This window comes from Ictidomys tridecemlineatus, chromosome 1 (assembly GCF_052094955.1).
Source record: "Ictidomys tridecemlineatus isolate mIctTri1 chromosome 1, mIctTri1.hap1, whole genome shotgun sequence".
Classification (NCBI taxonomy): Eukaryota; Metazoa; Chordata; class Mammalia; order Rodentia; family Sciuridae; genus Ictidomys; species Ictidomys tridecemlineatus.
Genome location: NC_135477.1, coordinates 258,899,145 through 258,971,233, shown reverse-complemented (window position 1 = coordinate 258,971,233; position 72,089 = coordinate 258,899,145). Strand labels below are relative to the sequence as shown.

At 40.7% G+C, this 72,089-nt stretch overlaps 1 protein-coding gene across 5 annotated transcripts; it reads left to right on the top strand.

The window, feature by feature from the left end:
- Positions 1-14,225: 14,225 nt before the first annotated feature.
- Positions 14,226-69,283, top strand: Ice1 (interactor of little elongation complex ELL subunit 1). 5 transcript variants are annotated; one of them, XM_005335189.5, is made up of 19 exons: positions 14,226-14,558; positions 25,442-25,500; positions 26,047-26,081; positions 28,499-28,517; positions 29,321-29,432; positions 31,313-31,389; positions 32,490-32,527; positions 34,421-34,503; positions 34,711-34,750; positions 34,833-34,889; positions 41,037-41,123; positions 44,040-44,449; positions 46,141-50,925; positions 52,065-52,233; positions 54,887-55,047; positions 57,334-57,524; positions 59,230-59,336; positions 65,827-65,925; positions 68,242-69,283. In XM_005335189.5, the coding sequence occupies exons 1-19, from the start codon at positions 14,475-14,477 to the stop codon at positions 68,421-68,423; spliced, it is 6,795 nt and encodes a 2,264-aa protein (XP_005335246.2). In that variant the 5' UTR covers positions 14,226-14,474; the 3' UTR covers positions 68,424-69,283. The 5 variants fall into 5 exon arrangements, 3 of the variants coding, with proteins under 3 accessions (XP_005335246.2, XP_077874647.1, XP_040129703.2); XM_078018521.1 differs by lacking the exons at positions 14,226-14,558; positions 25,442-25,500; positions 26,047-26,081; positions 65,827-65,925; positions 68,242-69,283 and adding an exon at positions 60,444-64,655 and having other exon boundaries at positions 27,569-28,517; XM_040273769.2 differs by lacking the exons at positions 14,226-14,558; positions 25,442-25,500; positions 26,047-26,081; ... (3 more) ...; positions 32,490-32,527; positions 34,421-34,503 and adding an exon at positions 39,697-39,793 and having other exon boundaries at positions 34,705-34,750.
- The last annotated feature ends 2,806 nt before the right edge of the window (positions 69,284-72,089 follow it).

The following is a 72,089-nucleotide window of genomic DNA, read 5'->3' as shown; positions in this document are numbered from 1 at the left end:
CTGGGGCACTTCCACGTTCAGGACTGGAAGGCGCAGAGGGGCCAAATCAGAGTCCAAGAAGGAGTAGCCTCAGATGGAGAGCCCCCAGAGAGGGGGAGCCTGAGGGCCAGAAAAGCCTTGGAGTCAAGGAGGAAAGGGGGCGGCTGCTGCTGTGACTGTGTGAGATGAGAACTTGGTGCTGTGGTGTGTACCCCCTGTTAGGACGTCTCTCCCTTGACTCCATATGCCCCCTTCCAGGCACCAAGAATTGAGGAAGCAGCTGCCATGATACGGAGCAGCAGTTCTCAACCAGGAGACGTTTCTTACCCCCACCACTGCCACCCCGCACGGAGGCATCTAGCAGGGACTGGGAGGGTTTGATTGTAACAGTGGGGGCTGCGGGTGGGGGGCCTGCTTCTGTCATTCAGTGGGGAGAGGACAGGGATGCTGCTAAATGTCCTAGAGGGCACAGGCCAGTCCCTGCCCCCCTCCACAGATGGCAGGCATGCTGAGGCTGGAGACCCTGGTGCACAGTAAGAATCTGCAGTTTTCAAACACTGTCGTCCCACGGAGCCCCACTTACAAGTCCTTCTAGCAGAATCCAGTGGAAAACAGGCTCCGGCCAGGCTCACAAATCCAGGAAAATATTTACTCAGAAGGGAGCAAAGACACTAAGGGGTTGTTTTGTACCAACCACTGAATAGGATCCATCTTCCTTGCATTTAGTAACCATAAAAAGGTGATGGTAAAAATCCACCTTCATGAGAATGTCACTTTATGAGACCTTTTGGTAAAGTTTGAACAGATAATTCTCTTCGAATGAAATACAGGGATCAAAAGGTGCGGGCCACAGTCCTGTGGGAGTAGCTCCTTCAATTCTTTGGAACTGAAGAGTCATCCTGAAGTTACCTTAGGGCTCCTTGGAGTTTTAAAATCAGGTCCCTAAGAAAAAGGAGTAATATGTAACATGGTTCTATGTGACTAGACTCATCAAGAACTAGACAGAAGAGATGTGATGCCTGGCATCACAGGTTGGCAAGGTGAAAAGTCAGGCAGTGATGGCTCTGGGCTGGCCAATGGGGGTTGCTTCTCACATTTGAAAGGGATGATGAGCCAGCCCCGTGACTCTGCTTTGGAGGTAATGGCACCACGTGGGTACAGGGCTGGGAGCAGGACCGGTCAGGAGTCACTGGCAGCGTTGCTTGCTGGGCCTGCTGTCTGTGCTAAGAACCACCCAGACTCGCAAGGGTCCTGCCACGCGAGGCTTCACTTTTGGCATCTCACAATACTTCATGATGTTTTACGAGGAGCCTGGCATTTTCATTTCCCAGTGGGTTTCACAAATTGCACACTAGTCCTGGAGCTGGAAGGGTCTAGAAGTGAGCTGGGCTGGCAGTGCACGTATTTAGAGCTGGAGAGGCCACAGAGAGTCCAGGCTGCCCTGCTGCGCAGGAAGAAGCTTGGGGTGGGTCCAGGAGCCAAGGACAGGATCCTGGAGAATCCACTGAGAGAACGGGATTCGCGTGCTGTCACTTCCTCGCCCTAGAGAGCACAGATAGGTGGTGGAGTAACTGTTCTACAGAGTAGAAGCTGGGATCCAGATGGAAAATGCTAGAAGGCATTGAGGATGTTGAGGATGCCCACAACAGTGCCTGGCACACACTTTTCATTCAATGCACATTTGCTGCCATGAAAAGAGGTGAATGAAACATGGTGACCACTTAGCTGATCTGAGAAGCTGACCACACTAATGGACAACTGCAGCATAATGTGTAGGTACCAGCAGACCCCACAGGACAGACCTGGGTCCCAGATACATGTGAAGATGGGCAGGTGGGGACAGGGTTGATGGAACTGAGAGCGTGGCAGGTCATCAGACTGAGGGTCCGTTGGCCACAGAAAATATAGTCAGAGAGGAGGGGACATTTTAGGCCAGTGTGGAAGAAGACAGACCAGAGAAGAATGTGTTCCTGCACAAGGAGTGGAAGGTGCAAAGCCACCATGGCCACATGGCTGTAACCCCGAGACACATTAGGAAGAAACATTTCTTGCCCAGTCATTAAGTACTTTTTACAAGCCCACCGTGTGAAAGCACTGTGGTTTCGAGAGACAGCAGGGAATCATATATTAAGGTGTGACACAGATGGAATCAGAGTTGGGCAGTGATCCTGCCTCCCCTGAGACTCGAGTTGAAGTCCTAGCTTGCCACTGTCTCCCTGTGTGCACAAGGCAAGCCACTCAGCCACTCTGCTTCCCAGTTACTGTAAATTAACTCTGGCTCCCCAGAGTTGCCCACAGAGTCCCATCGTTCATTCGTTGGCTTGACGTTGTGCACGAGCACCATGCCAGGCTGCCCTCTGGGCTCTGAGCTACAGGAAAGGGCAAGACAGATGAGTCGCTATTCTGCCTGCAAGACGGGACAGATGGAAAGTCAGGGCTCAGATCACTTCACACATTCAGATGTCTTGTGTTTGTTTCTTATAATGTGATCCAAAGAGCCTGAGAGGGATATCAGGGGTTGCAGGCCTGGAGGGTCTGGGCAGGTGTCATTGGGCTGAGACCTGAATAATGAGGATCAATCAGCCACAGAAAGTATGGAGGATGGAAGGGAGTGCGTGCAGCAAGCCCAGCCCAGATTGCACCCAACCGGAGGCAGTTGGATCTAGGGGAGTCATGGCACTGGAATCTGAACCCCTCTACACCTCTCTGTCTCCGATGATGCTCACAGTGGTAAACAGCAGAGGGCAAACGGTGGCACAAGCGGGCAGCAACCCCGGGGAGCTTGAGACCCTGGTATGGCAGTGACAGTAGGAGATGTGGAGGGAGAGGTGGACCATCGTCACAACAGGATGTGGTGACTCCAGATGTGGGGAGGGATGAGGGAGGAAGGAGGAAGAACAACATGGAGACAGAATGATTAAACAAAGACAAGCAAAATGATTCCTAGGAGCTTTCCAGTAGAAGGGAGCTGGTGGGCTTAGCATCTGGAGTGGTGAGGAGTGCCACCTGTTTGATAGGTCCCGTCCCTCTGAGTGGCTGCCTGGAGTAGCACATGTGAAGTACTAGAGCCGGGAAACCCACACACATGACAGTTGCCCACTGAGAGGTGCCTTGAAAGGGTGTCAGAGGGAAGAGGGGTGGCCATGTGTGCCCAGCCTTGTAACTCAGAAGGTAGTGCTGAGCAGGGCCAGATGATAAAGCTCTCTGCTCATGGATTTTGGAACAGCAGTCTATGTGGGGTTTGACTGACAGACGTTCTTTTACACTCGCTGAAAACTTTGGCATGGACCTGGCCTTTAAAGTCCTTCTGACACATCATCAAGTCTCACCCAGTTTGTTGATCACGTTTCTCCTAGCTTCAAGTTAAAGCTTCTCCAGCCCACCACCCACTGAACTGGGTGGGAAGGGTGGGCCAGGGTAGGGACCAGCAGGCTTGCCTTTGTCCCACAGTGCCCATCCTCAGCAGCTGGCTTGTGTTCCCCTGGGGTTGGGCTGGGAGGAGGGGATCAGGAGGAAAAGGCAGTGGTGTTCACAGAGCCTTCATGGTGTTGCAGGTTCTGGACTTGCTCCAACCTACTGTTACCGCTTTTTGACCGGTGACGAGTCCTTGCTTCCCCAGTGTTGAAGAATAACACCATAGAAGCACGCCGAGGCAAGGTCAGAGTGGAAAATTAGAAGTTTATTAAAGGGCAGCAGAAAAGACTTCTCCCTTCTCCCGGAGGAAGAAGGGGACCCAAAAGATGGGATCCGTGGAAGTGTAGTTGTCTCTCCATTTTATAGTTTCTTTCAGTGATGGAATGTAGGTGGGAAGGCCCGAGGTGGGCCAAAGAAGTAATGTGGGCAGGAAGGACTTCTGAGGCAGCATCTTCAAGTTTGCTGTTCATTAACACTTCTTTGGGATGGGCTGTCTTCAAATCTGCTGAGGCTGTTCATTAACATTTCTTTGGGATGAGCTATCTTCAAATCTGCTGGGGGCTGTTTCCTGGACTTCATTAACATTTCAAGAGCTGCTCAACTTTTCCGGGAAATCATTCTCAGGGCCTCCATTTTAGATAACACTCAATATTAGACCCGATTTACCTAACTACACTGACGACCTAATTTTAAATCTGGCTTCACTACCAAGGCCAGAGAGCTGTGGGGAAGGCATGCCCCCTCCCACAGCCATGAAGAGTCCTCCAGTCTATCAGCATCTCAAGGGTTCAGCCAAGAGCCCCAAATCATAAGATGTCACAAAAGATATCTTGCAGGAAGCAGCTGCTGCCACTGCACCCAGGCTGGATGAAGCAAAGGACAAAGGAAAGAACGAGGAGGCATCTAGGAGAAGGCAGCACAGATCTCCAATTCATATATCTACTAGGAGGCAGGGCCCTGTGGAGCTGCGCCCCAACCTTGCAGGCGATGCTGTGCAGCTAGCTCTCACAGTTGTAGAGAACCCGCAGACAGGATCCACAGGCGGCTGCGTGCAGAACTACTGCTGCCCTTGTGCAAAAGTGAGGATGCAGGTGTTACCCTGTTTAGCAGTGACAAGTCCTTGCTTACCTGAGTGCTGAAGTAGAACACCAGAGAAACACACTGAGGCAAGTGTAGAGTGGAAAGTAGAAGCTTTATTAAAGGACAGCGGAGAAGACTTCTCCCTGGAGGAAGAAGAGGACCCAAAAGGTGGAATCCTTGGAAAGGCCAGGTCTTCCCTTTTTTATAGCTAAGGTCTTTCAGCTTTCCCACCCTCCTGTCCTTTGTTTCCCGTTATCTTGCAGTGATGGAATGCAGGTGGGAAGGCCCAAAAGGTGGGGGATAGGTGGGCTGGAGGAGTAATCTGGGCAGGAAGGGCCTGGGGCAGTTTAGCACTTCCCTGTTTGCTGGGCTCTGTTTCATTAACAGTTCTTTAGAATGGGTTCTGGGCCTTGGGGACATTTTAATGTCCCCAAGTGCTGATCTGGTTTCCTGGACTCCATTCTCAATAATGGCCTCCATTTTATTTATCTTACTTGATATTAGACCCGATTTACCTAACTATATATCTATCTGTAAATCTGGCTTCACAGGGATGCTGGCAGGACCAGAAGTCACCAGGATGGAGTAGCAGGTGTGGCCCCTCCACCTGCCTCTTCTGGCCACCCTGTTGAGGTCTGCTGAAACAGCCAGACAGGACCCTGGCAGGCGAGGCAGCTACACAACCCCCTGGCCCAGCATCACAGGCAGAGAATAAAAGGTAAAGTTTGGGGTGGGGAGATGCCAGCTTAGTCACCCATTTAGGGCCCTGGGGTTCATCTCTCCCAGTCAGCAGAAAATGACAAAGAGCACAGGAGAATGCAGTGGGCCAGGTCCCTTCTGCTCATGTTTAGCTAGTTGAACTTAATTGCATGTCAGGTTCAAAACGGCAGGGACATTCTTGGATGTCCAAGAAGCTGTCATCTTTGGTAAGTTACTGGCATTGGCACGGTAGACTACTGGTGCCTTGTGGGTAGAGAAGTCAAAACTGCAGATATTCACCTATGGTTCTTGGGACAGGGGATGGAGAAGCAGTTTTACTTCTGGCTTCTCTGTCACATGCCCTTGGCCCTGGGCAACCAGGAGAAGCCCCGCAGCCTTCTATTCTCCCTCTTGGTTTTCCTCTTGGGTTCATGCGCAGCTCCCACTTCCAGGCCCACTCTATCTACCACACAGAACCCTTCCTTGCTGCCCCAGTGCTGGAGAAAATGTGGCTCCCTGTGCATATGTATCCACTGCCCACAGCCACAAGCACCTCCCACGACCCCTTATGGGCATCCCACAGGTCCCTGGTGAAGCCAGATTTAAAGTTAGGTAGTTAGTGTAGTTAGGTAAATCGGATCTAATACCGAGTGAAATCTAAAATGGAGGCCATGCTGGGAATGACTCAGGGAAAACACAGAGGACAATTCATGGAATGTTAATGAAGTTTCGAAAAGGCCCTAGGCCAAAGTCCACCTGGAAGAAGTGTTAATGAACCGCCCCCAACAGATTTGGAGATAGCCCATCCCAAAGAAATGTTAATGAACAGCAAACTTGGAAATGCCCAGATTACTTCTTTGGCCCACCTGTGTCCCACCCCTCGGGCCTTCCAACCTACATTCCATCACTGAAAGAACTATAAAATGGGGAAACAACCGCACTTCCACGGATTCCACCTTTTGGGTCCCCTTCTTCCTCCGGGAGAAGTCTTTTCTTCTGTCCTTTAATAAATTTAATAAATCTCTACTCTGACCTTGCCTCGGCGTGCTTCTTTGGTGTTATTCTTCAACATCAGGGAGCAAGAACTCATCACCGGTCAACAGCGGTAACACTGGGACTGCTCTAGCACACGTCCAGCTGGGAGTGCTTCCCTCCATGTCCCCTCACTGGAAGGGTGGGCATGTCTTGGCACTTTACTCCTACACTGGGATCTCCTCCACAGCCTCCTCCCCCTCAGCCGTGACACCTCTGAGCACCACCTTCCTTCTCCACCTGAGGCCGCAGGGCACTTCTCATGGGACAAGCTTTTACAGTCTTCAATGTGGAGGAAACCCCTAAAGGCAGACTGGACCTGGCTTCCCTTGCAGGGCGATGTGAACGTGCTTTAAAGTTTTGGTTTATCTTTAACAATCTTGACAGTTTTGCCTTCTATTCCAAACCAGGACTGCTTTAAAACAGAAGTGTCCTCCACCGGGTTTCTGAATATAATTAGTGTTTCAGGAAGCAGCAATGTGTTTACCCTCTGTCTTCATGTCACTTTCAGGGAAAGACTTAGGCAATTTCTGCTCCAAGGGGACAGCTCCAAACATCACTTCCATAACCGCAGACAGGAAGGAAAAGTAGAGCAAAGTCACTTAGGACCAAGCAGGGCGGACTGAGCCTGGAAAACCGGCAATCCATCCTAGGATATCCCAGAGGACACATCTCTACCCTAAGAGGGGGTGTGTCTTAAGAATGGTAGGAAATTCCATTTATGTCTAAATCACACAGGGAGAGACAGACATCTGGTGGTCACATGTTAGCATTACCTCATAAGACACAATCCAATCAGATAATGTCACTAATCAGATAATGTATTTAAAGTCTATTGTATAAAATGTGTTAAGGGTTTTCAAAATAAAGAAAAATATTATAGTTCACTTTTCCTATGGGTAAATGCAACATTTAAAGAATTGCTCTTTTCATAAAGAAAAATACAAGAACATCAAAGAAAAATAGCTTTCCATCTTGTTTTCCTTATTTTCTATACCGAATCTATTAGCCATCTTCGTGGAAAAACATGTTACTAAAGTAAATCACTGGTTGCCTCTAAGTTATCTTAAATTCAAAGCCTTGGTTTGTGGAGTACTAAGCATCAGGAGGCAGCGAGGGAGCAGGTGACAGACACTGTGGCAGGTGGGTGCTCTGCATACCAAAGCATCTCGATGGGCACAGGAAAGACCAAAGACTGGTCTTAAGACATCCCTGCAGGCTCTGACAGCACAGCACCAGGCTTCTTGGAAGTTTGACAAAAAGTTTTGTTTGTTAGTTTTTTGTTGTTTTTGTTTTTTTAAACAATATCTATTCTTCCTATGAGTAAGTTGAGGATGTCTTAGGCTGTTTTCTGTTTCTAATAACACAATACCCAGCAACTGCGTGATTTTTAAAGAAGAAATGAATTTGGGTTTTTGGTTCTGGAGGTCCAAGACCATGGGGCACAGCTGGTGATGGCCTTCTTGCTGGCAGAGTCCTGAGACAGTGCAGGGCATCCTGGGAAGAGAGGAGCATCTCTCCTCCTCCTCCTCCCTGGCCTTCCAAAGCCACAGATGTTCATCATGGGGCTTCATCTGACAATTTTGTCTACTCCCAATCACCTCTCACAGGCCCCACATCTAAACCATAGTGAGATTAAGATTCTACCCTCTTACTAGTTTGCAATGGAACTCAACTACAACCTAGGTTTGGAGGGGACAAACCATATTCAAACCCTATGATTCTACCCTAGTATTCTGGAAATCATGTCCTTCTCACATATAATATACAGCCATTCCATCCAAATAGTCCCAAATCCTAACTCGTTCCAGTACTAACTCAAAAGCACTAAGTCTCATTTGAAACTTATCTTGTAGATAATAGCCCCTATAAAAAGTTTAAAGTTACAAAGTTCCAAGGTACAATGGCAAGACAGGGATAGGATAAAATTCCCATCCAGAGGTAGAAACAGGGACGATTGAAAGAGTAGTCTGCCGAAAGCAAGACGTAAACCCAGCTGGGTGGACTGTAAATCCTACAGCCCCATGCCCAGCACACAGGTGCCCTGACAAAGTGGGCTCCAGATATCAGGGAGCACCACCCCACAGTGGTGCTGCTCACAGGCCAGGGTTCCATTCTCAGGCTTCCTTTGCCTGTTGCCTGCAGCTATTCCCAGGAGCTGTTTCACCTTGCAGGTAGCTGTACCTTCCAGGGACCCCTAATTTGGCTCCACTAGGCATGTGCCACTGGGAGCTCTCTACAGGGATTCTGATCCTGCAGATCCTGTAGCAAATTCCTGCCTGGCTCCAAGGCTTGACTCGGAGATCTCATTGTAGCTCCCTTGAGCCAGTGCTTTTGCATTCTGTATGCCTGCAGAACTGGCTTCATGTGGGTGTTGAGATTGCCCACCCATGCCAGCTCCTTCTGAGCCTGCGTGATCCATGTTTGCCGTTGCTGTGGAGTGCTTTGTTGGCTGAAAGCAGAGAAAAACAAATCCCGAGGTGCCTTTGAGCAGTGAACCCAGTTCAGTCTTGGTCTCTGAAACAATTCTTCCTCAAAGTTACAGGAGCCTGTAATGAGAAGGGTACACTCAGTGGCTCTGCCACACCACCTTTCATTTATTTACCTGTTTGTTTATTTTTGCTCATGAGTCTCACAGTAAATCTGACTAAAAGTGGCCAACAAAACCCATGCCACCATGAATGCTCTGCCAAGTGAACTGGTCCTTCACTTTGTAGGGCGTGATCAGAAGGCAGACAAGTTATCTGCAACAGTGTAACAAGGATGGCCAGTCCTTTCCTTAGCCTCATGGTCTCTTCTAAGCCCTCAGCAGGTTCACATCCAATCCTCTGCTTACAGCATTCCAGCGTTTTCAGCCAGTTTCTCTGCACTCCTCCAATCTCTGCTTGCCAGACAGTTCCAAAACCACTTCCATATTTGTTTTAAGGTATGTGTTACCTGCAAAATCCCCACTCTGGGTATCAATTGTGTTTTAGCCTGTTTTCTAATAACACAATACCACAGACTGGATAAGCTTTAAAGGAAAGAGGTTTCATTATGGATCTGGAGAACAAAGATTATGGGGATCCATTTGGTGATGCCCTTAATACTGGCAGAGTCGTGAGGCAGGATATCACAAGACAAGAGCCAAAGAATGCAAACACAAGCATGTCTCCTCTGGTCTCTTGTGTGTTCATATTCATTTTCATATTCTCTTTCTCTCTCCACTTCCCTCCTTCCCTCCCTCCCCCCCTTTCATCTAAAGCCTGCTGCTCTAATCTAATTCTAACCATGTCCAAAAGTCCTACCTCTAGACACCATAGTTGGACTGTTTCCCATCTCTCAATGGCACACAATGGAGACTAAATTCCAATAAGAGTTTGCAGGAGACTAATTATATCCAAACCATAGTAGGATATATTTATCTACTTTCCAAGGTGGATAATGCCATCAACAATTTATTAATACCTACTCTCTGCATAGCATATGCTATGGACTCAGCCCTGCCCTTGTCACGCTCAACTTACATAGCTAGGTACTCCTCTGTGAGGAAACAGTAAGTCACTTGTTCGAGAATTTGAATACAGGTATGCCTCCAGAGCCATTGCTCACTGTTTTCTGCAGTGTAGATAATTGTTTCCATCACAAGGATGGAAAAGGTGTGGACTATCATGTGAAAAGGAAAAAGGTGATTTTAAGCATTATTTAATTAATGGATTACACCAATTTCCATAATCTATAATCACACCAGTTTTCAACACAAAGCTTGCATCTAGGAATGAATTTTACATTTTAAGCAAGTTTCATAAAAAAATAAAACAAATAGGTTTCACATACCTGGGTGACCTGCAAAACCTAACATATTTACCAAGTAGCAGTTTGTAGACCCTAGTCTTTCACAAACAGGAACTTTTTTTTTTTTTTTTTTTTTTAAATGCTTTGAGAACTGGCTTTGAGAAAGGTTAAAAAAATGCACTTTCATTTTTGAAGAGAAATACTTTTTTTTAAACTTCAATTAGTTGCAGTGAATTTGACTCAGTTTGACATTTATTTAGGGCCCACAATGTGCAGCACATTTTGACATTTAAAAATTAGATTCACCTCTAAGGCATAAAAATTATTATCATCTAGGTAAAAAATCTAATGTTAGGAAAATTGTTCAATGCTAAGGTTCAAAAACGGAGGTGGGTGTTCTTGAGTTTGCAGAGGTAAAACGTACAACCTAGAAGGCCAGGGAAGATTTCCATACTCCAAGCAAGGGGGGAACACAGGGAAGTATTCCATAGCAGGAAGGCAGCATCGAATAGCTTATTTCTCACAATGTTAAAGGTATCAAATCTGGATCCTTGGATCTATAGACCATGGAAAAAAAACTAGGCCGAGACAAGGGTCTAGAACAGGCAAGTCTTTATTTTGTTTACAGGGGACTTCTGCTTGAGCCAGAAGGGAGACCACACTGACAGAGTATCTAGCTGGTATGAGCAAAGGACAAAGGAGTGCAGCATTTACAGCATGCAGGCTAGCAAGATCCCAGGCTCTGAAGTCATCACATGTACAGGAGGGATTGTGGCGTGCTCACATCATTCTTCATCAGGCTTCCACACACATGCCACATCTCATTATCATCTTAGTCTCCACCTGGGGTGTGCTTTGCTATGCTAAGGTACAGCTGACCATGAGTAATGTCAGATATTCTTTTTTTTTGGATACTAGGGTTTGAACCAGAGGTGCTTAGCTACTGAGCCACATCTCCTCTTTTTAAAAGTTCTGAGACAGGGTCTTGCTAAGTTGCAGTGAATTTGACTAAGTTGCAGAGCCTTGCTAAATTGCAGAGACTGGCTTTGAACTTTGATCTGTCTTCCTCCACCTCTGGAACTTCTGGGATTACAGGTGTGAAACCCTGCACACAGCTTCAGTGACTATTCTACACATGCATTTGCTTCTTGCCATCTGGAATTTATTCTCCTTATCATTTGGGACTCTCCAATATTATTTCCAAAGTGCAGATCATTGCCCCATCCCAGTGGGACCAAGTTGACAGAACTTTTTGATTCACTCCCATTTTTGGGAGTGAATGTCTGCTGATCACATGGTCTCATATATTGAGCTGACTTCCAATCTCCCATCTCCAGGATAATATTAATTTTTACCATTTCACTTAAGTCCTAAGTCTCTACCATGTCTGCAAATCCTGTAAAGTTGAACTAATTTGGTTGTCACAATCCCTTCTATTTCATTCCCTTAATTTTAGGGGTGCTTAAGTTTTTCATCAGGGGTAGGGGGGTCTGCTTCAGTAAGTGTGTAGTGGTTTTTGCTGTGAGTAAACAGTGAAGAGGGACGCTGGGTCCTCCTCCTGGTACTTTGGAAACAAACTTGGGAAAGCTGAAGATAAATGTCATCTTTCTCCAGAGTCACATGGTCTGTCTTCAAGGTACAGTGGCTTCTCTTACGCTATCTGCATAATTCTCCTTGCCTCTTTGAATCCTACTCCTGTTTTCTGCCCACCTGGCTAGAAAGAGAGTCCTAACCTTGAAACATCTGTGCCTACCCCGGCAGTGCAGGCCTGTCTTGCTTGGGTTTCACTGACAGGAAATCTAGCTATTGCCATACATCTGGTTCTTGCACTGCCCCACTGGTGGAGGGCAGAGTGTGCAAGCAAGGGCAGGGATATGAGATTTGGAGAATAACAGAAACCTACAGCTGAAGCTGGAAATAGAAGGCAGTCAGTGTAGATAGGTAAATCGAGTCAGGTCAGTCAAGGAGGACAATTTTGAGTGAGTCTGGGAAGTTGGAGACTGTCCCCTGAGGGATCTTATCAAGAACCTGCCCTTGCTCCAACCTGTTGCCAAGGTAACCTGTCCCAGGAATTTCCCCTCTCTACAGGGAGCTAGAAGGTTGTTAATTTGTCTACTTCATCCTGCCCTTCTCCCTACAACTCACCTATTTTCCACTTTTTTGACCATCCCAGGGAGCATTGTACACAGGAAGGAGAAAGATAAGGGGGAAAAACAGGAGAACAAAGGAAGCCTAGGACGTATAAAAAGGGCAGAATACCTCACTTCTGGGAATACCATGTTACTAGGGGTATGGCCCCCTTCTCCTTCGTGGGAGAAGTCTATGTTACCCCTTTTTAAATAAACCCTGCTTCATATGCTTGCCTATGCATGCTTCTCTGATGTTCAAACTTCAACATGTGGGGAAACAGGACTCAACACCAATAACCAGCAGTATGACAGCTGCCTTATTTGGAAGGGGTGTTTTCACCTGCCTTTTCCAACTAGGAAGTCAGAACAAGATTGGTGAGGTCTGGATGTGTGTTAGGGGACAGACAGATGAGCATGTAGAAAACTCGAGGTTAAGAGAATAATTCTATAAAATGGGCCCACCTGATCTTCACGTTTTCTGTGTAGTGGTTTTTGCTGTGAGTAAAAAAGCAATTGGTCAAAAAGCAATTCACCTGCAGCCCTACTTGGCCTGCAGGCCTAAGCCTGCACATTCCTCAGCAAACTGAGGGAGGACCAAAGATCATGAATGATGGAGGCTGAGAAAGGATGACCACTGGTAATCAAAGAGAACAACTGCTTGTTAGCTTCCATACAATTGGGCTCCTCCAGGAACTCTGGATTTCCAACAATGTACCTCTGCGCCCCTGCTCCCAGTCACATATATGGAGAATTAAAGGGGTTTCTAGGATCTGTAAGAAAGCAACATATACGATGGTGTGAGGGGGAAGGGAAGAGAAGGGAAAAAAAAGAGAGAGATAAGTGTCACAGTAGTGTGGGTAGACAACAGGAATGGGAGGGGAGGGGGGAATAGGGAGTGCAGCAGAATACAACCAACACTAGGATTGCTGTATGTATACACATGGATGTATAACCAATGTGATCCTGCAATCTGTACACGAAGAAACATGAGAATTCATACCCTATTTGAATGAATCAAATGTAGGATATGTCAAGATCATTGTATTGTCTTGAACAACTAATTAAAAAAAAAAAAAAGTCGCGCCCCTTCCTACGAATGTTCAGCTCCAAGGCCCCACGTCTCTTCGGAATTTGCCTCTACCACTTTCTTCAATAAACTTGCTCTCCGCTTTCCTCGGTGTCTCTCCGTAGTTTTCTCTTCCATACTGGGGAACAAGGATCCTTCCCAATCTGCACCAGAGCGGCATCATGTGCATTTTACACACTCAAGGGTAAATAAGAAATTTGAACTTTGTAACCAGAAGATGAGAAGCCACAGGTTTCCGAGCCTGTTGTTCTGATGACAACAGGCTGTGATTCAAGACTAAAAAGCTTAGATGGGAAACCTCGGTTCGACGAGAGGGTCAGGGCCTGAATTCACGTAGTATTTGCGGCCAGGGTTAGGATTTGTCCTGCTTTTCCCTCTCTTTAGAGGTAACAAAAATAAGACGTGGGAGTGGTTGGGACCAAAAGGGTCGCCCAGGAAGACCGGCGATGCGCATGGCCCCTAGCGGTGGCGACCCAGAGCTGGGGCCTGGAAAGCTGCAGCTTGGGCGTCGGGAGCTGCGCCGTCTGGGACGTGGCGGAGAGGCTGGAGCACGAGGGGATGACTGCATGCCAAGGGGAGCAGCCACTGGAGGCGAAGGCTGCGTCCTGAATGCTGAGGAGCACCGGGTATGGCCACAGGAGCCTCCGCCTGGGGCACGCTGTAGTCCTCATTCCCGCTCCCTGGGCTGAGGGACTGCATGGAGCTCTAGGTTACAAATCGCGCACTTTCTCCTCCTGGACACAGGTCCTTCCGCGACAGCGGGCGCCCGGAGTTACGTCATCGGCGGGTCACCTCCTCCGTGGCCGCAGACTTTAGGTGTCGATGGGAAGCCTGTCACGCGACATGCTGACAATAAGGGTTTGACGTTTAACAGTGGAAGGAGTGCGACTCTTAGGCCTCTTCTCTCCTTGGCTTTGGCATTGTGGACATCTTCGGCGCCGCATTGCGCGGGTCCGCCCCCGATTTTACTCAGGCAGCATGTCGGACAGCCCCACGCCGCGGAAGGGGCGGGGCGGGCCAGGGCGGGGCGGGGTCCTGGCTGGGCAGCGTCGCGCTCAGGGGCCGCGCCGGGTAGCGTTTCTCTCCAGTGCCTGAGGCGGCTCTGGTTCGGAGAGCCCTTAGGCAGCTCTACGGGAACCTCTGTGCACGGATGGACCCGCCCGGACCCGGCGGGAAGCGGCCTGGCAGGCGGCGGCCCGGGCGGCATCAGCAGAGGCAGGACAGGGCCGAGGCCGCGGGTCCCTGAGGCGTGCGTGCCCACCGGGCCCGGCGGCAGCACCATGATGCCGGGCGAGACCCACTCGGCGGCGCCCGGGACGGCGGCGGACCTCTCGCGGTGTCAGGGCTGTGCCTCCTTGCAGCAGGTGCGTCGCCTCCCCGGGGCGGAGGGCGCGGGCTGCGTGTCAGGGGCTCTCCGGGTCCGCGGCGGGAGCTGCCCCGAGGCCCTCCTCCCGCTCCGCTTCTCGAATGTTTTGGGTACCTTTTGCTTTGCTTTGTTCACACCTGCAACCCAGGACTCACTGACTGGGCTCCGTGGGTGGAGGGCCTACCCAGCCTCAGGGTTCCCCAGGGCGGGCTTTGGTGGGTGAATGACAGGTGAAATGCGGAGGGAATTTACGTCTCGGAGAAGACCTTTGTTCTGACCCCTTCCAAGATTTTGTTGCTTGGAAGCAGATCTTTGGTGACGTGGGCTTGTCTGGATATTAGACAACGTTTCGAGAGACATATTTCAGCCCATACGTGGTTTGTCATACCTATCTTAGTTGTCGAAGTTAATCATGTTATCAATTAAGTCAGTAACGTGTTAGTTTTCATTGTAGTAAATTAAAGGATAACAGCGGCCATGGACCGTTTCTATGTTGAGTTGCAAAAATCTGGCTTCTGGTCTTGGAAGTAACAGAAATAGCCCCAAGTAATTTCCAGCGTCCTTCCTAACTGCTGTCAGAGTCTCATTTAAAAGACATGCTGAACCACTGAGGGATGGGGGCAGGACAAGTAAAAGTTAGGTTAGAAAGTAAATACATTGGTGATTAATAAAATTGAAAAGGGGAGTGAATAAGTGAGCCAAAAGGGGGGCAGAGACTTCAGGGAGCCTTAGAATGTTATATTTGAGCAAAGAGGTGAGAAAATGAGATTTGTTGATACCTAGATAGAAAATCGTCTGAGTGGAAGCCTTAGGTGGGAGTCCTGGAGCACGAGCTTTCCTGGTAAGCTTGGGAAGAGCAAGAAGGCCAGTGAGGCTGCAATTGTCTGAATGTCAGAGGCTGATGGGGTCAGAAAGGGAGGAAGGGAAGGGCCCGATTGTGTGGGTCAGATAGAGCATTGTAAGGGTTTGGGCTTCTCTGAATAAGGTAGTGAGTTACTGGAGGTGTTTGCACAGGAGGATAATTGATGTGAGCTATGCTTTTCGGTCATGGATCTGATCTTCCAGCTCCTGTTCATCCCCAGTAGCCCCTATTTTATTTAAAGTAGCAGCTATGTTCTTCAGAATGCTCAGGCCAGAAGCTGGATTTCCTTTTTGGTGCCCCTCTTTCCCCTCTCAGCCTGAATCTAGTCCATCAGCTGGTGCTCCTGGGTCATCATCCATCCACTTTTCACCATCTTCATTGCTTCCCCATGATGGTCACCACTCTCATCTGTGACCTGGAGTTTATTGATTAGTCTCTTAAGGAGTCTCCTTCCTTCCTTCCATGCCACTGTTGGTTCTCAAAACAGCAATAGGAGAGTCCTGGTAGGTATCTAGGTCTAGGCAGGTGTAAACTTTTTCTCTAAGGGGGAAAATCATAAATTATTATGCTGTGACTAGTTCACAATTGCTCAACTCTGCCTAAAGGTGCAGAAGCAGCCATAGACAACATATAAAAGAATAGATGTGACTGTGTTGCATTAAAACTTTAAAAAACAAAGGGAAAGCCTTAGTTTGCAGACCTCTTTAGATCAGGACACTCTACTACATTTGGGTTTTCTGTTACTTGGAATTGGAATACCTTTTTAGGGAAAAAGAGTGAACAGTTGTGAATGATGTCTCTGGAATTAGTCTTTAATTTTGTAAAGTGGGGCTGGAAAATGAGTTTCCTGGCAGATCATAGAAAAAATTGAGTGACGACCACCTTGAAGTTTTGTCTGATTTCTGTCAGCATTATGGAGTGGAGGAGTTTTTTGCCTGGTTATCACACCAAAGCAGGGCTTGTAGTAGAAATACAGAGAGTGATGTGCAGAATGAATGGGAGGGGTGCAGTAAGTAAGGTGAAGTATTTTACTAATGCATAGTGGTAATAATAAAAGCCTGAGTTAATTGAGGGGTTCTAGGAATAAGAGAAGAAAAAGGTTCTGAATATGAGAAAGTAGGATGAAAATACCTCTTATATCAGAAGAATGGAAGGTTCAGAAATTAAAATCTTAAGTGACATGAGAACTGTGGTAGAAGAAACCAAGATGGAAGGGATATTGGAAATGTGGGAATGAAGTTTTGAAATAACATCAGGATGGTGATTTGTTGTTTGTAGAGCAGAGGTACCCTATATACTAACAAGGAAATAGAGAGCATGCTAGTTGGGCACTGAGTTCATTGTAAACAATTTGTAGGTGGAGTGGAGATGGGAGAATGGGGGAGTATGTTCTGTCACTTAAAAAAAAAACAAAAACAACAACAATAACAAAAACAAAACAAAACAAAACAAAAACAAAGCCCCTGGAGTCGGTGGAGAGGAAAAAAAAAAACACCCAGCTGGCTGCTAAATAGCCTTTGATGAGGTGAGCATGGAATGATGAGAAAGGAGAAACAGATAAAGAGAATTAAATAGGGTTATAGAGGGAATTGAGATGGAAAAGAATGGCAACTGAGAAGAAGGAATTGTATTTGGTTAATTGGTAGGTGGATAATCAGCTTTTAGGAGACATTTCTGATTTGTTGTATGTTACAGCAAGTACTTGGATTAAACTTTTGCATGAGAAACTAAAGATGCAGAGAGAATATATCCTGCTCTGTGTTTTAATTCATTGAAACTTCTTTATCTTGCAGAACATTTACAAACAAAATACAGGATACTTCTATAGGAGGAGCCCATATCAGTGCTGTGGCTGTGTTCTGACCCATAACATTAAGTTAACAAGTCTCTTCTGAGTTGAGCAGTTGTTTGCTGCACAAAAAAAATCTTTCATGTCTTAATCCATCCTTTCCTTATTTTCTTTAGAAGTTCAACAGGTACAGTTACTGCATTTGCTCAGGTCATTGCTTGATTCAGAAGTGTATAGCTTGATTGCATGTTATACATCCCTTTTTTTTCTTCAGTCTCATAAATCACTTCATCTCTGTTTTCTCATCTCATTGATTATAATGATTTGTCACTGATCTGGAGTCCAATGTCCATGTGGGTTGCAGTCATAAAAAATAAAAACCAATACAGTGATATGTAAATTAAGCAAGTCTGTTTTTCTGGTGGTACTAGAAATTGAACTCAGGGGCTCACTACTACTGACCTATACCTTAACTCTTTTTTTTTTTTTTAAGTTTTGAGACAGGGTTTTGCTACATTGCTGTGGTTGACCTGGAACTTGCTATCCTTCTGCTTCAGCTTCTTGAATTGCTGGGATTACAGATGTGCTCCGCTGCCTGGCTAAATTACACAAGTCTTAAGTTAGGTGATTTTAAGTCAGGCTGCTCAACTGGCATAAGTCACTTTATTTTGGTGGAGGAGAGGCCCTTTTTGCCCTACTTCACTGCAAAACAAAGCAATTGGACTTTCTTGGGAATCCATATGAGAGTTTGAATATGTTCAGCTCATTGAACTAGATGAAATTTAGTGAGCTAGGTGTTTTGTTCAAGGGACAGAACTGATCTTATATATAAACTTGTTGCTGGACTCCCATTGATAATTTCCAGAAGTTTGAACTTCATTATTTGGAACTTGAAACATATTTTCCCCAGATATATTGATTTACAATTCATTCTATGGCAAGGAATACTTATGAAATTATAATTCATTTATTTATCCACTATTGATGTCTTTACCCCTGGCATGTGTAATGAAATGCCATCATGAGTAGAACCAATTTGAGGCTTTACTCTATTTGAGGTTATAGTTGAGACCAAAGCAACCTCACTTATAAGTATGGTGTAAGTTTTGGTGGGAACACAGAAGAGGGCCAACTCTTTGAGCTTATGTGAATTCTGAAGGCCTCATTAGAGGAAGTGAATTTAAATTGAGGTCTGGAAGATGATTTGTAGTTGACCAAGAAGGAAAAGATGGAGGGAGAATCTTGTGGCCTAAGGAACAAGTTGTGCGAAAACTTGTTCAATCAAAAGCTTGAAGGGGAGAAAGTAGTGCCCGATAGATGAGCATGGAGCCAAGGGTGGCTGGCATATTTCCTCAAAAGATGAATACTTCAGCATACAGCCTCTGCCCCTTGACATTAGCAACAGTGCAGCAGTCCCATCCCATCCATTGGCCCATTCAGATTTTGATTACTGGTTCACGAGTAGCTTTTTCCTTTCTGGTTGATACTCCTGTCAGGAATGCTATATTTCATTGTCATGGCTCTTTACCATCCTTCTTTAGTCTTTATCTTTCATGCTTGTCATAGTTAAATAGTAGAGCCTTGCATTACTCAGGGGACATTGGCAAGGCCTGAGACCATGCCCAGTTTCAATGATTTGCTAGCAGAACTCATAGGAGTCCTTATATAGTTAGACTCATAAATATGGAGTATTGTACGGAAAGGAGACAGAGCAGAATTAGTTAAAGGAAAAGGTATGGGGTGGGGGGTGAAGTATGGGGAGTTGTCCCTTGACTCTCCCAGCAGAGTCAAGGGACAACATGTATAAAAGTGTTAACAGGGAGGCTTGTTAGAAACTCGGTGGCCAAGGTTTTTGTTGGGGACTGATCATGTAGGCACATTCTAAATTCCAGACTCCCAGAAGGAATGCAGGTGTTTAACATAAATCACATTGCACAGTTTAGGCACAGTGAACCATGGTGATTAGTTTGGTGAATAGTGGGAGGGAACCTTTCAGAAATCCAAGCTTCCAAATGTCAGTCAGGACGCACCTTATGTGCAGGCCTTTCTAAAGGAGAGGGCTCTCAAGCCTATGTGTTAATTCAGCTGCACACTCACTTTGAGACCAGGGGGCTGCTGTGGCCCACTTCTGGATGTGGGGGGAGCTGCAAGCATGTCTTCAGCCTAAAATGTCATTAATGCTGAGGCAGAAACGCCACTGTCCTCACTGTATTGTTGTCCCTTGGTTCATGTAGGGGTTGATTCCTAGACCCCTCTGAATACCAGAATCCTATGCTCACATCCCTTACATAAAAGCACAGTATTTGCATTTCACATGCACAAATCCTCTTGTATTGTTTGAATCACCTCTAGATTATTTATGATGCCTAATATAATGTAAATCATTGTTGTACTGTATTATTTAGGGAATAATGGTAAGGGGAAAGTCTGCACATGTTCAGTACAGATGCATTTTTTTCCCCACCAGATATTTTCTGTGCTTGGTTGAATGCATGGATCAGAACTCATGGATATAGAGGGCTAACTATGTTTACACATTTTTCAAGCTTATTTACACACTTTTCATGCAACCTTCCTATCCCATTTTCATTTACATATTTACTCATTATCTACATATGTTGATTTTTTTGCCTAGTGTAACTGTTTTTCCAGCATTACTGGCCATCCCTTCTGTGTACCTGCTCAGCTTCTGCTGACTTGCTCCTCTCCAGGGCTGTCCTGCCAACCCCTCCTCACCCTATGTTCAGCCACTGCATCGCTTTCACTTTACCAAGGGAAGAAGGGGTTACTGCAGCAGTACTCACAGTGACATATAGGAGGATATTGCGTTGCTTGAGATTAAAACAGTCTGCTAAAGAAAAGGAGCAAATACAGATTTTTTTTTTTTTTTTTTTGAGAAAGAGAATGAAATGCTCTGGAAATTGTTTCAGTAAGTTTTATAACTTGAGGAAACCACCCACAAGGCAAAGAAAAGCAAAACATTAAGTTACCAGAAAAAGAAGACAATTAGGAATAATTCTGAACTTTCCTGTAGACAACATAATATGTGTTGAGCATTGTAAAACTCAGAATCTGAAATCTAGGGTTTTGGAGCATTTTATATTTTGGATTTTTGCATTAGGAATGCTCACCGTGTAAAGTCTATGCAAATATTCTAAAATCAGAAAAACTTGAAATCTGAAACACTTCTGATCCCAAGCATTTTGGGTAAGGCATCCTCAAAGTGTAGGAGCTTCAGAAGAGAATAGGAATGCTGAGAGAAAAACAGTAATCAGACCCAGCACCTTCCTGTTTCCTAGAAGAGAGGAGTATTTGGACCTTCATCTCCTTCCATAGAATGTGGGCAATAGTGGGTTCCAGCTGCATGGATGAGTGAGGAGGAAACCTGCATGCCCTCCACCCAGGATTAACCTGCTACATTTAGGGGTCTAAGACTCACTGTATTGTTTTAACCAACATAAATGACATTTGAATCTGATTAGAAGAGGGGAGGAAAAAGAGGTGCCTTATTAGGATATTGAATTATCGACTGAGTTCATACAGACATGCAACCAGGTCTTAGGAAATAATGTTAGAGATTAGAATGCTGGAGAATAGTAACAAGAAGTCCTTCCCCCGATACAAGAGTGCTGTTTTGTGGTGTTTTTATTTTTATGAGAGTTGTACATGACTGTAGTTTAGAAAGACAACTAGATGCACAGGATTCCTTAAGATAGCCTGTAGCCCTAGCTCCACGCATCCCTCCTTTCCAGGAGACACTATTCTCAGTTGCTTGCACTATGTATGCTTTATGATGAGCTTTCTTAGTAGTACGGTTGTATTGCTACTTCTTTTTTTTTTCTTTCTTTCAGTTTTAGGCATATCTGTTGAATTTCTGACTTTGGAAGGTGAGGGTGGAGCTTTTTCACTACCCACCCTCTGCCATGCCTGCACATATCCCGCTCCCCATTCTCTCAGCATACTTAGGTTTCAGATCAGTATTTGGTTGTATCATTTTTATGACTGCACATTAATGCAGAGGGAAGCTCTGCTGGTGTACAGTATTACTTTTTCTGCATGGTTTCTTGTTTTCTCTAATAATTACATCCGTAGTTCAACTTTTTATCTTGAAAATATTAATGCATGCTTATTTTGCGCCAGGGACTAGATTGAATATTTTTTATGGCCCATCCCTTTCAATCCTGATAGCATGCCACCCATTTAACTTCTGCATTTCAGGTTTTCCATCTGCAAAATTGGAGTTAGTACTGAATCAGGGAGAGGTTAAATAAATTTGTCTAAGGTCACTCAGCCAGAAAGTGGTTGTGAAAGAGGAATTTGAATCCATGTGTGTGTGATTCTAGGGCCAGACCTTTCTTTGATGTTTCTAGCCTAGGACTGACATTACTGAATGGCATCTGGAAGCAAGGTGGCGAAGATGAGATAGAATAATGAAGAATTCAAAAGAGAATGTTGGGGGGGGGCGAGGCAGAGTCACTTCTGTTAAAAAAAAATAATTTATATACATCACTCAAAATAACTACATGCACATGCAGTTCTGAGTTAGTCTTGTGTGAATATCGTTTAATGCTTTTGTGTCCACTGGCATTTTCTTCCCAAGGAGAAACTTCTTTCCTGCTCTAATCTGGGGCACAGCTGCCTTCCCAGGGCTTCTCTTCATCTCCATCTCTTGCATGAGCTAGCCTTTCCCTTGGCTTCTTCCATTCTTTTGGTGGAGCGTGTTCACATCTTTCAGTACCTCCCTGAAGCAAATTTGTGGAGACTATTCAGATTCCCAATATTTATTGTACAGCATTTTAAATTTTCCTTAAAAAATGTGGGCTCACTTTCTAGGCCTCTGGTTCCAGTGTTGCTGTGAAGGCTGAAGCCCTTCCAATTCTAGATTCCTGGTGTGGGACTTGCTTCACTTTTCTTTGGGATTCTTAGAGGCTCATTGCCTTGTCTCTAATGTCTTGACATTCGGTGTTGACATTTCGTGGTTTGGATCTTATTTGAATCCATATGCCTAACCTTTTCAATTTGGAGACACCTGGCTTTGGTTTTTCTCTGACTTTTTTTCATTTTCTGTCTGTAACTCTTATTGTTGGGCCTATGGGACCACCTTTATGACACTGGTTAATTATTTTTCTTTCTTCTTTCTCTTTGTTTTTGCTTTGTATTCTGGGACCTTTTCAATTTTATGGTCAAAGCTTTTTGAGTCTTTAATTTTTGCTTTCCTGGTTTTAATTCAGTGATGACAGTGTTGTCAAAATACAAATTATCATAAGATTTACTCTTTAATGTTAGCAGTGAATGGTTTTAAGTATATTTACAGAATTGTGCAGTCATCACCACTAATTGTAGAATGTTTTCATCTGCTCTCTAAAAGAAATCCTACCAGCTGGTGTCCCTTGCCTCCTTCCTTCCTTTCTGTCTCTGTGTATTTGTCTGTAATGGACAATTATTATAAATGGAATCTTAGAATAAGTGGCCTTTTGTGACTTGCTTTTTTCACTTAGCATAATGTTTTAAAGAATCATCCCATTTTTTCATTGTCAAACAGGATTTTATTATATGATTATCTATGTATAACGTTTGTTTATCCATTCATCTCTTGATGGACATTAAGTTTATGTTCACATTTTGACTAGTGTGAATGATGCTGGTATAAATGTTAGTGTATAAGTCTGATATGGACTATGTTTTCAGTTCCCTTGGGTGTGTATCTGGGAGAATGATTGCTAGATCCTGTGGTAATTGTTTAATGTGGAGTACTGCCAAAGGGTTTCCCACAGCAGCTAAACTATTTTATATTCCCACCAGCAATGTTTGAAAGTTCCAGTTTCTCCACATCTTTACCAACACTGTTATCCTTTTTTAAATTTTAGCCATATTATGGGTTTTCATGTTTGAATTTAAGAGCTCCTCCCCAGTTTCTAAGAGTTCTCAATGTTCTTTAAAAGTAGCTTATAATGTCATGGATATCAGGTTGTATTAATAAATAACTATAAAGTTTTCTGTCCAGTTTTTGTTTACTTCAAGCTGCTTTTTCTTGTTTTGGTCTCTCTCTTTCATATTGTAGCCTTTTGATTTGTGTTCAGGAGTCCTCAATTATTCATGAATGGTTCCTAATAGGCTAGCTATAAATTGAGTGTGTGAGGCTTTTGGACCCCGCACAGTTTTGCAGGATAGTGGCCTGGCCATTTGTTGATAGAAGAATAGCTAGTGTTAATACCTGCAGATCTTTTCTGAGGGAAAGTGCCCCCTTCTACCTGGAGGACAGAGGACTGTTTGCCTCTGTTCTAGAGCTTACTAGTGATAAACTGGTGGCCAATCTCAGATCACTGTGCTTAGGTTTACATAATCCCTCTGCTTTTGGTATGGTACCTCTGCCCCAAGCGTTCATGGTGTCCCAGAGACCTCCTCTTAAAAGCAAGCTTGCTGCTGGATTGTAGAGGAGTTGTTTCCTGAGGCTTGTTGGAGAGTTGGTGATTGGGATTCAATGTTTAACAAAAAGCTCTGATTAAGAGCCCACCATAATCCAGTGTACTTTGGTGGTAACCCGATTGGTTCTGCCAAGACCTTATTTCCAGATTAGGTCATTCTGAGGTGGGCAGGACTTCAGTATGTCTTTTGGGAGTGGGGCATTCAACAGCTAACAGATGGTGACTAACAGTTCTCCACTTAGCAAAATATTTTTCATGCATGAGAAGTACTCATGCTTTATCTCCTTCTCACACTTTTTGAATAAGGAAGAGGTATTTAAATAATTTTATGAGTTATGTATAATATTATTAGGAATATGAGACATAGTGTAAAAAAGTATAGACATCATTCTTGAACATATTTGACAAAAACAACCTAACCAGTACAATGGCACATTGAATCTATCAAGATAGTTGGAGTCAGTATAGTATTCTGTTGCTTTTATCCTGGGAAATGCAAGACGACTTCAATGTTAGAAACTATTGTAATTAATCCACTGCAATTAATAAGTGAAAGGAGAAAAATGTACACATTTAAACTAAATAGATACCTATATATTTATTTTCTAAATTTTAATACTCAGACATGGTAAAATCTTTTAGCAAACTGTCTGTAGAAGTTCTCATGACATGATCAAGTATATCAATGAAAAACCTGGATTATAGCAAACTTAATTCTAATTTAAGACAAGGATTTATACATAGTATTCTTCCCTACTACTCACTATTTGGCCTTGTGCTGAGGCTTTAGTGAGTTCAGGAAGACGAGGGCAAGCAAATAAGGCATAAGCATGAGTTAAAGGAGGGATAAGACCATTGTTGTAGATGTTGTAACTATTTGTATAAAACATACAAGAAAATTTTCATTACTGCCACAAAAATCACAGTTGTCACTCAGGTAGAGAGCTGGTAAGGCTGCTGGAAACAGAAACAATGGGTGATGGCTCACCTCTTGAGGGTGGCCTGCTGTTAAACATTGCTAGAGTCTGTCTTAGCAATGCACTGTTTGGACTTCATCCTAAAAAAAAGTAGAAGAGTTTCATAAAGAAATGAACAAGGAAATCTACTACATGCTATTAGGAAAGACTTGAAAGTACTAAATGTCCTTTATAGAGACTTGGTAAATTGAGGGCATCCAAGTGTGCTTACATGTGCTGCAACCACTTGGAAAGCTAAGAAAATACGTGTGGAATATGGAAAAGTTAACATGATTGTGTTCTAGAATGCGTTGTTATCCAGGTGTTCATTTGAACAGGGTAACATTTTTTTAAGTTTATAGCAGTAACTAAGAGCCATATTTGTTACTGGTCTGTATGTTCTAATGTGGATCCTTATGAAATAAGTTTTCACTTACTCTTGGATCCATTGTAATATTCCAACTTATCTCTCCCAGGTTACTTTTTGTAATTTTTTACTTTTTTAAAAATTGTACATCTTTTTGGGTAGTCTTAAATCCTTTCATAAACCATGTAGGGTGAAGAATGATGATCAGTTAATATTTATTGAACTGTGATGCTGTGCACACTGTTAAAAACTTCTTTACAACTACTTTTTTTGTTGAAAGAGTGTTATTGTTTTGATAAAGATGTTTGAGGGACAGCATGGGCTGGAAACGTGTGTTTACATAATATAAATACTAGGCTTGCATTTATATGTTTATGTAATATTAAAGCAAACATTTGTATTTTCTCATGAATATCATAGATGTTTAAAGTAGTTGAGTGTGATAGAAACCTAAGTAGCTAACTGTAGCTTTTTTCTTTCAGAACTTAAATGAATATGTTGACGCATTGATTACCTTGAAACAAAAAATTATTAATACAGAGTAAGTATATTTGCATACATTTGGCAGAATTTTGTAAGCCTGACAAACTGAAGTACATGGAGGTTTTGGGCCCTGAGGGTTAGGCTACGAGGTACTCATTCTGGTAACATTTCTGTGAGTTCTCTCAGCAACTTGAACCTTTATTTAGTGGCTCACAGGTCTTTTAAACAAAGCTCCTGGGTAAGTAGGAAGTTACTTTCGCTGGATTGGAATTTTTTAAAAGCTCTTTTGTGTTTTCAAAATCGTTTTAGCTTTATGCTGAATGTAAAATTTTCCTCACAGTATTTTATTTACTTTTATTTCAGATTTACTTTTTTAATGCTATAATAGTCTTATGAAATTTAGGCCACAATGCTACTTTGATCAAAGTGATTTTTAATTAAAAGCTCATATTAGTGCAATGCTTTTGAGGTATTTAAGGTAACACATTAGCATACATTGTGTCTGGAAATCCAGAGGAGAGGCTGCTTTGTATGATTTGCAACATGATTTTAACAGTATATTTTCTAAATAAAAAGAATAACCTAATTCTTTTCTTTGTTACAGTAATTTGCTAACAGAATACCAGAAGAAATGTGATGATATCCTTTTACTATTTATTTCTTTTGAATGTTTAGATTTATTTATATATAATAGAGATATGAAGACTGATCTTTTTAATAGTTATCTTTTGGAAGGCAGAGTTTATAGGCTCAGATAAAAAGTGTTTCTGATGGGCATAATTGACAGCTAGTCTTTTTAGTTTTAATGCATACTTAAAGTTCTAAGACAAGGAGATTTAGCAGTCTGTTTTGTTTCTATTACTCTGATTTTTTTAAGGTATTATAAGCTTTGTAATACCATTTTTACTGAGAATGTAGCATCTTAGGACATGTTTTGACACTTAGGAATTACTTTCTGAATATTCCTTTTGAATCTGCAAAAAGTATACTCGAGAACATTCAAAATGTTGGGAAAAACTTGTTTAATTATTTTGTGATTAATGGAGAATTAGTGTGTATATCAAAAACCATATAGAAATAATATGATTTTTATATTCATAAGGAAATTCTTGGGCTTAGAGTCAGTTTGTTCAATAAATATTTACAAAACACCTGTAATTTAGTTAGCTCTGTTTAAATATTTTCTTAGCAGACAGAGAAAGGTCTGTATTACTGATCTTTCCACATCTTTGGTGATAACGCTTGCCTTGATTTAAGTCTCTCCCATAAAAATTCTCCCATGAAAACAAACATATATGTGCCCATAGAGATCATGATACTTCAACTTTATTTTCCACGTTGGGACAGATTTCTGCTGTCACAACAATTGAATCTCAAGTTATTTTGACAGCAACTTGAGGCCTACTTCAGTATTATTTTTGGCATACTGAATGTAATTGTGATCTCCAATTATTTATTTGTATTCATATCATGATATCTAATTTGTATAATTAGAGCAAGGTATTAGTATTTAGATTTAGTTTTAGTGTTTGAATTTTTACAATAAAAATTGGAAGTCACTGAAAAATTTCTCATATGCTTCATTTTGTGAAACTTAATTTGTTTAATTACAAATGCATAAAAATCACAAGAGTAATATGTTTGATTTTAAGAGTGGTACAGAAACAATTATCATAACTACTTCTAGATTGCTAAATAGAAAAATAGATGAGCAGCTTCATATGTGTGTATGTTAGTCAGTTTTTTGTTGCTGTGACCAAAATACTTGACTAGAGCAACTTAGAGGAGGATAAGTTTAATTTGGGCTCATAACTTTTTGAGGTTGTGGATAATCTGAAAATTACTGACTTACCTAAAATTTGTCTACAAAAGTGTTTAAATAAGAATTATCAGCATGATTCTTTATAAATAGGTAAGACTTTCAGAAGTGTGTTGTGTGATGTGATATTCGACTTCAGCCTGAGCTTCAGATACTGATTTTTTAAAACATACACTTGGAATTTGCCACAAATGTTTATTTCTTATACCTTAAAAATGCAGTAGTTTGCTTTACAACTTAAAAACCCAGTCACACATTTATTATGGCTTTTTCTATAATTTGCGTCTTTTGCTACTCACGTAGCAACAGATTTTCTTTTTTTTCTCCCTCAAGATTAGAAAGTTATATTTTTCAATAAGTGGGCTCTGATAAAATCAGCATTATTCAGTGCGTTATTTTTTTGTTTAATTCTGACCATTTTATTGTCTATCAATGCTTCTTTCCAAAGGACAGGAAATACTTTGTTTTCATGACTTTTTTTAAAAAAATTTTTTCAAAGACTGCTATAATTTAGGAAGAGTAGTAAAGTGTACTTCTCAGCCTTGAGAACCTTAAGATGCAGGAGCTGCAGACGTGTTTTTACAAATATACACATGCTATGCTGGGCTGTAAGTAAACATGGGAGTTGCTAGGAAGTGAAACTTAAAGGAATTATTCTTTGCTGTCTAAGCATATTTACTAGCAAATAAAATTGAGGTTATCAAATTGTCTGAATTGTAAAAATGAAGACCCATGTAGATTTTATAATCTCTCTGTAGCTTTTGTGGATTTTACGTTCTCTTTGTATTTCTTTTCTAATTACTCATTAAGGGTAGTTATGTGATTTTTGTGAATTATATAACTCTTGTCTGTTGCCATTATTCTCTGAGTTACTCAAGAAATGAAGGGCAGGTTATTGGGAATTCAGATATATATGGAATATCAAAGTATTTTCTATTTACTGGTTAATGCTTGGTCTTTATTCTTGTAATTTAACTCTAACCAATCAAGTCTTCACAGGGCCGTTTTTTTTTAGAGAAATAGGTATTTTGGTAAATAGGAATAACTCAGTAAAAAGACATTACTGTGTTACAAGTAGAAACTTATATGTTATTTTCTGGGGTTTATGATCTTTCTTGTATGTTCATTGATTATAGATTATTAAAGATAATTGTAAAATGAGTTTTATCTGATACTCAACCTGGAGAGGTGAGTATCAGATGATAAAATTCTCAGAGTTTTCTTTAATAAGTTTTACAGCTGCAGTTTGCAAGAAGGTAAGCCAACCTCTTTTCATAGTTGGTGATACCACTTGTTTGAGTGTTTGATTTTGAATAGGTATTTGTAGGCCAGATTTTAAACAGAATCTAACAAAACATACCTAGGATTGATCCTAGGTATAGCATGTTGCTTTATTGCTCATAATAAAAGATTTGCATTTTTCTGCCACATCATTTGAATGAATTTACTTAGGTCTTAAGTTGCAGCCTGGTGTTTCATCTTTTCATTGACTTTTGCTGACTACATTGCAACTGAGATGAAGCTTATTCTCAAATTACTGTTGTCCACATGAATTGCATTTTTTAACATGGTTGTTTATCTAGTGTTATTTTACACAATCTAAAACAGGCCTACTTAAAACTTTAGCAATATTTCATGTTCTGTTTACATTTGTCATTTAGAAGAAGGCTCAAATGTAGTTTTAACCCAAATTCCAAAATAGCCTATCATTTAATTTGAATAAATAGGGATGCATTCAAGATTGGAAGTGCCATGTTTGCAGACAGTTCTTGAACACATTCTCTAGCAGAGAGAAGAGACTTCCAGGGAGGTCTACTTGTACTTGTTTCCCAAGTTGCTTTTTGATACACTTTTAACAAAAATAGACTGTTATTTCTAAGAAATTAAGCAATATGAAGATCATATTAGTGTAAGTAGGTATAAATGGTAGAAATGTATTTAAAAAGATTATTTTCTTTTTTTTGGTTCCAGGTTAGAAATCTCAGATCATCAGTATAGGTGTTCAGCAATTCACTGCAGATTCTCTTGTGTAATGACATTATTCATTGTTCGTTTTTAGAGAAAATAGTACTTTACATCACCAAGTGGAGCAGATGCTGCAGAAAATTTCTCCTCTGCAGAAGTGTCAGGAAGAACTAGGATCTTTAAAAGCAGAGCTAGAAGAGAAAAAGGTAACTACTATCATTTCCTATAAAGACCTATTGTCAGTACGTTAATTCTGTCACTATAATTGGTAAAAGGGCACTTTTAATGAGTTATCAAAGCAAATAAAAGTTAATATATCACTGTCCTTAGAGACACTGAGCTGATTGATTAATGGCTTCACAGTGATTACTAGCTCTACAATACTGTGTTAGTTCCTTATGCTTTTTGAGGACTCCACTAGAGAAAACTGACAACTGAGTGTTTTTATGTTTTTTTTTTAATGTGTCCTACGCTAATTCAATTTTTTTCCCTAAATGTGAAATAATGTGCAAAAATTTACACTTAAATCATTGTGTGTGACTGAGAAAATGGGAGAGAATTTGATTTCATCCAGTAGTGCTGGACAGCCCAGGGTAGGACTCAGGGTCTCAGTTTTAGTATGAGTGAAGATGTCCTATAGAGAACTCGCTCTCATGGTTCATGAACTAATCAATGTACTAAGCAATGTCTATACATCCTTTTACTACTATTACCTGGATAGCTTGGTTTCGTCCTGATTTTAGATTTCTGTTCTTGTAGTTATGTTTGGTACTTTGTGGCTTCTCATTGTCTGTGAGCAGTGCATAAAGTGAGAGTACTTCACTAATATTCACATGCTCTCATAGGTAAGTATTGAGGTTAGAAGGTACTTTCTGTTTGAAACAAGTCTGATACTATTTATGCAATGATTTTAAGTCTTGGAAAAAAACACTATTTTAGATATAAAACTCTGATAAGGTTATCCTTTCATGGAGTTTATTTTCCTTTTCAAAACTCAGTTTCCTGGAAAACTTTTTTTTTTTAAATACCTTAAACTTAGGATAATTTTCTGTATAAATTTACCTTTTACAAGAACCTTAAAAAAGAGTTCATGGCTACTACAGATAAAATCACTGGAAATCCTGAAAGTCATATGGTTTACATGAGACAGATTGTTACCACCCTGGAGTATTCTCCCCCTTCCCAACCCATGGCTCTTGGGTGAGAGTATTTGTGCCTTCTGGTCTTTCTTACATGGTGCTATTTCACTAGAGACATGTAGCTCTCTGAAATCTTATGTACTTGAATGATACATATTTATTTACTGTTTTTTGTAAAAATTCTTCATTCAACTATGCAGTGAAAGTTGAACAGAAACAGTTGCAGTGTTCAATTATGTCTATCTGTGATTATAAAATCTATATCTGAGAGGGAACCTTGGAGTCAGACCTCAATAATAAAACTCTTAATTACTTTCTGTGACTTTAAAAAAATAAATTCCCCTCAAGCCCTCAGACTCATTTGAAAAAGGCCTCTAGAGCTGGTGAGATAAATATATATATATCTATGTATATAAATGTCACCCTCAATTACAGAGTCTTTCCCAGTCCATAGGGCTGTCAGGGTGTGTGGGTGTGTGTATATATATCTATATATATATAGATAAAGAGTTCACACATTTTTCCCAGTTATCATAGTTATCATTAAGTATAGTGATTTGTTTTGTGTTTTTTCCACAATAGTACTATAACTAATACTTACTGAGCTCTAAATTTCTTCAAAGTATATTGAATTTTATTGTTTGAGACAAGAATATTAGCTATTTGATATTTAAACCAGTTATTAAAGGATTTGGAATTGTCTTAAAATAAGTTATTATTTTGTTTTGTAGCTTTTATATGAGTGTATTACCAATTATATGTATTAAGAATCTGATTAAACTCATTAAAATATTCAATGAATTATATTTGGTTTCCTGCTGAATATATCTATTCTTTTGGTTAATTTCATACTGTGAAAGGATGACAGTTTGACTTCTCAAGATCAAAACAAGTTAAGACCCATTGTCAGCTACTTTTATTTGGACAGTTTTTGTTTGTTTCTTTAGAGTTCTCTAAAGTTATATCAGGACACTCACCAGGAATATGCTCGTGTAAAAGAGGAATGCTTGAAAAGTGATGCACAGTGAGTAGTTTTAAAATTACTATAGAAATGGGGTTTTCATATTTGAAAGTAGATATTCCATAAATCAATAATATTTCTCTTTTCTCAGTCTTTGGATTTTTTGGCTATGATTAGCTGTGTGGTCTTGAACTAGTTAGTCTCTCAACCTTGATTTCTACCTTTGTAAACTGGGAATTGTATCTACTTTGAGCAATTATAAGGAAGATTAGAAGGTCCTGTGTTAAAGTGCTACAAAAAGAAGTACATAAAAGTTTTTTATTCTGTACACATGCATGTGTGTCCGTGTGTCTATTGACTTCTTTCTTTGTGCTGATATTTCAATGAGTTTCAAACAGAATAGACATCTTTATTACCATTAATGAAAAGTGCTGTTAAAAACATCCCCTGTGGGCTGGGGTCATGGCTAAGTGGTAGAGGCTTGCCTTGCATGTGTGAGGCACTGGGTTCGTTCTCAGCACCACATATAAATAAATAAAATAAAGGTTCATCAACAACTAAAAAACAAAATAAAAAAAAAATCCCTTGATTATTTTGTCATTCAGTACCACACAAAACAGTTGTGTGAACTGTGTAGATGTGATTCAGCAGTGACTCAGAGACTCTTTCTCAGGGGGTTACCTTCCTTTTTGGCTCTTAGGAATCCATCTTAGAACTGGAGAGGGTCTCCAGCCTCTGCCTTCTGTCAGGTTGCTGTGTACACACAGTTAACTGCACATGCTCCCCGAGAGTAATATTGACCAGTGCTGACCATTGGAGCCTGTCTGGATGTGCTGTCAGCTCAGCTTCTAGATGATCTCACTTCCTCTAGGGGCAGAGCCTGAGTAGATCCACAACTTGTTTTTCATATGGAAAAGATAGATTAAAAAAAAAAAAATCCATTTTAGAACTACTATACATTAAATGGAATACCATTCTTTCTTAAGTTTATTCTATCAGAAAAATTTATGGTAATTTCAGTTATTGATAACTTAATGCTAGTTGTGATTGAAATAGTCTGTTAGGCAAAGCTCAGTAATTTAAAAAATATGTTTCATAAATTGTGAGGTTTTGTTTCTGTCATATTATTTTTCACTTTCTAACTTATAGTATTTTATTATTAGGAAGAAGAAACTCGAAGCTAAAGTGAAGAAGCTGGAAGGTAAATGGCACTATTGTTACCTGGCTAGTGGAAACCCTTGCTGGCTATTTCAGATCCCTGGTAGTAGGTTGAAGCACTCTATCAAATGGTTGAGTTGTTGTAGACTTGGATGGTACATCTCTGGGTCATCCCTGGTTGAGAGCAAGGGTCTGTTCCTCCTAGTAACCATATCAGAAGTTGGAGATGGAATGTGGCAGTCCCTGAAAGGGTATTATACTCAAAATAATAGCACCCTGCACTTTTTGTTGTAAAAAGTAGCAACTAATGAAATGATTTAATTTTGAAAGTTGAATCCTACGGACTTTCTTATTTTCGCCCCATGATATAAGAACAGATACTGCTTTTAATATCAAGAAACTCATGCATTTATGATACATGTAGGGAGATTTCCATGAAATCCTCTTCATTACGATTGTCCAGTTTAAATCAGGTAAATTTAAATCATTTTAAATCTCCACACACTCCACAATTGTTAGGTGCTTCTACTTCACAAAGAAAGTGCAGAGTGCAGTTTTTTAGGTCTTCATGTTTCAGCTGATAACCCTTCAGAAGTCAGTGGGAGTGAAACTCAAGATCTTTTTGTTGGCTTTTCCTCCCTGCATTGTGTGGTGGGACGTGGACTTAATGCACAGTAGAGACAGACAGCTTCTGCTGTTTCCATCCATGCGTGTGGTCTTCCTTCAGTTCCAGTGTGGCTCTAGTAACCGTCTTATCTGCTGTGGGTTTCTGACATTATAGTGATTGTGCCCTGCTTCAATGATGGTGCATTTTCACTTAGAGTGTGAAGTAATAGTTTAAATTTAGTAGTCCCAGTCATTAATTTATCTAGATTAAGACAAATGTTTTAGACTTATTCTATAAATGTCTTGGTGACATGTTCCTTAGATTTGATTATTGCACAAACATTGACAGTTGGCAGGAAGGACACTGCTAAGTCTTGTCTTTTTCTTGGTGGTGTGTGGAGATAAGTGTCTGAGGAAATATTTTGAGAAACATGAGATGCCTTTGAGACTCCATATATAGCTATGAAGCAAAATGCAGTGTTTTTCATGTAGAAAAACACTTTCCCCTAGTAAATGATAAGACATAATAAAGATTATTGAGGAAAGAAATACTCAAGCTTGTTAGCATATTGTTACTTTGTTGTTTTAGGGGATTTTGCTTTTTTTAGCAATTGTGTGTGAGTATATCTGTATAAAATCAGTACTGGTCAGATTGTTAATAGTGTGGAGTATTTGTTATTTCAGAATGAAGGATTTGGTAAAGATGCAGAGAACTCTAAATATTCTTAAAGAGTAGATCTCTAACAAAGATATTTGGAATTAGGATTAGTTAGCTTGTTAAAGGCAATTCCAGGAAGTGATATTAGCCAAATTATATAATTGCGTTGTGTGCATATGTGAATATCTAATAATAAGTTTCCCAATTATGTATGAGTATCTTGCAGCAATAAAATAATGTGTGTGGGGAGGGAATTCCAGAAAAGAATAACTATCTCCAGTAAATATCATGAAAGCTGCCCCCTTTTCTTCTTCACCAGATAAAGAGAATGGTATTAATTAATTCTAAGATCACAGTTCTAAAATCTCAAAACATCACTGCTAATTATTGAAAAGAAAAGAGTACAAGGTACCATGGCATCTCCCCTTATGCATTAGATTGTGGCCCTGCCCAGAAGGGTTTGGAAAGGATTCTTAAGCCCTGCATCAATTGTATAATCTTATAAATAGTTAAAGAAAGAAAAGTTCCTCTATTAGCCCTGACCGATAAAGTATTTGAATACTTTAAGAAATGAGAAAAACTCATACTAGATCAGATCTTGAGTAATCCATTAACTCTAGCAGTAAAGGTAGTAAATTATTTTTGTTTCTTTATTATAATTTTAAAATACAGAAGCTGCTGTCAAGCAAACTCAAGACTTCAAACAACTAAGAAATGAAAAGAAAATACTTGAAAAAGAATTTAAGAAGACACAGGTACTATATAAAACAGTGTGTTCAAACTTGAAAATTCCTGGTTTCGGGGCCTGTGTAGGTGACTGTTGTAACAGATCTGACAGTCAGGCAGAGGCCACCTAGGGACTATACGCACGTAGCCTGTTAAGTTATACCTGTTGTACATTTGATCCACCAAATTTGCACCACTCATCCAGCATAAACACTGTTAGTATTTTATTTTCACAGGAAAGACTTGACGAATTTTCCAAACAGAAAAATGAGAAGGGTGAGTATTCAGTTAATACTTACTTAAAATTTCTATATTGATATGCAATATTTTAAAATTATTTTTCCCCGCATCTTTTTAGAATTGAGACATATTGGAACACAAATTTCAAGTGATTCATATGGAAGCATAGATAAAAGTGAGTATACTGTAATTTTTGCTTCAATTTTGTGTGCTAGTATTAGTGATTTGTAAGATTCCATGTAGCTCTAACATACAGCTGTAAAAATAACCAGGATTAGTATATATTTCATGTTAGAAGAAGCCATGTATTTGGGGTTGGCATTAGTCAATATATATTTCTAACCAATTTTTTATCTTCTAAAAAAATACAGTGATTAAGGGATACAATGAAGAATGTTGTTTGGGAAAGGAAAACTATTTAATATGTACAGTTTCCACAGTTTTCAATAATTAGGTATTCATTAGATTACAATTTATAGGTATGAATAATAATTAGGTTCTAACTAGTTTGCAACTTATCAGATTAATTTTTTAAATATCCTAGGTGCCAAACATAAAAACATTGTTAAAGTCAGGTAGAAAAACCGTAGTGTCAAAGCCCTATTGTATATTTACTGAAAACACAAGAGTTTAAGGAAGAAAAGTAAAATAGTGATAGCCATGGAATTGTTGCAAGGGAAATCCAGATATGTCACTACACATTTGTACTGGGTGCCTCATTTCTAGATGAGAAGGCATAATGACAATTGAGAGTGAGAAATTGGGAGTTTTCATCTTAATACCTCTGTTTACTACTTGGCTCTTTGCCATTTACTTCCCTTTTTTTCTCCTTTTAAAAAGTGGAGGTTATGAATTTGAATTTCCACTTTTGTAAGTTTTTTGTGAAGTTGAAATTAACGTTTATTAATTAAATGTAGTCATTTTCATCATACTAATGTGGATTTTTTTTTATTAAAAACCTCTAAGTGGAAATAATTGAAGACCTTTAAATTTTTATGTATAAATAAGCAGTGTCTCTTAAGAATTCACTTTTATCCCTTTTTCCCTTTTCTTTAATTTTCTTTTACCTTAGAGAACAAGTTCACGTTTTCCTTGGTTTAAGGCCATTAGCTGTTCATACTTTCCAGTTGCCTGGGCACTGGTATCACATATATGCAATCTCTTGTGCTTTTGTTCTATGTGTGGAGTGTGAGATGGAGTGATGGGTATTGCTGAGAGCAATCAAAGATCCAGAGCATTGCATTGTGCTTTCCCAGCCAACAATCAGCTGTTGAATTTAATCATATTTCCTTCTGGACTCACAGATCTGTGTTAGGCCTTTCTATTCAAACATGGTCCTACCCACTCCTTTCAGTTTTCTATCCTACCTTTCATCTTATTTTTTTCAAAGAGCTTATTGCTCTCTCAAAGTTATTTTATGTTTTGTTTTGATCTTCTCTAATAATGAGAGCAGGGATATTGTCTATTGTACATTGTATTTTTTCCAGGTGAATAAATTAATGAAGTCAGTTGTGAACTTTGAGGTATTTATTTCTTACTTCTTAACTGAATCCTTAGCACTTTTCTCTATTAATATTGAATATTTGACTGCTGGAAGAAATTAGCAAATTAAACGCTAAGAAATATTGAGTTGGCATCACTTTAAAGAAGGCTTCCTGAGTGGCACTTTGCCTTGACTTCTTTTCAAATTCCAACAAAAATGACCTAAATGAAAAGTAGTTTGCCTGGATAGTTAAAAAGTTTATCATCAATAGGGTAAATTGATGAGGAAGATGGAAAGCAGATGGTGACAGTTGCAGGCTGCAAAAAGCAAGTTTCACTGCAGAAGCCTGGAATTTCCCTTGATTGCTAGGGTAGAAATAGAGGTAGGAGCAGGTCCTTAGCATTTGCAAGTCATTGATAAAAGGGTAAAGGTATGACAGTCTTCTCATTTCAAACCTGTTTCTGGCCTTTGCCCACAGACTGTGCCCCAGGTACAGATTGCTGAAATGGTAGCTGCGCCATAAGACATGCCTGAGGTCTGTGGATATTAGAACATTGAGTAGTTGTGGCTGCTCTGAGCATTAGTCACTCCTGTTCCTAGTAAATAAGATGGTAATGCACTCCGTGTAACCCGCACAATTGCATTCACTCACCTCTGTCCCCAAAGGCAGGGTCATGAAACAAGAACCTGCACTTACTGCTAGAAGATCAGGACTACAAATGTACATAAAGGAATACACTCCTAAAGGTGTTCTGCCTACACCCTTTTTTAAAACCTTGACAAAAAAGAAAGGGAGGGACAAGGAAGAAAGGTGCCAGAAGACTAAGGAAATAATACTAAATCATGAGTGAGAAGAAAAGATTAAAAACTGAATTAGAATTCTTAGAGAAAATCTAAGAACATATCCTCAGGCTCCCTCTGTGGATCTTGGAAATTAAAAATATGATTACAGAAATAAATCTGCTAAATAGGCTAATGTTGAATGGATAGATGATTGAATTAGTGAACCTAGAGATTAGATCCAAGATGTCTCTAAGGATGTAGTACACAGGGTGTTAGAAAAATATAAGAAATTGAAGGATAAAGCCAGATGTCTTAGTATTCATTTCTTAGAAGTTTTCAGAGGGAATCACAGAACCATAAGGAGGGAAAGAGATCAAGAAGTAACAGAAGAGAAAGTCACTGAACAGAAAATATTTTTATGTTCATTCTGTTGGGCCTCCCAAGTGTAGAAAATGATTTTTTAATATAAATTCCACCTCTAACATGTTTGTAGGATATGTACCTATGATAAATGAAACAAAAAGTTTGAATACAGAGTGGCAGGAAAATGTCTTCCAAGCAGTGCTCTCAGTAAAGCAGCAACATAAGAAAATATTTCAAGCTTAGAAACACATTTACATAGATTAAAAGGGAATATTTAAGTTGATTAACACAACTCATTAAGTGGACACTGTATATACCTAAGAGCATGAAACTATCAGTAAAAGAGCTTTTGGGAATTCTAGGAGGAATAGCCACATTGTTTGTCATCATGAGCAGTTTTAGTATGTTTCTCAGAAACAGGTGAGAGCAGACAGGAAATGGAATTATGACTATAATTAAATATGACTCTGCAGACTGCACAGTTCTTTAGTATACTTCTCAAACATTTTAAATTGGCTAATACACAGCAAAATAACTCCACAATTTAATGAGATATTAACAAGACCCCATTCCTATAAGGTAATGAAAAAAAAGTGCAGCAATTGATTTGGAACTATTGAAACTGACTAGATCATTACTGTACTGGAGAAACGAGAACCTATATCAAGTGTGAGCAAGAGGAAAACCCATGGCACCAGGACTTGGAAAGCTGCGAAAGTACAGTTTAGTTCTTCATTCATAGTTTCATATCCCAATGTGAAAAACAGATTTTCTTTTTCTAGGAAAACGTGCTCTCAAATTGAATCAAACTTGAACAGAAAATAATCCAGAAGAAATTTTTAAAAATAATTGAAGTGTTAGACCATTGCAGTTCCAGATGGTTTATTGGTTGAGCTCTCCAAAGCCTTGAGTGAAAACAAGTGTCTTTATCATTAATTTATTGTTTTAGAACTTAGAAAATATGGAATGTGCCTGTCCCATTAACATGAACACATATCCTCAAGACTCAGAACTACGTTACTTGATAACATAACTGCAAAAATACTAAATAAAAATTTCAGGCATCAAAGCCATGAGTTGCTTAGAATACAAATTATGATCTAAGGAGTTATTTCAGGAATATGATAACTGATTCAAAGTATTATGTTCATCTCAATTCAGTATTCGCTTCTAATTAAGAGAAAAATCGGTCTATAATAGGAAAAAAGTTTGAATTTGACAAAGGTAAGCATTGAAAGCATAGTCTTTACTGTCAGAAACGAGGCAAGGATCCTTTTTGTTCCTCCCTTCTTTTTGTACTGGAGGCCCTAATCAGCATGGCAAAATAAACAGTAAGCCCCGCACCATGGTGCATGCAGTGCTGGAGGCTGAGGCAGGATTACTAGTTTCAAGCTAGCCTCAGCAATGGTGAGGCACTAAGGCAACTCTGTGAGACCCTGTCTCTAAATAAAATAAAAATTGGGCTGGGATGTGACTCGGTGGTTGACTGCCTCTGAGTTCAATTTCTGGTAACTGCCCCCCCCCAATAAAAAATAAACAGAGTAAATTCTTCAGATACTCCTAAGCAAGAGTCAAATTGCCATTATTTCAGATGATATGAGCATGTAGAATACCCAGAGCACTCAGCTGGAAAAGTAGTAATAGAAGCTTGATCAAGTTGTGACTTGTACAAGGGACGTTCACAGTGCACCAAGTGGAATCAAAACAACCCTTTCTTAAACGGTGACTGGACCACCACATGCCTAGGAGAGGACTTACAGCAATGTGTGGTGCCTCTGGGACGAAAACTGTACAGACTTCCTGAAGAGGCGTGAAGGAAGAATGAACACATGAATCAGCATTATGTTTCTGGATGAGAAAACTCCAGGCATAATGATGTGATACTTTCTTCAAAGTATTTATACTAATCTCACTAGAAATCCCATTACAGCATTCTGTGGAAAAGAACAGATGGTGAAGGTTTGTCTGGAGGAATAGATGTTCAGAATAACATTTTTTAAAAGACCTGAGCAAGAATCATACTATAACAGTGTAATTATGAATTTATCATGATTAAAGAAGTGTGGTATTGACACAGAAACGGACAAAGCAATGGAGTGGGAAAGTCCAGAAACACTCTTATAAATGCCTTAGATTTTGATAGTAGAAGCATCTTAAGACAAGTGTACATTCGATTTAATGAGATTTTTATCTGCACAACTAAGTAATGAAGCCTCACTGAAGACTGTTTTACTGGGAATAGATAGCTTTTTATGGTCAGATTAGAAGTAATGTGTGCTCATTAGAATAGGCATAGCTCTGTTTATTAGCCTCCACAGGAATGGAAAAGTAACTTTTTTTCTTTTTTTTTAAGGTTCCTTGTTTGCTGCTTTGGGTATACGTAATAAGCAGGGATCCTGGTCAGGTCATTTAAGCAAAGGGGATTACAATATTTGGAAGCAGGCTTTTGGGTAGGTTAAATTACAATGTAGATAAGCTATTCAATCAGAGTTTTAGAACTCAAGTGAATGTACCTCACACAGGGGTCACCAGAAAGTTGATTTGGCTTCCGAGAGGTTGGAAATGGTCAGCTGTTGTCACCGTGACTTCCATGTTTGTCCTGGTTGCCTTTCTGGAGGCTTCATTTTTGGAATGACACAATTTGATCTCAAATAAAACTAACCTCATTTAAAAATCTTTGGTTGATTTTTCTGGAGATATTTTGGTTTAAAAGGTTAGTCTCTTATGTCCTCTTGAACTGGATTGAAGATGTTACTAATTTCAATAGATATTTAAGGTTAATTTAGAAACTTAAATTTAAGGAAATTATAATTGAATTCTGAGATGGCCTGAAATTACCTCATAGTTAAAGCTAGTTTTCATTGAATTTTTACTAATGTGGGTTGTTTTTTATGCACATTTCACCATAAGATATTCATATTTATATTTTCTTAAATACGTTTTGTTTGGGAAGATATTTTTGGAATTTGTATACATAACAATTTTAAAAAGCTTCAGAACCCTAGTGTAATATTCTTATGAATTTCATCAACACTGTCTTGGTTACTTCCTTAGCCTTTCAACTTGAATCAGCGTTTCTTAATTATACTGAGAATCTAGATCCTAAGAAAATGTATAAATACTCCAATCTTTATGAAGCCATGTGCTTCTCCCTGTTGATACGTTCATATCCACACATCTTGCCTCCAGCTCACTTCTCCTCAAGTCCATCCTTGGATTTTCTAGACCCATGCATCACCTAGGTGAATTTCAGCATGGTCAGCTGATGACCTTGCTGATAGCCTCATCTAACTGAGGGATGCTTCTCTGTTATTCTTGTGGAACATATAGAGCCCTCGTCCCCTATACTGTACCCATTAACTAGGCATCCCTTCCCCATTTAATTGCACTCAGGAGACCATGTGTGGTCCCAGGACTCATCTGTCCAGGGTGTATATAAAAGTGATGAAGCCTTTGACCAAGTAAATTGGGGCTTTTGAGTGTTCCCCGAACCCTGCACCAAAAATAAACAAAGAAATCTGTGCTAGTTAATTTCTAGCTAAAGCACTGTATACCTTTCCAACCATAATTAACTGAGTTGTGCACAATGGTTGAGTTTGAGGAAGATATTTGGATACCTAGTTTTCTTCCTGATTTCACACAGGCATATTTAAGCTAAATAAGATAGTTTTAACGCTTTATTCTTTTTCACAGGAAAAGTGAAACTGCTCCTGAAGGAACTTTGGCTCTGTATAAATACAGCACACCGACTACCCAATGAAGGCAGCAGACGTGTCCCAGGTGAGAGAGTAGCTATGGAAGCAGCTTCATATGTGAAAGTAGAAAGATTACCATGGGCATTGTGGCCTGTAATTTTTAATATCTCCTGGATCTAACGTTAGAGGAATAAAAGCAACTATATGGCCAGTTCTTATTGTACCAAACTTCTTTTCCTTCAGTGTGCCTTCTAATCTTAAGTCAGTTCATTTAGCTTTTAATTTTTTAATAACAGGTCTCATTAGAGAACATCAGGGGCTGGGGATGTGGCTCAAGCGGTAGCGTGCTCGCCTGGTATGCATGCGACCCGGGTTCGATCCTCAGCACCACATACCAACAAAGATGTTGTGTCCGCCGAGAACTGAAAAATAAATATTAAAAGTTCTCTCTCTCTCTCTCTCTCCTCTCTCACTCTCTCTTTAAAAAAAAAAAAAATTTAAAAAAAAAGAAAAAAAAAAAAAAAAAAAAGAGAACATCAAAGAAACTGGAAGGATAAAAAAACAATGGCATATTTGGCCGGTACATGTGGAAGACTGAAGGATGCACAGCTTTTTAAAAATTATTTCATATGTTCAGTTAGTTCACCAGCAGTTTAACTTATGTTTTGTATACTTCAGCAGTTCTGCTAACTGAATTCCTTGATTTTCAGTAAGACGACATGGAGACATTCTGTCATATTTGCACGTGTCTTCTCGGGATTTCAGATCTGGAATTTGATGTTAGACATGTTTAGTGGAAGGGAAAAAGATAGCAGACTTGTGTAACATTCTAGTGCTTCTTACTTCTTGTCATTTTACTCATTTCTTTTTTTTTTTTTTTTAATTTCTTACATACATGACAATAGTGGAATGCATTATAATCATAATTATCCATTCTCAACACCATTTTTCATAACTCTGTATATAAAGTATGTTCACTCCAAATTATGCCATTATACATGAGCTCTATTATTATTATTATTATTTGCATTACAATTCTTAATAAGCTGCTATAAATTGATAGATCATTAAAGATCTAAATCAGTAGAAGCACATGCACCTAATTTTCCTACAGGCTTCTGAAGGCAAGGTTCCCTCAGAAGATCAGTAATGGGCAAATGTTGGTTCTTGGTTGTGCTGGATTCATAACTTGTCAGGTGTTGACACAGACATATTCAGTGGGTTTTTCTAAATAGATTTTTCCCTCAGTTCACTTTCTAGATAGTAACATTGATAATAATCAAATGGTACCTGCAATTTCTAAATTAGTTTCTACAGTTAAGAATTCATCTGTTCAAGCAGAAGCAGCCTGTAGATATTTTTCATCCTTCTATACCAGTGAGTAGTGTATGTGAACGTTTAATCTGATGCTTTCATTTAAAATCACAATTTTAGGGCTAAGTTCTATTGCTTATCTGAACTTTTCCAAGGGAGAATAGAAAGCATGGCATCTTTGGAACCTTAATATACCATAGACTGTCTTTTTTGTTTTTTAAATTTTTCTTTTCACATGGAACAGTTACAAAAATAATGTGAAGGATTCCCTTAGACTCCTTACTCATTTTCCCAATTTTAACATTTTTCATTGCCAGTCATGAAAACTGGAACACGTGATACAATCAATCCTGTTAACTGTAGACCTCGTGTGAATTTCACAAGTTTCCCCACTATTTCTCCTTTCCCTCCAGGATCCAGCCCAGACCCCCATATTGCCTTTAGCAGTCATCTTCCTTTAATATTCTACATCTTGACCATTCCTCTCCTTTTCCTTTGACACTTTTGGAGAGCATGTTTTCTTAGAAAGCCTATCCCTTCTGTGTGTCTGGTATTCTCTCATGGTGGATTGATGGTGTGTATTTGTAGTGTGGACACCACAGTAGTGATGTTTCCTTCTGCTCAGGGAAACATCATGGAGATAGGTGATGTGGACATGGATTATTAAACTGTCATCCACATAATTTACCCAAGTAATGGATTTGCCTGCTATAATTACTACTTTGGTGTTTACTAGATGATTTTTTATTTCTCTCATTTCTTCTGCATTTATTATTTAGAATTCTTTTGTAAAAAAGAACTGTTTCTTCTCCATTTATTTGCTTTATAACCTATATTTCCATATAGTCATAGGTAATTGTTCTATTCTATGCATAGAATTCATATTGTCCTATTCATATTGTCCTATTCATATTCAATCTATTCATATTGTCCTTAATTATTGCTTAAATTGGTCCAGCTTTGGTCATTTGGAATTTTTCCAGAGTGACTCCTGTGTGCTTCAGACATACTCCATCATATTTAAAGTACTTGCTTTCTGGCACTGTAAGGTGTTTCAGTCTCAGCTATATTTTCTCTTCCCAGTCCTATAATTAGCCTCTTCTCCAAAGAGCTCTGAATCCTCTGTAAAACACTTGTACAGTTTATGGATATAACATAGTGATTTGTAATGATTTCCTGGGATACATGTCTTTTCTAATAATTAGTACAGCTGAAGTTCATCAGAATCCGTATACCAAAAAGGGTTGGCGTTTTACTTTTCAGATGCATTATCACAAAGCATTCATGTGCACTAGTGAGGTCTCATTTGCGGCATGAGTAGGCTTGATGTGGGTTGACTTTAGATCACTTTTCAAAAAGAGAAAATACTGTCTGTCCCAACCTGTATGCACAGAATTATTTCTCTGCCAGATTCCACTGGTATGATTGCCAAGCTTCATAAAAGCCTTTGTAGGTTAGTGTGGCCATTACCCTGCTGTGGCCCTGTGGTGGCTGGATGGGTTTGTCTCATCTGTCCATCCATTCATCTTCCTCTCTCACTTTTTATAGGATAATGTTTATAAATTGATTCTCTACTAAAAAGTATTTCTACTTACTTGAAGTAACCATTGCAGGCACTTTTGAACTATTAGGATAAGGTTTTGTTTTATTTTAAATTTCCTTGACATTTTAAATCCTCACCCCACAGAAAAACCTGCCAAAGAAGATACATCTGGAACATCTGGGGAAGATGGCACACTACCTCCAGCACAAGGCGGTCCTCTCAGGGCCTCAGATGTGCAGACATGTCTCACAAAACTGTCTATGGAAATGGAGGGTGACTTTGCTTCATGTAGAAGTGTGAATAAAGAGAGGCCTGGCAGAGCAAACCACAGTATTGACCATGTTTCTGATGAGGATGGGAATACTAAGGTCTCAGTGTCAACTGGTGATGATGGTGACCAGACTCACTTATCTGACCATAGGCAGTTTTTCGATGAAGACCTTCAAGCTGCAATTGACTTCTTCAAACTCCCTCCTCCTCTTCTGTCTCCAGTGCCCTCACCCCCTCTGATGTCACCACACCCACTAAGCTCCTTACCTTCTTCACTTGCACCTGTAAGTTTGCTCTTTAAATTTGAATTCCTCCTGGGTGTGTTCTCTCTCCTAATGTGGCTGTGATACTCAAAATTTGATTTAGGCGAGACTTCATATTTTAGCATACTTTATTAAAAAGTAACAAGGAGAAGTTAAGGCAAGCCAATGCCCTTTGCATTAGCATAGATCAGCATGACTCTTTTTAAGTGTGTATTAGGGTTACATTTGTAATTTATCTTCAATCACAACTAAATTATAAGCTTTTTGTTGAATGATTGTGTCTTATGTGTGTATTTTCATTGCTAGTGCATGGCACATAGATTTGGAATGAATAAAGCATGACCTTGACAGCATGGAGTTCACAGTGGTTGGAAAACCCAGTGTAGCATCCATGCCCACAGGCCTGTGCAGTTTCCCACTTTCAGTGGAGTTCATCAACTTTTTGTGTGTTTATAGAATGCTTTGTGATGGCTTCTTAGTAAGTTTCCTAGGAAGCACATTTTCATACCTTCAAGCTTGAGGAGCAGATAAATGGGTGGCTTCCTGAAGGAAAATTCTGGCATGTCTGTTATATTCCAGACACTAGGCCAGGCCTTGGCAGTACAGAGCATCAAGATGCAGCACCTGTCTGTCAGGTGGAGATGGGACCAGTAAAGGAGCAGGCACCTGCCCTACTGGGCTGAGCTCTACAGTTCTTTGAGCACACCCTGCCTGAGAGGACAGAGCTCTTACTGGCTTTTGGGGAGGTGGCACAAGTGCTTCTGGAAATAGGAGCCCACACCAAACTTTTTAAAGAGTTAGACACTTAGGATCTGTGGGCATTTGAGTGTAGTGGACCCACCTGGCCCTTGATGGCATGGAGAAGAGAGTGTGGAAGGGAAGAGTTGGAGACCCAGTCAGAATCCTATGGAATATTCCATAGGCAAGCAGAAAGAGGAGGAGAAGCAAGGAAAGGAGAATAAAAATTGTGGCTGGCCCTGGTGGAAAGCCAGGAGACTAGATGATCTGAATTCAAATCAGGGAAAGATGCTTCCAGAAGAGCAAGTTTGTTTCAGCTATGGTGTCTTCAGTCCATCTTTTCCTTATCAGTAGAAGTCAGGTGTTTGATGTCCTAGGGTTGAGGTGGTTAACACAGATGAGAGACGTCTAGATGGACAGGATGGGGAGGGAGAACAGCTTGCGAGGAGCCCTGGGAGGAGCTGTGTGGCAGGAGAAGTAGTGAGGCTTGGCATGTAGGGAGAGTCACTGGGAGTGAGTTTGATGCCTGATAGGGAGATGAGATGGAGGGCTGTGGAGCCAGAGGCCCTCCATCTCAGTGTCCAGGCACCCTTTTTGTCTGAAGATGAGCACTTAAGAGTTTGAAAATAAGAATGTTAAAAGAACACACAGAACCCTGGACCCTGTGTGAAGTGGGGCTTGGGAGGGTGTTTGCTGTGGGAGAGCCATGAAAATAGGGTGGGAGTTTCTGGGAAGGGGCAGGCTTCTTTAAGTAGATGGTGGATAGTGTCATGGCAGAAGCTGTCAACCCATTCTCAGAGATCCAGAGCCTAAACAGCACTTCCCAAGCTGATTTTTAAGAATTCTTTGGTTGGGGGTGGGGAATTCTTTGGGAAGCATGTGATTTTTTTTTTTTAAGTACATTTAATTGATTTGATAGTCATGTTTAGTCTGTTGAATGAGAGTTTAACTAGTGTAATTCATGTTGTTTTAAGGAAACGTACTTTGGAGAGTATACAGATTCCAGCGATAATGACTCGGCCCAGCTACAAAATTCTGCTGACTCTCTTTCAGAAGATGATACAACTGAATCACAGGATTATTTTGGCTTATCTAGAAAAAGTAAAGAGAATAGTATCTGGGAGGAGAAGTCCAAATCACATGAAGCTATCCAGGCTCTAAATAAATTGGCAGTAAATAAAGTGACAGCTGTTGGATTTGAGACTTTAACAACAACACTGAGAGAACCTTCAACAACTACATCCTCTTTAGCTCGGGAAAAGCACTGGACAGTTTCAACTGAATTCATGAGTGATAGAAAAAGAGACATTTTAGATGAGGCCAAAAGACAGGTAGAGATTAGAGAATTGGTTCAGTCAGAGAAGACATCTCATAAGCCCACTAGGGGTCTCTGGGTTGAGAAGCTGTCGGGCAGCATAGCCCAAGAGAAGGAGGTGACCACTGGGAAGTCAGGGTTGTGTTATTCTCCCATTGGCAAGAGGCCATTAAGTGAAATCACTGGATCTGAAGGAAAAACTCTTTCATCCAAAGTGATAGGCTCACCCAAATCACAATTCACTAAGTGGACCCTTCCTGATGAAGTTACTTCTGAATCAGACTGTGTAGCAAGTTCTGGCCATTTTCAGAGAATATCTAGAGAATTGGCAAAGGAAAGAGAAGATGTGCAAGGGTCCACTGTGGGAGAGTCACCTAAACCTAAGGAGGATGATCCAGGAGATATGATGATTCTGGCAGGGCTTGATGCTAAAGCCAATTTTCGTTCCTCTTCTACCTCGGTACCAGTGTCTGTTCGCAGTCATCCCCATTCTTCACGATTAAAGTACGTTAATGAAGCAGATATTCCAACTCAAGTAATCCCTACTGAACCTCATCATTCAGAACAAAAGTTACCAACTAAAACTTTTAACACCTTACTTCTGCAGTCTGAGCCACCAGAGTATTCTGTAAGAGAAAGCAACCTGAAGAAGAATAGCTTGGGTGCTTTGAGTCCTGAATTGGGAGCATCTAATTTTGATGAACAGAAGAGCAGGGAGAGAGAACATACAAATATCATGAAAAGCATGCCCGAAGTCTACTCACTTTCTCAGTCAGTGTTTAGGAAGGTCACAAAAGATGGGCAGTGTGAAACTCAAGATCCAAGAATTGAGCTCACACTTCGTAAATCAGATTTGATTTCACTAGTAGCTCCTCGGGTTGGCTCAGTCAGGAGTGGTTCTAGTCTTGTTAAAAGCACTTCCTGGCACCAGAGTGATTTATTAAGGAGAGGTGGTGAAGAGAGTCTGAGAGCTTCCTCAGAACATGAACAAAAGACTAATCAGCAGTTAGAAAAGCCAGTGTCAGCATTACAGAATAGAGACTCATCAGCCATGCTTGAATCTCCCAGAGAAGATCACTGTCCAGTAGAATTCAAGGCCACTGCTTCATTACTGTCTAATCAAGTGTCAGTTATCACAAAGCAGATAAGACCTGAAAAGATTGAAAGTGCTCACTTGGAACATGTGAGACTTCCTGGGAATGAGCCCACCTCAGCAGCAGAAAACTGTGGTAATGAAGCTGATGATGGTTCTTCTGCAGTGAAATGTGGAAAAGGGGACAAGGTGACATCAGACCTCCAGGGAGTGGCTACTGTGAAAAGCACTTCACCAGAAATTTCTGCCTCTTGTAGAAAACTAGATTTCAGTTCTCCAAGTGGATCTTTACTGGAAGGAAATTTTGATTGTTCCTCAAATAGTAAGTTGTCTTTCTCATCTGAAAACATCCTCATCCAAAGCCAAGACCCTGTTAGGGAAGACTCAGTGCAGGGAGAGGTAAGGGAGTCCAGGCCATCTCCTCACACCACAAATTCAGACCTATGTGGGGTGGAGGGCAGTGAGCTGCCTCTAGCTGAAGCAAGGGTGTCAGGAAGTTGTCCCGTTGAAGTGCCCGGTGAAGTTATAGCAAGACCTGTCACTGAGGCCCTGACTGCTGCAAGCCCTTCTTGCACACCACAGAATGTTCCTGAGCTTTCAAAGTTGGCATCTGGAATGCCTAGTGGCACCGTTCCCGAATGCATTGTCACCACAGATGCTGCTTTTTCTTCAACGTCTTGCAGAAAAGATGAGGAGACACCAGTTATCTCCCCAAGCAGTCTTCCTGGCACCTCATACTGCTACACAGGCATCCGGGAGGGAGGAGAGGAGGAGACCGAGGTGGAGGGGAGTGAGGCCTTCAGCTGCAGTGAGGGTGAGCATGAGACTGAGTCCATGCTGGGGAGTGGACAACAGAGTGCCACCAGTGACCCAGGGGAAGATTTGGGAGATCCAGGGGCTGGAGCAACTGAGGTGAGACCTTCCCTAGAGGTGGCTTATCTGACCTCAGCTCTGCAAGATTTTAACATAAGTACTTTCACTGACATAGACAGACTTTCTACATCAGAAGTTGTAATGTTTCTTGAAAGTTGTCAGCTAAAGGATTTTAGTTCAGGGAATTCTGTTTCAGAATGTTCTAGTAAAGGAACCCCAAACAAAGAAATGAACAAAGAGTTAAAGCAAAGTGGAATCTCCGAAGAAAAATGTAGGGAGCAATCCTGTGAAGAAGAAACACTTGAGACCTCCGAAGAGTGGGTTGAATCTGAAGAAGATAATTGTTCTTTAAAAGATCCAAGTCAACTTGCTCAGTGTTCTTTGGAAACACTATCTGAAGTTCTCACCAAGATTGGGCAAGAACTGCAGACAAACTCTGAGGACTGTAATGGTAAAGAAACTGGTAATTTAATTCTTGTAAATATCCCTGATAGCCTGACAACTGAAGAATTGAAAGAAAAAGCCCCATCTCAGGCAGCAGTTGGTTCCACATCCCATATCCCTGAACTGCTCCCACTTACCACCATTGGGCACAGAAGTGACTCTCCCATGAGTGATGGATCTCATCCTGGGGACACACCTGAGGATGCAGCCAAGCCCCCTGACATTGGAGAGCAGGGCCTGCCAGAACAAGGGGGGCCGTTGACCCTGTGTCCTGACTCCACAATGCAGCCAAGCACAGAGCACAGTTCTGGTGGGGAGGCAGAGGCAACGTTTCAATGTCAGATATCCACAGTGACCTCAGAAGTTATCAATGTACTTATAAATAAGGATCAGAATCTTGTCATTGAAAAGGGGGACAACTGGACAATCATCAGTGGTGTGTCTGTCTCACCAGATGTGGACCAGGTTATACTGTGTGATGCTCCTGGGGATGTAGCTGTTTCTCAGGATCAGAGAGGGCTAGAAGCTGAGTTTGTTTCAGGGACTTCTATGGAGAAGTCCCCAGAGACCAGTCACATGGGCCCTCCCTTTCAGGAGCCTCCTTGTGGCAGTAATCTTTCAGGTGCTCAAGAGGATGTTTCAAACAGTGGTCAGAGTACCAACTTTGATAAAAGTCGCTTGCGGAACAGACCTGTTAAGCCCAGCATATGGATTAGTTCTCAAATATACGATCAAACATTTGAGACTCAAAATGTTGCGTCTGATCACACATATTATAACTCAAAACTAGAGCCATCTGGTAAAAATAAGAATCGATCAAAGATGTCAAACAAAGATCAGTCAAACAAACCAGTAAAGACTTTGGCATCAGGCAAAGGTGAAACTCATCAGAGTGAGGTTCCTCAGTTGCCTTTGGGGGAAAGAGGTAACACCAAAACTCAAAGAAGTCAAACTCAGCCCATTCTGGCAAATGCAGATACCTCTACTCCCACAGATTGTTCTCCTGACACTTTGAGCAAGATACGGCAAGAGGTGGGTCCTCCTCTGCCTCCTCTGCTCCCTCCTTTGATAGCAACACCTCCAAGGACTTCACAGCCACTTTCTCCTCTGATATCAAGTTCTAGTCCTTCCCCGCCAGCCTCTCCTGCTGGCCAGATTACTCCCTCATGTGAAACTCCAGTGCCTCCTATGATATCTCCATGGCCAGAAGACCCCCAGCGGGCTTCTCCAGGGCCCTCTCCATCTCCGTCTGCTGCAACAACCAGTGGCAGGATAGTGTCCTCTCCTTTGCAGTTCTGTGCAGCCACACCAAAGCATGCACTTCCTGTGCCCGGCAGACTCCCACCTGGCGCTCCTGGTCACACTGCTGGGGGAGGGGCTCAAGAGAATTCTGTCAAAATCCTTGATACCATGTACCCAGAGTTATCTGCCAGGGCCCGGACCCTCAACATCCTCAAGGGGAACATCCAGCTTTCCCGAGGTTCCTCTGCAGACAGTAAGGCCTCACCAGGGCCCCTCAGTGCTCTGATTGGCTTCAAAGCCATCACTTCAAAATCGACTGCTTTCATCAAAACAGGGGGTAGCTCTGCCAGTGATGCTAGCCAAGGTAGGTCAAGAGAGATGGGGACTCAGCAGGAGTCAGGTGGGAAAAGAGCACTGTCGGCTTCCACACTAAAGAGTGCAAAGAGATTGCGCCTGGACAGTGAGTCCCCAGAACCAGACACCAGGGGAGCCCCTGCAGAAGAAGTCCACAAGAGCCTCCCCGGAAGCCTCCCTCAGGCTGAAGTTGTCATGTCAGAGGAGGAGAGTTCTGTCCCAGCTGGCAGTCCAGTGTCACGGTTGTCTGTCAGCACAGAAGAAGCCGTGGACTTGCAAGGCACAGCCATAGCTCATGCTCTCAAGAAAGTTGCTGAGTCTTCTTTTGACCTGCTACCTGTAATTCGTAGTCATGTGTATGTGGGAAACATCTCCAAAAAGCCTGTAATGCGAGACCAGGAGAAAGAAGTTGTGTATGAGTTTAGCACAGCAAAAAAGGTATGTGGCTGCTTTTCTCTAAGTGCTTTATGAATTACAGGTCCTCAAGGCAGATGACTCCTGTGACAAAGAGGTGCAGATGACCCTGAGCACAATTTCACAGGTTAAGAATTATGTATGTTATTGTTAAGACAAATTTTTACTTCTGTCAACATTTTATAAATTTGAAATAAGACACTGGAGGTTTGATCATTTGTGTTAATTAAACAACTTAAAATTTTAGAGGAGAAGAATCTGTCAGGACAAAAATTGCATATTTCAACTTAATCTTGTCATTTTTAAAGGCTTAAAGTGATTTCCTTTAGTGCATCAAATTATCACTCAATAGATCTTTCTTTTCATTGAATACCAGTATATACACTTTTAAGTGCTTGAGAGTTTTACAGAAAGGCTTTTCAGTAATGGATGTCACAAATCAGACAGGAGCAAATTCTTTGTTTTAAAAGGAAAGGAAAGGGATTGTGCAGATTTACACACACAGATTGTTAAAACTTCAAAACTTGCATGTTTTCTTACTATCCAGTGATACCTCGTGTAGGTGACCTCCAGGGCTCAGTGGTTATGTGCACATCCTCGGAGTCCCCGAGGCATAAGTACTTTGTTGATTTGGTTTTGATTGCTTACTTTCAGAGAGCATAAAGAGCACTGCAAGTAGCTTTGAAAGGGTGTTTTTTTCAAGTGAATGAGTTTTCAAATTGTCCTTTCATGCTGCTGTTCTTTCTAAGCAAGAAAAATACCACCAAGTATTTTTAGTTCTAAATATGTAGGGTCTGTGAGAGTTTAGAACACAGGGCTTCATACGCACATGCATGCACACAGATTGTTTGAGCACCCACTAGGAAATTATGATTTGAGTTGTAGAAGTGAAACTAGACAGCCAGTAACGTTTATACTTGCAATCTGGCATCTGTAGTGTTACCTATCATAGGCAGCAGACAAGCAAGGGGATTTTTTACCCCTGTGCCGAACTTGGGGCTTTCCATATTGGGAAGTTGTTATCGTTTTATTGTGCAACTTTGATTTTTTCCAGTTTTATTTTTCCAATAGATACTAAATTATGCTATCTTTTGCTATTTTAGGTAGACTAAATATAAATACTATATGTGCATTGCCTTTTTATTTATTTTTTTCCACTTCAGCATTTGGCAGACTGCTTGCTTCACTCTATTCTCTCAGAACTAAAAGTTCAGAAGACATCAAGGGACCACAGTTACATCCATGCCCTGTGCAGAGTGTATGTGGGCATCTGCCGGCAACTGGGAGACCTGGAAAGAGCTCGCTTGTTCTGCTATAGTCTGCTGAAGGAAGGTATGTTTAGATGGTGACGATTTTGTATGAGAAAAATACTGTTGCTCTGTTACTTTGTATGTAGATCTATGCCTTTCAGCTGTCTGTCACATATGTTTTAAGGTAATGTTGTGTTTTGTGCATTTATTAAAGGGCATAAATAGCTTTATCTATACTTAACTGCACCTGGTTTTCAGTAGAGAAAAATACTTAAATTTACTTGTGTCAGCACATAACACTTCCACTTGTGTATAATTAGAGTTTCCCTCATTACTGTATATTTTATTTCTTTGTTGCTGCTTTAGGACGAGATAAAATTACATGAAATATGGGAACACTTTTAAAATGGCAAACCACACTTTTATGCCATTAACTGAAAAGGGTAGCACATGTAGGATGAATTCTTAAGCTAATGAAAGAAGTGTGTCAGAGAGAGATGAAAAGGCCTCTGAGGCCGAGGGTTGTTTTGAGATTATCTTTTCCCTTCACTACTATTTCTTTAGCTCCTACTCAGGAATCACATCAGGAGTCCTTTTTCCTTGTATCACGTCATCAGTGTTTTTAAATAGGGAACAGATACGCAAATGGAACTTATTAGTGCATCAGAAAGTCTTTAAATTCTGCCTGCTTTATTTCTGCATTAACTCTTTCACTCATTTGTTCAGCAAACATGATTAGGTGCTTGCCAAGAGTTCTTCGGTGACCAAAATCAGATGCGGGTGTGACTGAAAGACCAAGTAGCATCACATGAATACTCTTTGGGTTTAGCAGTGACAGGTGGTAGAGGGGAGAGGGACGTGGGCTCAGCCAAGTCCATGTGGCTTTCTTGTTCTTCCTTAGCCACAGCAAATTCATTCTCACCAGTCTTTTGTTTTCAAAGATTTCTCTTTGTTTCCCTCAACTTCACTAGGGCTTACTTACACTTCACATCCTTCCTTAGTCATTTTCTCTTATTCTCCTCTTTTTGCCTTCATGTCACTTAATCAATGTCTCATACATCTTTTCGTTTGCCATTTCTCCCCCACTAGAATGTATATTCTGAAAGGACAGAATTTGTTTGTCTTATTACACACTGTCCTTACCCCCAGATAAATGCATTGTTAGCAGTCATTAACCATCTGTTGAATGAATGAATTATACTTTGGAAGATGGTTTTCATAGTCTGAGGAGTTAGGGAAATTTTTTTGTACCAGGAATTGAACCCAGGGGTGCTAACATCGAGCTACATCTCTAGCGCCCCCCCCCCCCTTAAGACAGAATCTAGCTAAGTTGCTTAAGTCCTTGATGAGTTATTAAGGCTGTCTTTGAACTTTCAACCCCAGAGCCACTGGGATTTTCAGTGTGTGCTACTTTGATTTTCAGTGTGTGCCACGGCACCTGACAGGAGTCAGGGAAGTCTTCTTGGTCTTTGTGACTTTTGAATTTGAGGTGTGAAGATATAGAAGAGGTATATATGTGGAGAGAATTCCAGGCAGAGAGAATCTGTGAAGTCCAGTGAAAAGAAGAAATTCCATCAGATAAACATAGGACTTAATTAATAGATCAAAATAGTGCATTGAGTTTATGCCTTGAGCTACCTACTTTTTTTAAAAAAAAATTATAGATAAGAACAGAGGAAATGAAAAAGATGAGCCTTTAGGACAAACTGTATAAAAATCTGTATAACCACATTGGAAAACTTTTTTTAAAGAAATAAAATTGACATTCACTTATATGACCCAGGCATTTCATTCTTAGGTACAGTACAACAATAATAGAGACGTATCCTTACATAGACTCTAATACAAATATTGTACTAGATTTGATTCATAATGGCCCATAACCGGAAACGGTGTTAATAGCAGGTGAATGGAAACAAATTGTGCTCCCCCAGGCAACTGAGTTCTGCTTGGCAGGACAGGAACAAACTGTTGATGCACGTAGCCACATGATGGGAAAAGAGGACACATTACACTAGTCCATCAGTAAACATTTGAGGAAAGGCATACTGACTTATAGTAGCTAGAAGTAGGTCAGAGGTTTGGAGTCTGGGGGTGAGAGGACTCAGGGTTGGAATTAGAAGTTTGGGGATGGTGAGTATTCATTATGACTGTGATGGTTGCATGGACTTATTCATTTGTTGAAAGTCATCAAACTGTGTATTGAGAGTACTTTATTGTATATAAACTATACTTCAGTTAATTTAAAAGGAGAACCAGAATGTGAAAGAAAGTATTTGCAGCAGAAATCCTGGCATTCAGAATTCATTAAAAGAAAAACTCTTCAAATCAAAAACTTTGTGTTCTGCACATAAGCTCAGCCAGTATGAATACATTAACTTCCCTGCAGTGATAACTGTCAAATGAAGAGTCTGAGACTGAAAATTTGGAGAGAGGATTCTTGCTGAATTTTCTGTTTCGGAGTTTTGGCTTATTTTTCCTTTTTCATACAATGCTATACTTTTGTGCAATATATTTAAAGTATAACTTAAGAGAAGATATTAATGTAGGGGGAAAAAAGAGTTGATATTGATATAGCTCCCAAGAGCAGAGCTTTCAGCCATTCATTTGCATTCCCTTCAGCTCTGGATGCAGTGTTACCAGGCACCAGTGAAATAAGTAAAATTTATTCTTGAATTGTAATTTATTCACTTGATCAGACACAGAGGTTTATTGTATTGTTTTCTTTCTTGTAGATTTTCCAGAGTCTGAGAAGTTGACTTTGTTTATTGCCAACATGTGGCATGATGTATTTCTCTCTCCCTCGGTGATGAGTACAGCCATGCAGTTGGTTGCCAGGCAACGTGCTAAAGGAGAGGTTCTGAACTGCTTGAGAGCCTTTCTCAATTGGGAAAAGGTGAGCTGTTTTTATTTCTTATAATACCTTACCTGTAAACTTTTACATAGGTGTTATTATCTGGCTTTGTGTGTAGTTTTTCATTAGTTCATAGGCATCTACACATTAGGTCCTTTGAAATATCATTTTATCCTTAGCTTATGCATTTTATTCATTAAATGTTCATGAGACAGGCCAGGAATAATTGTAGAACTGCAGATTGTGTTACTTTAACAATTGTTTTATACCCCAATACAGATGACATTACATAGTTTGTTTATGAATGATGAAATTCATACATATGTATATATGGGTAAAGGTCTTGGAAGAGCTATAAAATATTTGGCTCTACAATAGGTGCTTAGGTGGAAAAATTGATACTTAAATTTCTTCTTGTTAGGCTTTTTTGAACTTAATATTTTTCTTAGTGGAATTTGTATTTGTTCTGAATACATGGTTTTTTTATTACCTTTCATTAATTTTGTTTTCCTTTGGTTATTAACGTGTTGAAATAGTATTTAGATTGGCATTTTTTTGTTCATATCTTATCTGATGGGAATTCAGTTGACAATAGTACAGTGTAAGCAGAGATAGTAAAATCAGCAAGGGGTGGATTTTTATCTGCCTTTCTCTTTTTAATGAGCATGTGTTACTTTTATCTTTTAAAGACTCTGATGACTTATGTTTGGAGTTGAATTTTACACATTTTGCTTTTTCTTCTTAAGTACTTGTAGATGTCAGTGTTCCTTAAGCTTTTATTTTTTTATAAAAATGGAACAAGAAGGGTACTGGTGGTGACTATTAAAAAGCAAGTCTGGCCGGGTATGGAGGTGCACACCTGTAATCCCAGCGAGGTGGGAGGCTGAGTCAGGAAGATCAAGAGTTCCAAACCAGCCTCATCAACTTAGTGAGGCCCTGTCTCAAAATAAAAAAGGGCTGGGATGTGGCTTAGTGGCTAAGTGCCCCTGGGTTCAGTCCCCAGTACAAAAAAAAGCAAGTCTGTAATCCCCTCTTCAACGGTCTATTTGGACAAATCAATGTATGTGACGTAAGGTACTGTCACACATTCCAGTGGGTCATTTAACAGTGGTGACTTCCCATGCTAGGGTTTAGCTCAGTGTAAGAGCTTGCTTATGTACTATGCACAAGGCCTTGGGTTCCATCCCCAAATCAAGGCAAAAGAAAATGAAGATGAAACCTCCTTCCTGACTCCCACCAGGGGGCACCCACAGTCACACAGGCATCCTCCTCTAGAAGGAGTATCGCTGATTCAAAATGCTGGTGACCAGAAGTGTTTCAGCTTTCATGTGTTGTGGATTTTAAAATATTTGCATTGACTTTATACTTTGAGTATAAAAATCTAAATCCAAAATGCTCCAAAACCAAAACTTTTTGAACCCAGGTTTCTTATATTGAGAATATAAGTGTGCATGATGTATGTATGATTTTTACATTAGAACTTATATGTAGTGCTGGTGGAAGTTCTAAAAGATGATAAAAGTGCTTTGGAAACTAGACAGACAGCTTCTTATAGAGTGAAGTGTATTTTTTAAAAAGGGCCCAAAACAGTTCCCCTCCTAGATATTTGCTAAAGAGAAGTGGAATTCATATCCACAAAGACATACACATTGACACTCACAAAAATATCATTCATAATACCCAAAAGCTGGGTATTATGATAGACATCCAGATGTCAATCAATCAACAGGTTAGGAGACCATCAACTAGTGGCAAATCCATATGATGAATTGCTATTCAGTGATAAAAAGAAATGTTCAGAGTACTAATACATGCAGCAATATGGATAAATATCAAAAAGCACCATATACAACTGTGAAGGAAGCCAGATATAATCGTCCAGCATTGTCACATTCCATTTTGTGGATTTCTGAAAAAGGCAACTGGACTCCAGAATCCTAAGAACAGAATTCTAAAATGTTTTTAAGGCCTTTAAAAAAAATTATTAATGGATATTATAACTTTTATTCTCTGATTTGAGTTGAGGAAAAATTGTATTCCTATCTGGCTTACAGCTAAACTCTTTCTACTTGATTTAATTCTGCATCTTGCCTTATGTTTTTTTTTTTTTTTAAATCCTGGTTTATCAACTACTGTTCTGTAATCATTTTATGCTGAGTATTATGACTAACAAACATGGTTTCTTATTCAAAATGTAACTGAAAAAGTTTTTAAGATTAAATAAGTATGCATTTGCATGTTTTAATATTTGAGATTACTAACCATACATTTGAGGTTTACTATATTTGAGACTCATTTTTTTAATTCATTTATTTTTTTATTTGTTAGAATGCACCTGTAGATGTTGGCATCATGGTTTCTAAGCTACTTTTGACCATACAGCTAAGTCCAAAAACAGAATTTCAGTCCAGTGAGAAGTTTGGAGAAGACTTAAGTGATAACATTTGGGAATATATATTTGCCATTGATTTACTCTGCTGTCATAAGAAATGGATTTGGACACATGATAACATCATAAGGTTAGCTATTTTGCCAACTTAAAGATGGGTTGTTTTAATTGTATAGTTGTCTGTTGAATACTAAATTGTAGTTATAAGGTAATGTTTACAAAAGACATTTTTGTTTCAATGAAAGTTCATAAAATTACCCTTAAAATATCTGTGAACATCACATTCCTTTGCTTTATTTTTCTGCAGTACTTCTCACTACTTTTTGTTACTATCTCTCACCAGTAGAAATGACTCTTAGGAAGTGGGTAGTTTGGGTCACTAGTATATCCTGAACACATAAGATAGTGTCTATTACAAGGGAGACACCCAGCAAATATGTGTTGAATAAAATGTCATGATCATTTGTATAACTCACAGATAATTTGGAAAAAGAAAGAACAGAAGTATTAAAAGTAGCAGCTTTTCATGTGGGAAAGAATTGAGTCTGATGCTGTAGGCATCCATTGTATCTAATAAGTTAGCTTTTCTCTCCATGTCCATCATTCTAGCACTAACTCTATACCATCTTTGAGAATGGAACAAATTGTCACTCATACAATTAGGCTTTAATTTTCTTGTGGAACCGTGATTGAGAATGACTGGATCAAGGGAATTTATAGTATTAAAAAGTATTCACCACAGGGTTGATAACCCATGTCCTTGAAATATTTGAAGTAACTTCTGTGAGAACCCATCTATGTCAAGGATGTTGTTGCTTCTCTGACACTAAGGAGGACAAGATAGCTAAATGCTAAACAATAGGGATTGAATCCTGGTCCATCTGTAGAATTAGATTCAGCTATGTTAAAATACATAGCTATAAATAGGTTTTTGTGTGTTGACAGAGAAAAATAGTTCACAGTTAGTTATTAATGAGAAAGTGACAGAGCTGTGTGTGCAGTGCCCATGTGTGATGATATGAGGGCTGTGAGGGTCCCCTTTCCCTGACTCTTCATGGGAGCCCAGGAGGCAGAAAAACCCTCTGTCCACAGTCCCACCAGCAGTGAGGATAGTGTGGCACCTCAGGACTTCTAATTGAGTGACTCCAGACCCTAAGCATTATGGAGGCTCCCAGGACATTGTTAACATTTGTAAGAGAAAAGGGTCTAGAAAGAAAAGCCAGAATTAGAAGAGTAATGATTATCCAAGTTATGATTATTTGCAGTGCTTTTATTTTCCATTTTTCTTTTACTTGCTTAATTTTTCCCGTGATACATTGTGAATGCCACGTAAGAAGTAAATACCTTTTGAAAAGAAAGGAATTGTCTCTATTTTCAGTATGTGGAAAGTTTTCTTTATCCATCTAAAGTGTGCTTTGATGTTTGGCATTAGTTTCCCCTGGGGCTTGGCTATTTACACACTTGTGGCTTATTTGTGATTCTCTCAGTTAACTATGGGCTCCTGGAACTCAGGCTTCTTGAGTGCTGGAGGGGCCATGTGAAAATCCAGACTCCACCACCTCGTAGTCCTGTGACTTTGAGATTGCTGTCAAGGGTAAAAAACAGAAGAAGGTTGCAGGCACAGGTGGGTAGCTGTAGCCCCTCATGAGCCAGTGTGGGCATGGATACCCTGAGGAGTTAGACAAGGTGTGAGCTTCAGTGTTGTTCTCACTCGGGTCGCCATATCATCCCCTCCACACTTAACTCGTCTTTCCTCCGGGTGTATGGATCATGTGTAAGACCAGCTATTGTTCAAGTGATGATGGACTCAGATCCTTTGTGCTGCTGTTTTCCAGTAAGGAGCTGTGGCCCGTCATGGATAAGTGGATAAAGTATAGAAAAGGACACACAAATGTGGCATACACTCCCGACGTTATCATAGCATCCATCCTTAGACTGATTGGTGAGTTGTCTGTTTTATTGCTTTCTTTTTCCTTGTTATTCATAAGAATAAGTATTACTATTATAATTGATTTTGAAATCTCACCATACCAACCTTCAGAACAGTTTGATATTTAAATTAATCCTCCTTAGTCATTCTCTTGCCTTGTACACTAGTGTTGTGTCCATCTTTCTCAGGGATTAAGTCTTCATGTTAGTACACTTGGCAAACAATTGAGCTCTTGCTTCTAGATTCTAATGTTAATTCACATACACACTAGGGTTCATAAATTGCTATAAATTACACTGTAGTCTCACTTGGTGTCTAAAATGAGAATGTCTTCACACAACCCACCACAGTTTTTTTTTTTATATTTGCCTAATAAGCAAGAGAGTAAGAGTATACAAAATTAAATTCACCATTTAAAAATATTTTAAATGAGATCTAGCTTCTCCTTACCCTCAGCTCTGAAGAGGACCCCAGTGGCCATTTGATTATATTTCTTCCCTTGAGCCCACATTTTTAAATTTTTTTCCTCTTTGTTTCAAATGTGATAGATTTGTCCAAGCCCTGCAGAATTATCAGGGGCTAATTCTTGTGATTATTAAAAGACTCTGCTGACATGTGGTATGTCAGCCACATGTCTCCTTCATCACCCAGAGGAACACAGACCCAAGTTCTCTGGTTGCTGCACCATGGCCCTGCAGATGCTTCAAGACTGTCCATGTGACTTTCACATTTGGATCTTAGCTAATTAGAACTAAAATACAATACATTTGAAATCAGGTTTGTTTTGAGAGTATGTCAAAAGTAAGCTTTATACACTCAGTAGGACTTGTGATCTCCCTGCTGCCTTGGTCACCACATTAGCAGGTATGCATTCATCTTCCATGTGTGCTGCACATGCAGATGCAGAGACTTCTTGCTGGTACCTATTTAGATGGAAATATGTTACCCAATAAGGGAATGTGGGAACCAAATGGTTGCTAAAAAATAGAGGAATTCAGAAGAGTTGTATCAAAATATAAACAGCCCAGAAGTGGAAATGAATAAAAATGTGCTCAATTGGGCATAGTCTCAAAACAGTTTTGCTGAATTCCTTGGTTCAACGACGATTTCCATTCCTAGATGTGAAGCAGTAAGGAACACAGGAGGGCCAGTGCTAACAAATCCAACCGTCAAGTGACATCTGCGTTTCTGGAAATTCTGATTCCAGTGGCAGTTTCTTTATGAATTCAGGAAAAATGTTCATACTGTGGACTAACTCTTTCTAAATGGTAAAATCTTTTTGAGAATTTGGAAAATTAGGAAAGGGATTTTAAGTCTGTTAATACATGTTGTCTCAGAGGAAGTATCTATGGAATTTTTGAAAGATTTATATTTTTTGTAGCCATGCTTTAAAATATGGCTTTTCCTGTTCTTGTTGCCATGGTTGTGATTCTGTATTTATTTAAGAGGGGAAGTGGGGTTGAACATGGCATATCTGGTGCTCAGCAGAAGCAGCCTCTGCCTTTAGTTCAGGAAGGTGAGCCATGCAGATAGCTCCTCTCATCACTTGAATAAGAACTCTTAAATTAGATTTTATCACTGGGGCTGTGAACTTTGTCTGGTTGTCCAAATTGCCTGGGAAGCTGTATTTAAGATGCTGATTCTTAGGTTGATCCACCCAAGGCTCTTTCGGATGGTCTTGTGGAGAGCTGGGTCTTCAGTGCCTTTCATGGAAGCCTCTGATAACATGGACTTGGAAATGATGGTTGCCTCAGTAATAGCAATCTGTTGCTGGGTGTGGTGGTGCACACCCATAGTCCCAGTGGCTTGGGAGGCAGAGTCTGGAGGATCACAAGTTTGAGGACATCCTCTGCAACTTTGGGAGACCCTGTCTCAAAAAGTAAAAAGGGCTGATGTGGTTCAGGGGTTCAGTACCCTTGGGTTCAAAAAAAAGCAATACACGGGTTTAGATGTTACAAAACTTTTAAACAGACAATATGTAAATGTGTACTATAAAAAGTAGCCCATGTGAATTGAAAAGAATTTGTTAATAGTTTATCCAAGAGTGAGTATGTAAATTACATAAAGAAAACACAATTTGTATTTGTGTCAAACTAAGGCTACTTTGTTCTTTAAATCTTTAATAGTCCGGTTTTTGAGTGATAACCAAATAATTTATGCCATATTTAATATGTGTTATTTAGTGTAATATATGTATATTTATAAAATTGATATTTTACAATTTGTATTATAGGGAATAATATATAATTAACAATGTATAACTGATAAGTAACTGATAAATCCATATAATAAAATGATAAGACTAAATATGTACATGTAGTTCTAAGGATGGATAGTTAGAAGGGACAACATTGAAATTTGGAGCAGAGTCTGGACACTTGGGTCTGCCAATGGAGCTGGCAGGCTTGCCGGGGGATAGGTATGGAGGAGGCCGGGGTGCAGCTCATCTGCAGCGTGCTGGCAGGCTGAGGCTGGAGATGGTGCTGAGCTTTGTCCCACTCATGTTTTGGTGCTTCAATGTTAGGCACTAAGGCCCATGCGGCCAAGCTGTTGCTGCATGGTGAGATCGCTGGTCATGAGAGTAGAGGGAGAAGGCAGCTGAGGCCTGCATGCAGTTCAGAACTGCTGTGGCCTGAGAAGGAAAGTTGTTCCCCACCTCCTTGTCTGGAATGGCTACTGGCTGAGAAACTCTGTTATTGAAACTTCTCGTCAGGTCTAAGGCTGACCATGACTAAAGAATTTAATCAGTAATTAAGTTGGTTGGCCTTGATGTAACATTGCCAGCTGAGGTCACAAATTAAGCATTTATAAAATAAAAAAATTACCTTTATTCTTAATTCCAAATGTGCAAAGTTCTAATTAATGAATCTTAATCCATGGTAAATAAAACAAGCTTGTGTAGTGTTATCTACTGTTGAACTGAGGTATCAACATTGCTATTAGAAAGTTGTCATCTGTGATTACTAACTGGGGTTTACTTTGATTGGCCTTTTCTAACAATAATGTGTTCAAGACCTTCTTGTGGAATACCTGAGTGGCTCTTGACTCAGAGATGTGGAAGAGTGACAGAACCACTTCTAACCTTAGCACTCCTCATTTCTTGGTAGAGATGAGACCTAGGAAAGTCAAGCCCTAGACCAGGTTTACACAGGGAAGTTAGCAGAGCCATGGCAGAAAATTGCCTGGCACTGGATTCAGTGGAATTTAAGCTGCACAATGCTACGTCTCTGCCCCCAGAGAGCTCATTAAATTCTGAATAACAAGGCCCACCTGCATTAACTGGAACCTACCTTGTAGGAATACACTCCGTCAGATGTCAGAAATAGCCCTGACTTGATGCTTTCTCTTCATTCTCCTCTCAGGTCTTTCAACTGCCCTTTGGAATTTCCTCAGCGCACCCTTTCATTAGCATAACTGGAGCCAAAGTCTTGTCCTCATGGTGATTCTTCAGTTCACCAGAAGATTTGCTCTCCCTGCAGGCTGTTAGCTTTTCTCTAGTGGCCTTGTCATGTTATGGAGTAGGTGGTCTTTGACAGTGAGGTTAGCTTCACACTTCTGTTGGTATGCTACTGTAGCTGAGTGGCCTTGGATTCCTTCACATCTCTTCTGTGGGGGACTTTTCTTCCCATCTGTTTGGCAGATTCACCTGTCATCTTTGTCAAGCCATCATATACTTGGGTCTTTTTCCCAAAACAATCACTCAGACTTATGATTTTATCTATTTTTTATTTATTTAGACATTTATGAAACCAATTTTATTGAGCACATTAAATTGAATGAAAGGGAGCCATTATAACATGATGGGGTATCATTATCTGAAAACACTTATCCTGTATCTGAATGATCCCATTGCTACATTAGGCACATGTTCCTCTCTCTACTATCACTTATACATTAAGTACCCCAGCATGCAGGTAGCAGTTTGATCTAATTGCAAGAAGCTATTTAAAAATGATAACAACCACTTGAAATTTGTGATCTCTGAAGTACATAACTTTTTACCTTCATCAAAAGGCTGCATAATAAATTATGGACATTTGCGGTTCTCATCTTGGACTAGGAATTATCCAGATGTTCTTAGATCAGTGGATATTTACTGAATATCTGCTGTATATCGCAGGACTCAAGGTGTATGTAACAAGCACTAGACATGGTTCCTCTAGGTGTAAGTTTCCTAGGTACCATAGCCTCAGTTTCTCTATATTCAAAATTGAAATGTAGTTCACGTACTGTATTCACAAATCAACCTGTGTAATATTGGTAGTAGTGAGGGATAGCATAGTTATTGAACAAACATTCAATATAGTATTCTCATAGAGGTACATCCAAGATATCTTCCAGAATCTTCTCTGATAAAGGAAACAGTGAAAAGAAAATGAAGTCCTTGCTTGCTGGAGGAGATGGGGATTTTGGCTTGGAACAAACTTGCATTATAGGACACCCACTGGAATAAAGGAAGGATTGAGGTTTCTAGGAACTCCATAAATTATATTGTTCTTCTTGATTGATTGGCTTGACCTGTGACCTAGATCATTGGTTTTCATGCCTTTCAGTCTCAAGACCCCTACATACTATTAGTCACTATTTATTTAGAACTCAAAAGAATTTTTGTTACTCCAGGTTATATCTATCAGTATTTACTATATTAGAAATTAAACTGAGAAATTTTCAAGATATTTATTTATTTAAAGTAAAAAGTAATAAGCTCATTAACATAAGTGATATTTTAATTTTGTTTTAAAATACCATGTTTCCGACACCAGCCAGAGAAGCTAGACTGCACTGCTGGTTGTACCTCCTTTCTGTCTGCTTTGTTAGAAGGTGGCCGTTTTCTCATTGTCTGCTCTGCACTTAGTCTCTTGCAATCTGCTATTCGGGTTACCTATATGAGGTAAATTTAGTCATGTAGGTAGTAGTTGATTAAAAGGAAGAATGGGAAGAATAATTTTAATAGGCTTTTCAAATGTTTGGATAATTCTAGGTTCTAGATGTTCCTCTTTGATATTACAATAACATTCAACAAATAGCAGTTCCTTTTTTTTTTTTTCCCCCTTTTCTTTTCTTGATATGGGAGTCTTGTTGTATTGCCTTTGTTGAAGCTAAAATTTACAGGTTAGTTGCAGTATGCAGTCTGAAACCCTAGCAGTGAATTTCTCATACTCTTTCACTACCATCCACTGGCCAAGTTTGCCCAGTGAAGGTATCCACTTGCCCTTTGATGCTGTGTCCTCCATTGATCACTTGGAAGATAATGATTTGTACACATTCCAGGTATCAACAATAAAAAAAAACAAAAAGAAACTCCCCAAACCCACACATATCATATCAACATTGTTCTCTTAGGTAATATGAAAGTGACTGACAGAAGTTGTCCCAGAATTCTAATTGTGCTCAAAGGCTCCAAGTGTTGTCATCCAACACAAGAAAAAGTTTCATTGAAGTTACAGCTCACTTTGTTCATGTTCGAGAACACATCTGCATTTTCCCACTGTTATTTTTTGGGTGAAGGTGTCATTGCCTGGGAAAGCTGCCTCGCTGCACTGTATGCAGACCCCTGTGTGCTTTTCTTCAGATTGTGTACTCTTTGGTCTAGATCTGTTGAGAGTGCTGGTGACTCTTCACCGGGGCTTTTCTTAAATGAAAATGGGTCTTCTGGCTGCAAGCAGCTGGTGATGAGAAATGGCCCCTATCAACGAGGTGCCTCTTTTCTGACCTGTGCTGGCCGAAGTTACTGATCTGCTGTTGTCTTTGTACCATTGTCCCAGTGCTGAAGAGAGAGAGTTTCCTAGCGTTGGTGTGGGATCCTTTTGACTTTGAGGCCTCCCAGGACTCTGTAGCCTCGATAAGAAATTGCCTCTCTGTATTACAACAGCCGTTAGATCAAAAGCATGTGTTTGGCTGGGACCACAGTCTTATATTTGACCTGTTAACCTAATAGAAGTCAGCCATTGACATGTGACCTGCTGAAACATTTTCTGCACTTTGTCATCCTGTTGTGGTAAAAGCAGAGACAGTTGGCCATTTTGTTGACATCCCTGGGTTTTTATTTTCTTCCTTCCTTCCTTCCTTCCTTCCTTCCTTCCTTCCTTCCTTCCTTCCTTCCTTCCTTCCTTCCTTCCTTCCTTCCTTCCTTCCTTCCCTCCCCTCCCCTCCCCTCCCCTCCCCTCCCCTCCCCTCCCCTCCCCTCCCCTCCCCTCCCCTCCCTCCCTCCCTCCCTTCCTTCCTTCTTTGTTGTAGTGCTGGGGATTGAACCCACAGCCTTGTACATGTGAGGCAAGCACTGTACCAGTTGTTGGCACTGCTGGAAGACCAATGTGCTCCATGAAGTCTTGCTGCCTTGCTGTTCACCCATTTTCACTTAGGAGCAGTCACCCTTTTAACTTTAGTTCAGGATTCTTAGCCAGAGAGCACTAAGATCACAGGAACAAATCAAAATTCATACAAAGAATGATCAGTATCTCACCAAGGACTCTCTGTGTTTTGTCTTGTTTGTTTTCCCTAGGTCGCTTGGGCCAATTGGGTTTGAAGGAAGGATTTCCAACTGCTGTGAAAAATATTAGTTCGGTTATTGGTATGTTCATACAACATGCTCAGGATGAAGGTAAAACTCTTACATATCAAAATTGCTTTCATATCTCTTGAGTTTCTCTTACTGTCTAAGCTTTTTTTTTTTTTTTAATTTTTGAGTCTCTACTGTGTGCCTCGCTGTGTGCTTGTACATAGGGAAAATGAGATGGATGCTCAGTGTTGCTGTTTGTGCATGTGAGTTCCATGGTGTAGTTTGTTCTTTTTAGTAGCTGACCCTGTTGGACAGTGTTCCCCTAAGGAAGAAAGTGCTCTCTTCTCGCCCTGCTTCTGCCTCAGACACTCTGTCTGAGCCCTGGGTCTTAACCTTGAACCTCTGCAAGGCCTCCTGCTCAACTATGTCCTGACCAGCTGAAGTCACATGTAAAGCAATGCTGCATGGTGAGGGACCCACCATTGTTGTGTGCTTAGCATCAGAAGAGGATTGGAAAGCTAGAAATCCTGCGAGCAATTGCTGTGCTGGGATTTCTGTTATCATTTACATATTATATAGCATATAATTTTATGTCTTACTCTTGTGAGAAAAGCTTAACTCAAAATAACCATTACAAATGATATATCTAGTTTCTGTTTTGAGTATTGTGCAATCAAAAAATAATGTAGTTAACTTTTCATCAGAGAGGCACAAGTGACATCTTAAATACTGCATGACACACAAGGTGATCTTAACATGGTAGGTCTTTGTCTTGAGCTTTCAGAGGCAGATTTGCTGTGCTGAGCTGGTAGAGCGCAGCCTGAAGGTGGCTCCCTGAAGCACCCTCCTGACTTCAGGGTGGCTGCTGAGGGGTGCTTTCCTTCTGCATGAGCATTCCTCATTCCTCCCTTATACCCTCATCGTGCTGATGAGAAGGATTCTAGCCCAGAACAGCCCCAGAGTGTCACCTTGCCAATAAATGAAGACTTGTCCTGTTGCTGGGATAGTGTAACCTAGAAACCAAGCAGCCCTAACCATGAAGAGAAAAGAGCTGCCGTGGGCTGTGGCAGATTACTGCATGGCACTGCCCCGTCTTGTGGCATCCACTACCAGCCACACGCACCCTCTGAGGTGGATGGCACCACCCTTATTGCATATGCCAGGCCTGGGGAAAGCATAAGATATGCTCTTAGGTAAGATATGTAAGGAGCGGTGCCTTGGCAGCCCTGTTCACCCAGGTTTGCATGACTCCAGAGCCAGTCTCTTTAAACAGCATTACATATCTGCCTTTATATAAAGTTCTTTTTTAAAATCTGCTTGTGTTTCACTCATATGGCATTTTAATTTGAGCCGTGGCCATTCTCTGTGCCATGCTCTGTGCTTCTTTCAATATTTGTAGGTGTGGGGGTAGAGAAGTGGGGTGGGTAGTAAAAGCATCAGTTCTGCTATTATCTTAAACATTAACATTTGCATGTGTGGTGTGTTTGTGTTGTTTTTTAAATACAAGTTGAGTATCCTTAATCCAAAAATGTAGGATATGATACCATAAGTTTCTACTTGTGTAGAACCATGAAACATTTCCGTGCACAAAATTATTAAAAATGTTGTATAAGATTACCTTCAGGCTTTGTGTATAAGGTGTGTATGAAACATAAATGAATCTTGTATTTAGACCTGAGATATCCGATTATTTATATACATACATTTCAAAATCCAAAACAGTCTGAAGCACTTCTGGTCCCAAGGATTGCAGATAAGGGCCACTCAACACATGTGTCATGTGTCACTCACAGAAGACTGAAATACAGTTAATAATAAATTTTAACTAACTCCTAAAATATTTAAACTTAATGTAAATAAACCCTAACTAAATTAAGTTTTAAGTAAAATAAATTAAGTAAAACTGCTAAAAGAGAACTATAATATTCTACTATGGTTTGTAAGTTAGATAAGATCCACAATCCTGCACTGTAATCCAGCATATAAAGTGTCTCATCTCATTGCATTTTTTTTTACATCCAAAGTCCATTTAGGAACACTACTAGTAGATATTGAATAGATTCATATTGGACAGATGTTAGGAGCGCCTTGTCTTCTTAAACTTAAATGTGAGTGCTTTCTGGAACTGCTCTGGGCAGAGAAGTTCTGGGTCTCTCCCCTTTCCCCCACATGGCACTCCTCAGGACACAGCCATTGCCAGGAGTCCCAGGAGCTAGGGTCAGGTTGTTTTTCCTTTTCATTGTGGATAGTTCTTAATGATTTTTTTTTTTTTTAACTGTGGGATCTTTCTTATGCATTTAATTTTCATTGCTGGCAGAAAGAATTCTTTATCTGAAAGCATTCCTGTAGATTACAACATTAAAATTTTGAGTAACAGATACTGTCTTACTTTATGATTGATTTAAAATTTCTCTTCAGATATACCATGGGGAATACAGTTAGCAGCTGTATATGCTCTTTGTGACTTGAGTCCCAGCAACCCAGTGGAAATTTCCAAGATCCTAGAAGCTTGGCGGAGACAGACCTCCAGCAGCATCCCATCTGCAGTCGTCAGCTGCCTGGAAGAAGTCGGCTCCCTGAGTGTGGAGGGGCTCAGCTGAAGGCAGGGGCCGCTGCGGCTGGAGAAGTGCCTTGACACATCAGCTGTCCGTACACTACTCAGCTTTAGGAATACAGTGTGAGGTCCAGACGTGAAGTAGGTAGAGTGGCAGCAGCCCTCCCCAGCGTGGGCAGGGAGAGCAGGCGGCTGTGTAATTGTTCTTTCCTAAACCACATACATTTCACTTTGGCTGTTGTGATCATGTGACATGGATTGTGTAATTGTGTCTTGGTCAAACAACAAACACTTGAACCTAGCCCTTTTTTTGCTGCAGAAAGTGTCCTTTTAGTGGCTTTTAAAAGTCGAGTGGCATTTTATAATGAATTTAACAATATAAAAACAAGATTTGGTTCCTGGGCTATTTTGGGCTTTATGCTCATATAGTGACTAGGAAGAAACAAATTGGCTAAAAAAGAAATAAAAGAGTCTTCCGCTCTCTTAGCTGGAAATGGGCTACAGAAGTTTCTCTCAAGATGTGTTTAATTGACCACAGTAAAACATTGAGAGCTGTCAGCAGAAATTTACTTTACTGCATCTTCATATCTCTAAAGGGTTCTTAAGAATATTTAACTATATATCAGGAAGGGAACTGAACCATAGATGTTCCACTGCAGGTTTTTGTATCAGAACATGTATATGAGTGACTCCGCGGTGACCGCAGCAGAGCTCTGTGTGCTGTGTACATACGGACAGTGCTATGATGTGTCTCACATTGGATGATATTCCACTTTCGGAATTTTAGTATTTGTATATAGAAAATGGGTTTAATAACTCACCGTGATTCTGATTTGTCTTATATTCATCATTTCTTAAAACTCTTGTATGTGTTTTTTATAATAAAAAATAAAAGTAAGCCATGCACATTGTTGTTATGATGATTAAAGTGTGACACTTGGAATTTCTCTATCAAAGATGAAGAAAATACTGTAACCCAGGCCAGAAGGAAACGGCCATCCCTTAGGAGCCTCGCCTCCTGCACAGGTGCTGCACTGCCAGTGCTGAGTTAGTTCTGGGCACTCACTGAGCCGGTGCTCCGTGTTGATGCCAGGTAAGTGCTGAATGGCTCTCAGGATTTGATTTGTTTTTTAATTATAATTTAATTATAATTGCTGCCCTTTTAAAAAAACTTCATCTGACAACTCTTCTGCTAATCCTTCTGCCTCTTTTCCTAAGCATCACAGATGTGGGAGGCCAACCTTTTGGGTGACTGAGTTACACTCCCCAGCTGGGTGCTGAGGCGCTCAGTCACAGAAATGGGTGTGTCTTGCTATAGCCCCATGGGAGAAGCTATGCTCACCTGTTCCTTTGTAATATAACCCCTTGCCCGGTTTAGGATAGAATCTTCCATGGAAGTGCCTTGTGTGTGTCCCCTCCTCTTACTGTGCCCTTGGGTGTGGCCTACCCAGGTGTCAGTCAACCTGCTGACAGTGGACATCATGAAGATAGACTCAGCCCCTGAAACCTGACCCCTTGCCTCATTTGAATAGCTTCTCCTCAATAAAAGGGGTCAGCGCGTGCTCGCTCTCTCTTTCTGTGGACCCATAAGGTCAGAGGAGCCGTCACAGCAACCCCAAAGAAAAAGGTATTTGTGTCTCTTGTGTGGTTATTTTGTGCAGCCCAGTTAGCCCAGTTTAACTAGAGTGACCCCTGAGCCTTTTAGTAGCGAGAACAGAAACCTGGCACACAGACATAACTTGAAGCTCTGGAAGTTGTTTGTTGGTGTGGTCATGCTTTCCACCAGTGTGCATTGGGCATGTCTGCCAGGTGCCTGGCTGGGAGGACCTGGTCAGGGCAGTTGAGAAACAGGTTCTCACAGAGCTATGATCTGTGGGAAGAGAAAATTTCTAAGGAACCACCCAATAAATACAGCATTATGAATCTGGTGAGGTGCCATATTAAGAAACCATGGAGCACACAGTGGAGAAGAGTGGGAAAACCTCTCTCTTTTCTGTGCGAAGCAGGTTTTTTTGAGGAGTTGATGCTGAAAAGACCTGGAAAGAGGAAGCCAGTCTTGAACACACAGGAGGAGTGTCCCTGTGTATGGTTGAGGTTGGCCCTGTGAGGTGAAAAATGTACTGTGTGCCAAAAGGCAGTTGCTGTGACCACAACACAGGACAAATGTCCATAAGATTGTGTTAGAAAGGAATCTAACAGTCATTTTGGACTTGAACACCTGACCCCCAGCTGGGAACACATTCACAGTGCTTGGAACCCAAGGCTTCAAGGAAGAGTTGAACAGAGATGTCACGTAAGTTGGAGTTCACTAAGTCTTTTTTGAGATGAAGGGATGTGCAAAGACTGAGAAGTGAACCAGAAAGACCTGTAAGGGGACCTGCAGCAATGGCAGTGTAGACAATCAATGGTAGGTAGATTTAAACCTGTGGTGGAGGCTGGAATGTAGCTTAGTGGTAGAGCACTTGCCTCACATACAGGAGGCCCTGGGTTCCACCCCCAGCACCACAAAACCAAAAATAAATAAAACCTATCGTGGGTGGAATCAATGCTATATCCATTAAGTGGGGGATGAGGAGCAGGAGGGAGTCTAGGAATAGTCCCAGGTTAGTGAGTTGGGCAGGCACCTGGGGTGGGGCACAGGGGTACAGGTTTGATAATTAAAGTCACAATGCTATGCTTTCCATTTGACAGAGGAGCCCTGAGACATGCAGGCATCAGTGACAAGGAATCTTTACAGGTGAAGTTCTGCCCAAGGACCAGGGGAGAGGTTTGGAAATTGGCAGCCTATGGAGGCTGTTTACAGATCTATATTTGTGTATTCACGTTAGGAGAAAAATAACTTCCCTTGGCCGACCTAGAATTTGAGGTGGTATGGGAGAGGGTGGAGGAGGAAACAAGGCAGGCAGGCAGGCAGGCTTGGGGGAAGCTGGGTAATGGATTTTGCCCTTGCCAGGAGCTTCCAGGTCCCGGGGTGGGGGGGTGAGGTTAGGCATCAGTGGGTGGGAGTGACCTTGATGAGCTTATCCCTCAGGATGCTGGGTTTACTGTGAATGGGAGGCAAGTAGGAGATGGAGGAGCAGTCTGCTGACACAGCTGTGAGGTTTTGCCTGTGTGAGTGTATCAGGTGGATCTAATGTTTTAATCTCAGCAGCATTCTGTGTTTTTAGTTCAAGGAGAACAGGCACACTGCTATCGTCTGCCACTGAGAACTCCTGGTTGCTGCACTTCAACCAATGTGGTACCCCAAGTTCACTAGTTAGGATCTGCTCGATGCTGTGGGCTGATTATAAGTAGGCCTGGAGTTGCCCGTGTGCTCCATACCCTTCCAAGGTTAAAAGAATTTTAAACTTAATTTCTAGTAACCAAGCAGAGCATTGCTGTAGTGTTGTTTGATTTGAACCATACAGCAAACAAATCTGGAGTTGGATGGGGCTGTAGGCTGGAGTCTGGGGTCTGCAGAAGTGCACAGATACTAGGTATCTTGATTGAGCTGGGTCCTATGCAGCCTAATAAACCGTGCAGTGTGGAGCTGACAGGAGCGACTCAGAGCAGGCCGGGCTGCTGCACTAGCAGCATTTCCTGTTGTGCCTGGGCATAGTGATCATGGTGTAGGAAGTCGAAGGAGCTAGAGGATGAGGAGGGGTGGTGAACAGAGGACAGAGTAATCTTAGTGATCATACTAGCTGACCCTCACTTGCCACACACATTCGTA

Bases quoted from the DNA above. Each gene is read 5' to 3' on its own strand.
- Ice1 (XM_005335189.5), top strand. From the start codon at position 14,475: ATGATGCCGGGCGAGACCCACTCGGCGGCGCCCGGGACGGCGGCGGAC. The intron at 29,433-31,312 runs GTAACTACTATC...TTGTTTCTTTAG, and splicing joins CAGAGCTAGAAGAGAAAAAG to AGTTCTCTAAAGTTATATCA. The intron at 57,525-59,229 runs GTTAGCTATTTT...GCTGTTTTCCAG, and splicing joins ACACATGATAACATCATAAG to TAAGGAGCTGTGGCCCGTCA.